At 38.4% G+C, this 59,152-nt stretch overlaps 2 long non-coding RNA genes across 2 annotated transcripts; both read left to right on the top strand.

Annotated features, from left to right (window-relative positions):
* The first annotated feature begins 14,403 nt into the window (after positions 1 to 14,403).
* Positions 14,404 to 14,803, top strand: LOC130462678 (uncharacterized). Its single transcript, XR_008923331.1, has 3 exons — positions 14,404 to 14,454; positions 14,556 to 14,622; positions 14,711 to 14,803. It is a non-coding gene; the product is annotated as an uncharacterized lncRNA (long non-coding RNA).
* A 6,625-nt stretch (positions 14,804 to 21,428) lies between these two features.
* LOC110786578 (uncharacterized) lies at positions 21,429 to 23,547 on the top strand. The gene is made up of 3 exons (XR_002532895.2): positions 21,429 to 21,697; positions 23,283 to 23,349; positions 23,443 to 23,547. It is a non-coding gene; the product is annotated as an uncharacterized lncRNA (long non-coding RNA).
* Positions 23,548 to 59,152: the final 35,605 nt, after the last annotated feature.

The following is a 59,152-nucleotide window of genomic DNA, read 5'->3' as shown; positions in this document are numbered from 1 at the left end:
TCCTTGTTGGATCCTATTTTTCGCGAGCCCCCAAGCACTGGGGCTCGTCGGCTGTTTTTCGCATCTTGTAATCATGTTTGGGGTCATGCTCGTATATGCGAGCGACCTTTTATAGTAGTGTGCTACTTTAGCGAAGCCGTGGAGTGCGACTTTAGTTTTCAGGCGACATCCGGCTTTAGCTTGGCCCGGATTAATCCTTTGACAGACAAACATTTTTTTTATTTGGAAAACCAACGACTTAACAATACACATTTTTGGTGTTTCGAAGAATGACCATGATATTTAACTTGTTTTTTTGAAAAGTGTACATAAGCATTTTCTGAGACGAGTCTAAGTTTCGACCAAGTTTTAATGTTTATTGCTTTTTTGCTTATTTGGGAGCTAAAGGATCTTTGGGCTTGATCCTACTTGCAATAGGGCCTCGTGTTTAGCAACACAGTCTTAAGTCCTTTCCTGTTTCGTGTTTCGTGAAATCTGGGCCTTGGGCTGCATTTTCAGCGCCCAAGGCCAGGCGTTAAACATTTCGGCGCCCAGCCGTGGGCGCTGAAAGTCTTTTCCTGGTGATATTTGACTTTCGGATTTCCTAACACGTTTCCGAATGGGATCAGGATGTCATTGGGCGCTTTCAGCTATATATAGGGGGAAGATACGTCCCTATTTTCCACCACTCTCAAATTCTTTCCCTCTTTTTTTGCTGTGTTTTAATTACTCATTGCTTTTGCCATGTCGATCCCTACTTTCTCACTCCAACGGACTGTTAGGCGTTGGCTACGGGCCCTTACTCCCACAGAAAAGGCTTTGTTAAAAGAATACCACTTAGAGGCACTTTTAGGCTTACAACAAATTAATATTGATTATAACTTTCTGCATGCTGCCCTAAGCTTTTGGGACTCCGATCATCATGTTTTTGCCTTTCGGGGCAACGAAATATGTCCTTTGCACGATGAATTTGCTGCGATCCTTGGTTATCCTACTAATGCTACTCCTGTTACCCCTGGCACTATTGAAGAGGGTAAAACAACCATAAGGGCTTTCCTAGGACTAGATGATAAGATGTTTGCTGAAATTGTTGTAGATGGTAAGGTTAACTTGGCAAAACTTGTAAAACATCACTTTAGGCCTAGTAAGAATATGACCGAACAGAAATTGAATATTCGAGCCCTTGTATTTTGCTTGTTGAATCATTATTTGCTGTCAAATAACAATGGTGAGTTCGGTGACATAAGGTTGATCCCCTTGATTAGCCAGATGGAAAGTTGCTATTCTATTATGCCGTTGGTTGTTGCCGAGACTTTGCCGAGTGCGGATGAGCTGAAGAAGGATGCCAAATCTGAACATTTTAAGGGAAGCCCCCTATTACTGCAGGTAATCGATTTTTCCTTGCGCACGTATACGTCCCTTTTGCATATATTTCTTTTTGCCTGGGCTGAGTTTCAGCGCCCAGGGCTGGGCGCTGGAATTTTCGGCGCCTGGTCCTGGGCGTTGAAACTGCGCCCTAGGAACCGTTTTTTCTTTCTTTTCATTATTTTGATTCGATCGTACCTGTTTTTGCAGATTTGGCTTGCGGAACGGCTTAGACTTTTGGAAGCTCCTGCCGATCCTAAACATTATCGCCCTATAGCCTTGGGTAACCGAAAATACTTGCACCAAGGCTAGGACGAGGCCGAATGGACCTCCTTTTTTACTTATGGCATTTGTTCTATTAAGTGGGTGGTACCATGGTGGGGTTTGACTACTATGACAGGGGGTTCTGATGTATCGGTTTATGTTTCTTTGTTGGGGCTATCACGTCCCATTTATATTTTCCCTTACCGAGTCATGCGTCAATATGGTTTAAGGCAGACTATCCCCTTTTCTGATACGATACCACCTAAGGTAGCGGCCTTTTCACAAACACGGGTCCTAGTGTGGGCTAAGTATTATGATGGTCTCCCGCGTTGGGCCGTAGCTACAAATGGCTTTGTGGGTCTTTCTGAAAACTACAAGTTGTGGATGAGCTCCGATGATAAAGATGTGAGGACCGAGGCTCGAAATGGGGAGCCGGCTGAGCTTTTGATACCACGTATTCGTGTTAAGTATGAGGGTCCTGATTCTGCCAAACCTCGTACCTATAGTATTAAGACTGTGAAAGCTCGTCCTGATCGAAAGCGAAAGGAAGTTCCTCCCCGTTCCAGTTTCAGGCCTAAAAAGATGCCTAACATGAAGGGGCCTGCTGTTGTTAAAAGTAATGCAAGCTCTCGCAGAGATCGTCGCCGGAATAATGTATGGGTTAGGAAGGCTCAGCCGCCTGTAGAAACAGTGGCTAGTCTAGTTGATGATATTAATCCTTCTCCCACCATTGTCTGTACCCTTGAGGCTGAGCGGGCTATAACTGAGAATGTTTTTGAAGCCTTGGCATCTTTGAAAGTCAGTGTCCAGGAGCCGGATCTTATGGAGATTGATATTGGGGCAGCGCAGAAGACTGTGGGGGTGGATCCTGCGAACATTGCCCTCTACAAGACTTTATTTGATGATCCGGAAGAACTAGAGTAGTGTAGTTCTTGCTAGGGTGTAGGTGCCCTTTATTTATTTCAGTTGTGTTTGTTTTTATTCCTAGCACTTTGTTTTCCTTCTTATTATTTCTCAATAAAAGCGTATTTTTATTTTTCATTTTCATTTATTTTTTGTTTCTCCTCTTTTTATGTATTTTATATGTCTAACACTTTTTGCACAAAGAATATTCATTTTTTTTTATTGGACCGAATCCTTGGTAAGGATTGCCTACGTATCTTGGCAGAATCAGGTCGCGCGTAGTTCTATCTTTAGAATAAGTTCTAGTATGCCGGATTTCGGTCGATATTCCCTGAGGTGGAAACATATTACTTAATCGGTCAAATGAGTGAAGTATTATCATTATTTTCATCTGCCGCTTTTTTTTTGCCATAAGTCGCGTAAAATATGAAATTCGAAATTCGATTAATTTGTATGGCTATATTTTTGGTTGGTAAGCCTATTTGGATACGTACTGTACCCCCCAAGTGTTCGTAATTTTTCCGTTGTGTGCGGATAAAATGACGAGCACTTCTGAAAAGAAAATTTTTGTCAGGAAGAGAGTTTCAACGCCCAGGCTAGGGCGTCAAAGATTTCGGCGCCCAACCCTGGGCGCTGAAAATGACTTGGGCGGTCAATTTTTGACGCTTTGCTTCACATGTTCTTGCATTTATTTCTTTTTTTTTGTGCCTTGATTTTTTGCTCGTATTTAAAGTCAATTTTGAGGCTATTTTGGAGACTTTTTTACTGTTAGCGTGAAATGCATTTTTGTCCGGATTAATTTTTTCTATTCGTGACTCGAAACAGTTTTGAAAATGGAGTTAGGGTGCGGGAGTTATGAAGACCTTTGTGTAGGCTTTTGAGTGGGTTGAGGTGCGTGTTGTTAGTGAAGGGTATGATGGAATCTATGTTTTATGAATCTGTTTTTTTTTGTAACATTTGCATTGTTTTGGATTTTGATTTCCTTTGATTCTGGGTTGCATGGATTGACTCTTATGATGACACTGGTTTGGCTTTTTAGGTTTTGGGGATATGAATGGGATAGTGTGGTTTATTTTGTGGGTTTTGCGAATTGGTTCCCATGGCACTATTCCAAAACCGAGTGGGCTTTGTTTGTTGGGCCTGGAGTGGGCTGCCTCTTTATTTTTGTATTTTGCAAGTACATTTGGTGTTTATTTAGTGTTAGAATAAAGTTTTTAGGAGAAATATTACGCCTTTATTGATTCGGAAAGCAAGGAAAACACACTGAAATAAAACTAACCCATATTCTAAGGGGCCTTAGGACCATCTAAAGTCTCTATTATTTTTTTCTATCAATCTAAAGAACTACTAGGCGCTTTTTACTAATGGTGCTCTACGTGGCTCAAGCCTGGGGTTTAGTCTCATAAAACTTCGGTCCTTCACCGGTACTCATCTTGAATTCCATTCCTTTTGCATTGACCCACTGATATGTCTTCACCCATCCGTTCTCGACCTCTTCTAGTGTTGATGCAGGATAGATTAACCGGGTTGGATCGAAACCTTCATCTTGTAAAGCTAGGGTAGTCATCACAGTCTCGTTCTCCATAGGCCTCGATTCGTTAAACAATGTCCATAGAGCCTAGTTGTCCAATATTTCAGCTGTTTTAGTCTTGGTGAGGTGGGGTGCCTCATCCAAGGTGTGGCAGTCATGGAAAATTTCAAATCCGGGTTTTAGCAAGCCATCCTGAACGAAGGGTTCAGGGAAATCACAGCATGGGTGTTCTTCTCCTTCCCGAACGAACATCCCGTTAAGGGTCCTTTGATACGGAGGAAGGAGGGTGGTTTGTTTGGCTTTGTTAAGGCGTAGCCTAGACAGGCGGTCAGCAATATCTTCCTCCGTTGGTTCATAGCCTAAGCCAAAGGGAGTAGATTTGTCGGGAAAAGGATGGAATGTGTATTCCTTCTTCCTTGTGCCCAATGGGGTTCCTGGGAAATAACCTTGAGCTAACAGCATTCTAGGGATGACTCGGGATGCATGCGGGTCTAGGAATGCTGGATCATAATCTTCGATGAACTGGATTGTTTCTTCCATTTGAAACCCGTAAAGGTCATCTGCAGTTTCGGCCGTTCCAACCATAGTGCAACTGACGTCGAGAGGAGGGGCGCGGATTTCTAGTATTACCCCGTTATGGTTAAGTTTAACCATTTGGTGCAAGGTGGAAGCCACACCTCCTAAGTCATGGAGCCAAGGTCGCCCCATAAGGAAGTTGAAAGTGGGCTTGATGTCGATTATTTGAAACTCCGTGGTGCGTGCCACAGGCCTGGTTTGTATGGTAAGGTTGATTTTTCCCAATACAGGCCTTCGGGAGTTATCATAAGCTCGTACCCCTTGCGTGGAGGTTTGGAAGTCATCACTTCCTAGCCCCAAGCAATGGGCGGTTCGCAATGGGCAGACATTAACTGCCAAACCATTATCTACGAGCGCTAGGGGGATGTTTTGTCCTTTGCATCCAACCACTAGGTAAAGGGCTTTATTGTGAGCACCCCCCTCTTTGGGTAAGTCTTTGTCAGTGAAAACTATGGCTTTTTCTCCGGCATCTCTCGTGACATGGCTAACCAATGAGTCAGGTGTGATACCTGTAGGTACTGAGATGAGATCGAGTGAGCGAATAAGCTTTTCGCGATGTTCCTTTGAAGTACACATGAGATCCCAGATGGTAATCTCGGCCTTGGTTCTTTTTAGTTGTTTCAGGAGAGGATTTTCAATGACTTCTGCGACGGTGGCGTGCCGTCCATTCTCAGGAGTTTGCCTAACCGGGATGTCGTCCATAGGAGGTGGGTGAATATCCGGTTGGTATATTCTCCCGGATCGGGTGAGGTTGTCGACCTCGGGCTCCTGAGGGGTGGTGTCAATGAGAGCATACCCGGGCCAAGTTTCGGTGAAGAGGTCCTGGCCCGATACTTGAGATAGGTAAATATCTTCAGCATCATCATTCCACACACCGCACACTTCTCTCTCGATTCGATCCATAGGGACCACAGCGAGTGGTGCACCTTGAGGTGTAATATACACCGTGGGGTCGAAATTCTCTGGTTGGTCGAGAGATATGTGACAAGAGCCGAGTGGGCTCTTGTTGTTGTTGGGTTTGCCAACGTTAGGGAGAGGTATCCCTTCATCCTCTATCATGTCCTGGATAATATGTTTTAGATTCCAGCAGTTTGCAGTGTCATGCCCATTTCCTTGATGGAATTTGCAGTAAGTACCTTCGACCCAATATTTTCTTTTGACAGGAGGGTCACGGGTGGGGCCTATAGGTCTCAACTTTCCTTGATTGGTTAGTCTTTCGAAGGCTTGTACCAAAGTCGACCCGAGTGGGGCAAACTTTCTGTCTCGGACCCATCTTCCAGGGCTTCTTCGGGCGGGAGTCTCTTCTACAGCATGGACTTCTTGGGCTTGGGATGTGTTACCCTGATTATAGGTGTTGTTTTTATATGTGGGTTTTCTTTGTATGGTTTTGGCGAGGTCGTCCTCGATCTTTATTCCCACATCATAAACTCTTTTGAAAGTATCAAGTCCCAGGTACCTAAGGTGTTGTCTGTAAGCCGGGTCCAGGTTGCCAATGAATTTTTGGACCAATTCTGTTTCGGGAGGCCTGTTGATTAGTTGGGCCGCCTAGTCCCTCCATCTAGCAAAGTAGGTCGTGAAACCCTCATTTTTCTTTTGGAAGAGAACTTCCAGCTCGCGCATGGTGACTTGGAAATCCATGTTCGACGAGTATTGCTTGATGAAGACATTGACAAAGTCTTCCCAAGTGGGGAAGAGCTTAGGGTCCTGGTGATAGTACCATTTGAGCGGCACAGGTTCCAAGGACAAAGGAAAGGCAGGTAAGTACATGGACTTATCCACGCCTTTCAAGTTCATGGCATTCACAAAGCTCAGTAGATGATCACGGGGGTTGTCCGTGGCCTTGAACTTTGGTAAGTCAGATGAACTGAACTTTTCTGGTAGTTTGCCAGGAAAAGGTTCAGGATCGAGGGAGAAGTATTTGCTCCCCATGGTTTGCTGTAGGACCATTTTTTCAATCCTCTTCTCGTTATCCATGTCATTTTTGGCTTGCGCAGCCGCTAAAGCTTCATTTTCCATTTTCAATTGGCCCATAAGTTAGGTCATTTGGACCATCTGGTCTCGCAAATCTTCGATGGACATGTTTGAAGGTGCGAATCGAGGTTGGGGAAACGGAGATCCTTGAAATGAGGGACGACGGACGAAGCTTGGAGTCACTAAACCTGATGCTGGTGATGTGTATCTTCGAGACGCACTAACCGTTGATTCCCTGATCGGCACCAAGTGGCAGGACCAGTCCTAGGCATAAGATAAGCTAAAGTTTAGGTTCCCAAAGTTTCAAGCATTACTTAGTCTAGACTTCGACTCTCTCTATTGGTTTTTCACTCTTTCTTTTGTTGGTACACTTTTTGGTTTTTTTTTATTTTGGTCATTCTTTGGATTTTCGAAACGCTTGCCCGTGTGACATTCATAGTTATTAGCATGTTTTTGATTTTTTAGGGCCGAGCATTCGTCGTCGTAGGAGGCCTAACAACGACGCAAAGAGTTATTAATTTTTCACGAGCCGCTTTTGAAATCGAGTGCTTTTCTTACGCCCTCGTAGCAGTTCTTTTTATGAACATTTTTTGCGCTACGTATTTTCCTTTCGCGCGGGCACCGAGGCTGCTGCGCCTGACCAGAAGGCCAAGCAGCAATTTCAGCGCCCAGCGAGGAGCGTGAGAAATTCTGGCGCCCAGCCAGGGGCGTTGAAAATGCGTCCCTGGCTGGTTCTCGTTTTCTGTCTTCTGTTTATGCGACTTCGATTTGCGTGCTTGCCTAATAACGTCCTTTACGCGTAGCAGCGTTTGTGAGATTCGTTACAGGCCATCCCGAGCGTCGCTTATTTTTGTGGCGATCATTCGGGTTTGCGGAACACGTGTTTCGGTATAACTCTTTGGCAAATTAGTCTATGAATGTTTAGGCAATTTTTTAAGGTCGTTGGTTTTCTAGGATAGTTTGTCACACACAATCACATATTTCGCTACACATAACTTCATTACAAACATGGGTTTGAAAAATAAATATGTCACGTAGTTTATGATAGGCTTCTATGGGTAGTTTATTTGCGCCTGGCTTGGTACCGCTTCTATCGTAGATCCAACACATGCCCCGGTCGAGGTAGTGTCTTCAACAGACGAATTTCGCTCAGGAGGCCAACCCGCAAGTGCAAGCCAAGGGGGAATGCAGGCGAGAGGGACCTAATGAGCGAGCGATTGGGTTCGGGATAGGTGTACTACTTGCACAAGTACCGAGTGGGCAACATGCGCGGCGTATGCACCCCCCTATTGGCGGAAAAAGGTATCCTTAGTCCCAACTCCCGAGGGAGCCGATATTCGTTATGAGGTTCTGCCCGTTCACATTAATATGCTGATTTTCAGGTCGTCCCAACTTGATGGGGAAATAAACGCGGGGTAGGATCGTTTCACCCTTCGGCTATTTTGATTACCTACAAGCACGAGTATTTCCTTCACTATCCCCAGTGGAGTCGCCACTGTGAGGGGGTCGAAAAAGCACGAGGCTAATGCGTGACCTCGTCCCTCGTGGGTGTGACGATTCTTTTATTCAATCAAGTGTAATTGGATTTCCTGTGAGTATACACCCAATTGACTAGTAATATAGGAGTCGCCATTCAGTTTTTAACAACAATGAGAAAAACTGACAAAACCCGGTTATCGTGACATAAAGGGAGTGCAATTATGTTTGACCACGACGGCCGTAGGTTCCCTTGTGATCCCTGGTGTAGGGATCTCTCAACATACACCCGCAAGGTAGAGATTGAGGGTTCGGGGGACTGTAACTACCGAGAGGAGTACTTCGCTCGTCGATAACTCTAGAGGCAGGATATCCTTACTAGCTCAGCATAAATAATTGAAGGGACATGCGTTAACTATTAAACTAATCTGAGTTGATTTTAGCAATATGCAACATATAATACTAGATCGATCGTGATTATCTGATTTAAATAGTATTAAGGGACCTAGCATGATAATCCAATTTCCCAAAAATATTATATTTGTTAGGCGTGGTAGAACAATCAGATTTAGTTAGTTTAATAGTTCATAAAAAGGGAGAGGAAAGCAATTAAATCATCGAGAAGGGGCACATTACGACGCACCCTTGAGAGGTGCGTCACGGTTCTCAGAAAACTAACCACTTTGACTTTGCTATTTCTCCTTTTTATTTAACGAATCTCAATTATGGGACAGGATACGTTCTATTCGATTTATGGATCGATTGCGACAGAACGCGTGAAAAGTTTCGCAGCGTGAGGCTTAGGCTAAGGGTTGGAGTCAATACTCAGAATATAATTGTGTTGTGTGTGTTCCTTTCACGTCGAATTTGGGGCTGTATTTATAGGGAAGAGTTCGTGGAAAGATAGAATTGCAGAGTTCTAATCCATAAAGAATTAGGAAAAAACACGTACCCAGGTACTTTCAGCGCCCAGGCCTGGGAGCCGAAGATTTCGGCGCCCAGAGCCAGGCGTTGAAAATAGGGTCTGGGCTGTTTTCCTAGTCAGATTCGGATTCCTGAAATCCGTAGAGTTTGAGACTTAATCGAGTCTTTTAGTGCGTATTAACTTTGCGACGGGATGCGTCTGGGCCCGTTACGAACTCTAGGCTCGTTAGGATTTTAATTAATACGTAATTCTTATTTCCGAATCATATTAGGAATAGGATTCTCGCAGTTTTCTATCTCATTTAGGATTTATGTTGGAATGCAACACCTAATTCTGACAGGTTTCTATCCTTTATGATTTGCCACTTTTAGAAGCTACCTTTTACGGCAGTTACTATTTTTAGCAGGTTTCCATAAATAGCAGTTTTCTATAAATATCAGGTTTTGGGTGAAATGAAAAGGGGAATTGAGATTCGTTTATTTTAAGGAGATGCGTTGTCAAGTGGAGATTTATGCTTTCATCATCGAATCTTTCCCTTTCGGGAATGGGGACAAAAGTAGGTGTCTACACTTGGCAAGAACATACCTGTTTTTTTTTCTCTTTTCATGTTCTTGTGTAGTCATGTGAGATTTCATGTTTGAAATTAGGATAGTGCACAGCTAGCAGAACGCATATGAGTGCCTTTTGGGCTCAATGGTCTGTTATGAAAGGCATAGGATAGAGCCATAGACAGGCCGGCTATTGTTGTTGTTCCTGTATTGTGCATAAGAGGAGTATTTGTGATTCAGGTGTAAATCTGCTCAAGTGTTTATTCTGCCTAATGAATGTTTAATCTCCTTCCTAATGAATGTTTAATCTGCCTTATATGCATTTAAACAGAATAATCAAGCAACTAATTTCTAGAAAACTCAAATGCCTTATATGCATTTAAACAGAATGATCAAGCAGTTGCATAAGTTCATTAGTAAACTTTATAAAAACCAGGAACAACTGAAGAAACTGTAATGGAATTCATCTGATTTGTTCTTATTTCAATTTAATTTTAGGGTGATATATTTGGACGTTTGTGCTTCTTTGTGGTGCTTTTAGATGTGCATTTTCTGTTCTTTTTTTTGTCTGTATCACGAGACATATAACCTTCAAATTAGGCTTCCTGGAGGACTGTTCTGGATCCTTTATCCTGTATGTCAGATGTTAAAGACCCCTGGTTCATCTTAGAGGAGAGTAGTTGAGCGGCTTGAGCCAGGTTTCTAAGTGAACTCGGGTAAGAGTGATGAAACTGTCCAAGAGTTCAGAACATTTGCTACTCAGATTTATTTACATATAACAATATCACACTCTGCATTAGTTTGTGGTGAATGAAAGTAGTTACTCCCCTCGTCCCTGTTAAATACTTTGCATCAGTTTGTGCCCTCTTTGGTGAACAGACTTGTTGTTATATATAACTAATTAACTACAGAGTATGTATTTTGCAAACCCCCCGGTCTGTAATAACTATCTACTTTATTGTACCCTTGAGGTTCAGAAGGGATTTTGAATCTGCATTTTAATGCTTAATGATCATTCTGTATTATGGCTAAATTATGTATCTCTTTTCTTCCCCTTGAGTTAAAAAGAAGAAAAAACAGGTTGTTGTTCAGGTTTTTGTTCCTGTATCTGCTTCCGATCTGTAGACCAACCTGCAGTCTATTTTGCTGTCTGTTTTCTGTCTATTCATGCTTATAACATATGTCCTGCTGATAACCTTTTCTTGAATCATGCAGAAGGGTTTCATTGTGCCCGAAGAACGTAGATCTTATGTGTTAAGGCGAGCTTCGATTCGGTGGAGATGTTTCAAGGCTAGATTAAGGAGTGATTTTCTGTATGACTCTAAGAATGTGATTATAAGGAGTCCACCTTTGTTGTATGGATGGATTGCACAAAATGATTGGGACAAATTCATTGCAACATCCACTAATCCTAAGTTCAAGGTAATCTTTTAATAATCCATATCACTAATGCATAGTTATTGAACAAACGTAACAGAAAAATTTTGTGTACTAACTTTTATGTACATCATTTTAAAAGGAACTAAGTGACTTGAATCGAGAGAGAGAAAAAAAAGAGAATTACAACCTATCGAGGAGGTCGAAAGGGATACGTGTGCTACGAAGAAGAGATTGTAAGTTTAGAACGATCGATCACAAATAACCTAACAATAAAAGACTCTTATATTATGTTTATTTTTATCATTAATAATCATATATTGGTAGGCTAATGAACTTCATAAACGAGGAGTCCAAGTCAAAGATATACCTCGACATTTGGTTTGGATAAGAGCTCACTCTATACAAGAAGATGGTGTGACAACCTTTGACAATCCCATTGAATTGGAAATAGCTCAAGCAATTGTGAGAATATGTTTATATTTAAATTAAATAACTCATTTTCTTATAACAATAATGCTAACTTTATTTGGTTTCTTATTGTTAATGTCAGAAAGAATTAGAGGCTCAACAAATCTAAGGAGAAATTGATGCCACGGGTCGAAATGATATCCTATCAAGAGCATTAAAGACTCCTGAACATGGTGGTAGTGTTAGGGGCGTAGGATCAGGTGTTACAAATAAGCAGTACTTTGGGTACAACAAACCAACACCACCAAGTCAATTGCGTTCCGAACTCAATGGTGTCAGATCAGAGGTAGTAACTCTGAAAAACACTCAGACTTTATTGTTGAATTACTTGATGTCTGTTGGTCAGATCAACCAAGAACAATTGGAACAATTTGGTGTTTCAAATGACAAACAAGTTAGCCATCGTTCTGATAAAGAAGGTACAAGTGAACAAGGACTTCAAGGTGCCCATTTCCAACTTGCCTCGAAATAAAATAAGTCTCAACAATTAGAAGTTCAAACTGAGACGTACCATGAGCCTGTGAAAGAATATGTGCATGATCCCAACCAAGTAAACACAACTGATCAAGGAATTCAAGGTGCCTACTTCCAGCTTGCCTCAAAACAGAAAAAAGTTCAAGAGCGAGAGATTCAAGTTGAGCCGTACCATGTTTCTTGGCCTGAACCTGAGGAAGGAAATGTGGCTGTAGATGAGTATATATTTTGTAATGAACAAGTCAAGAATGATCAACCATTTCCCCTGGTAACATTAATTCTTTCATGTATTTCCTTTTTTTTTTTGTCAGTAATAGACCAGACTAGAACCTGCTCATTCGCTTTCTCTGGTCTGCTCATTAACTTTCTCTGGTCTGCTCATTAACTTTCTTGGTAATCAGAAACCAAGTCCAATCTGGTAATCTGTATAATATATAACATCCTTTACTTCAGAAAATAGATGGTGATTAGGCCCTTCAACATATGCTCAAACCTCTTCAAGTCTGAACTATTACTGTGATAATATTAGAGAACTTCAAGCTCAGAAACAAATCCAACATAATAGAAAGTCTTACAGTTGACAGGGGAGTCTGGGTGAATTTTTGTTTGAGAAGTAAATGATTAAGTATTAGAGACGAAGTAAATGATTAAGTATTAGAGAAAAGAGTAGAAAATCAGATCAGTAAAACTATACATATACTTTTCTTATTTCAATACTTCAATAGATTCAAAACAGGTTGATCTTGATACAACTTCTAAGAATGCCAACTAATATTCTCCACAAGCAAATATCAGTAACTCCCTAGTCGGCCCAACACTATCATTGTTCTATTGAATCTTTATTCAGCACTAAAAGCAGAAGGGCGGATATGAAAACAAAGAACCAAAAGTAATTCACATACAGATACTGGCATATAGAACTGAACTAGAACCAAAATGGACAGCCCCCACTCCAATCTTGATTATGCAGACAGAAACTCCCTAATTCATGATTTTCTCTGGTTTATTGTCGTTAATACTTTTCTCTGGTTTATTCTCGTTAATTCAAGATATATTTTCCTTCTAAAGTGTTGATTAATATTGAGTGCCTCTATGACTAGGGTGTTGACAGTTTTTGTTCCTTGGCGATTGAGAATGGCCAAGGCGTCGAAATAGTTGCAATTGGAACAGTGTATGTTGGGAAGGAAAGGGAAGTGGTCATGAATCATTTTAAACCCGTGCCTAGTGGTCATTATCGAGTTTGTATTAAGGAAGATATCAACTCAAGTGCACCTTTGCCATGTCCCGAAGGGGTAACAAAATACGTTTGTCAAGGCCGGAATGGATTTTTAATTTGGCCTGCACATTTGGTTTTTCCGATAACGAAGGTATATCACTGAAAGTTTTTGAGTTTTATCTTACAATTATCTATATATATTTATTTTATTCGGCCTATAATTTTACATACTCTTTCATACTCCCTCCGTATTTTTTTAAGGGATACACTTGTCTTTTCCGGCCGTATTTATTTAAGAGATACACTTGCCATTTTTAGTAACTGATCAACCCCACCATCTAATTAAATAATACATCTAATATACCCTATCACCCACCATCCTATTAAACTAATATTTTCATAAACTCACCCCACCCTCCACCCACCAAAATGACATGGTCCCCACATATTTAATTATTAAAATATCTATCAAACCCCACTTGCTTTATTATTTTATTTCATTCAATTATTATTCTTAATACCCGTGCCCGGCCAAGTGTATCTCTTAAAAAAATACGGAGGGAGTATATGTTTTGTGTTATTGTATAACAAGGCTGATAAAAAAGTCACAAAGGAATTCACGTCACCATCTCCACGCTCGCCATCATCACAATCATCATCCACTCGGAGGTATACGATCACTCCCGAAGATAGGTTAAAGTTGACGTCTAGTTTGGTTAAAGTTTTCAAGGATGTAGCTATTCGAATGAAAAAGAGCGGAGAAGTCAAATCGTTCACAATCCCGGCTAGAGTGTTTCAAAAGGAGCAAAGTATTAACCTTGATTATGAAGACATGCTTGATTGGTGCTTCCAAAGAGAGATAAGATCTCATTTTTCTATTTTAATGATGTAAGTGTGTTGTACCCTTTAGCATTTCAAGTAAATGTATATATTGCTTTTCGAAAAATGATGTTAATTGTATTTTAATTTGCAAGGCATCTGAGTGAGATGGTTCAACCACAAGGTATCTCCGGGCTATATGGATTCTGTGACTGCAAGTATCTATCCCAGCTAACAGATGTGGAAAAAGAGGATGATCGATGTGACTGTTTGGCTAGGGTCTTTGCGTGCAATGATGGAAAAAACATAAAACAACTATTCTTCGTGCCTTATATTGAAGAGTAAGTCATTTGTTTAAATACTTGTACTAACTTTTTAAATCAATATTGTGCAAAAGCAACCTCTAAAATCCAAAGTATGTGAAATTACTTATGTTTTATATGTGTAGTCAGCATTGGATGTTAGTTGTTATTTGTCCATGGGTTGCATTGGTGCAATGGCTAGATCTGTCTGGAGCACAAACTGAACCTCCTAGATTTGCTAAAACAATAATCAACAGGTATGTGCTAAATTACTTACTTTGTCATATATTCTTCCTATCGTATGTTTATTTACTTAACTAAGCCTTTTACAATTACTTAGGGCAATCATCAAATTTAGCAAGGTACACCGAAAGGACATCACGAAAATAAAGACGAATCCTTTCATTATGTGGAAACAAATAGAGGTATTTACAATTTTGTAACACTATACATAGTTCGTTAATAATTTGTGTTATTAGGTGCTTAATTGATTTAATCTTTCTTGCGTAATAGTGCCCTCGTCAACCTCTAGGCTCCAAGGATAGTGGATATTATGTATGCCGCTACATGATCGAGACAATAGAGTCGAGACATATGATCATTCCTGACAAGGTATTTCTTTCGCTGCATGATTGTGTCTTTGAGCTGCTGGTTGTATTTCTTCTGCTGCTGCATGCTTGATTTGTGATGATTGGTCAGTTCTCTCAAATGGATTTTGTTCACCATAATTTTATCTGAGTTCTTTGTCAGTCCTGTCTGATTTTCTGCATGTTCAATGACATTGGTTTGTTTAATCTAGCTTCTGAGTGATATGGTTCGTGCCTCCATTTGCCTAAGTTTCATAGCCTAAAACATGTACTTGTGACAGTAATATGGTTTGTGCCTCCATTTGCCTAAGTTCCATAGCCTGAAAATTTGTGACAGTGTATCTGTCTTTTCAAACTAGTGAACTTAAACTACCTCCCTGTACTAAGTTAATTGTTGCACAAAGCATTTGCTGATATTTTCCCTAATTTAGCAACATATTGTTCTTTCATGTTGTTCAAATACTAGAATAAGACACATAACGGAACCTAAACGAAACTGATATTGGTTACACACTACACGAAATACACACTACACAGGTTGTAAGCCTTTAACAATGTATGGTTAGTTTCTGTAGATTTTTGTACCATGAAAGCTTAGATGTGTAGAATACAGGAATAAGAGTGAGTTAAAGAAATATATTTCTGCATTTGGTAACAAAGACCTGATTGCTGCTGATTCTGGAGTAGATGTTAGGCTGGTTTGGCTGGTTAGGCTGGTTTGGCTTATGGGAGTCTAAATGTTAGGCTGGTTTGGCTGGTTGGGTTTATGGGAGTGTAAATGTTAGGCTGATTTGGCTTCTGATACTGCTACCTCCCCTTTACTTCTATCAAAATACCGTATGAAACTGAAGAAGAACAGAGAATGAGGGAAGAATGGGCGGCCACACACTTTCAAACTGATTTTACAGCAGCTAGTTTACAGCAGCAGAGTAGTACACGTCCTGGCAAAACTAACAGGAACTAGCTTGTTATTTTGTATAGAAACAGGAACTTGTTATTTAGTATAGAAACGGGAACTAAAGGAAACCAAATGGTGGATGGACGGAAGTTGTTATTTAGTATAGAAACATAGAAGTTCTAAATCACTAAAAAAAACTGAGTAGAATGCATTACAATTTGAAATCAAAACAACCCAATTAAAACAAGATAACAGTATTACACAAGCAAGTGAAGCAACACTAACACCCTCCAAAAGTCAACATTGGTCAGTTGACTTTAATGTTTAAACTGACAACTACAGCAACAAAATAACCAATACTGCAAGAACACACATACAACAAGTAGCTGCTAACAAAATCCTGCAATAACTCCAACACACAACCACCAATAAACCACCCGCAAACACCACCGCTTTAGTACAGCCACAACAGCTCAAGAGTGCACATAATGAGCCTATACCGATCTGAGAAGTCCAAACCTGCTGACTTTAGAAACTGAAGCACTACACCAGCTGCAGCAAGCTCTACATAGCACCTCTAACCTTGACTACTCCATACTGACAGAACCATCCAAACCGAAGCACTGTAACATGTTAGCCACTTAATTTCATTATTCATATGCATGCCACTTAATTTCAGATTTGTGCAGTAAATGTACTTGTACAAGATGTAATAGTCCAGCAGATTTCAATATTCATATGCATGCCACTTAATTTCAGATTTGTGCAGTGAAATGTACTTGTACAGGATGTACACTTAGCTCCTAAATTCTGTCTACAAAATGTATATTAACTTATATTTACCTTGTCTTGTAGTATTTTAACAAAGCTCCTCCCACGTATTCTCAAAAACTGATTGACGAGCTAAGGGATAGGTGGATCTTATATGTTACCGGATATCACCAGCCAACTAACGATGAAGATGATGATCTATATGTGTGAGTTTGGCTAGCTCGACAGATGATATTGGTTAACAAACTATTTTTGTACTTTCTCTTTTTTGACATTAGATAGGTATTTAATTTTCTTTTGGTTGTACTATACCTTATATAGATCATTTGTCAATGAATGATAAGATTTTAATATTGAATGAAAGGATTTGGACATGAATTTTTTTTTTATTTCGTATATGAAATATGTTGCCTTTTGGTAGATTGATTGGATATGATCGATTGTATCTATTTATTTTTGGTGCGTGATGATAGTATTCCCAAATATTTATATAATATTAAAAATTACCAAATATATATATATATATATATATATATATATATATATATATATATATATATATATATATATATATATATATATAAAAATTACCAAATATATATATATATATATTATAAAATTACCGTAATTTATAATATTATTAAAAATTACCGTATTTTAATAATATTATAAATTACGATAATTTTATAATATATATTTTTTTTTAAATAAGCAGGGAATACATGACAGTTATCTGTAACAGGCGCTCTCTATGCTAATTGAAACAGGGCACCATATAAAGCGCCTATCTACCTTGACAGTTATATATGTTAATGCTTATTTAACAGTTACCTATGGCAAGCGCTCTATATTCCTTCTGAATTAATTGATTTTAAGAAGGGTATATAGAGCACCTTTCTCACACCAACGTCATATATGATCAGACATATAAAGCGCCTCTTCCAACCATTTTATAAACTTTATAAAGCATTGAGCTGGAGAGCGCCTTAGAGGCGCTTTATATAGTCTATTTTAACAGCTCTATAAACCTATTTTTGTAGTAGTGACAGAACACACCCAAACATAACAGCTTAAATATAACAAGAAGGAGTTAAGCTCATTAGACACTCTGGCTGCAACTCGAAACTGAATTGCTTTAAACAAATCAGCAGGCTGCTTACAATGATTGTTGTAAACCTTATCATTCCTATTAAGCCATATAGAGTACACTGTTTCAGCAAAGAAAGGCACTATCAGCTTCTGCCTTTTGCCCTCTTTCTTGCAGACCTTAGTGATCCAAGTTAACTCAGCTGAAAATCCCTCAGGAGCTCTATGAAACTGCAACAAAGACAAAACTTTCCCCCACACCTGAGCAGAAAACCCACAGCTAAGGTCCCGTTCGGGGACGTTGTGGTTTATGGTTTTTACGTTTTTTTAAATAAAAAAAAAACAAAAGTTGTTCGCCTAAACCGTTGCAGAAAACAAGAACCTCCCGCTTTTCGCGAAAATAAAACGAAATAAAAGAAACCATAAAAAGTGGTTTCATTGTTTCAGTTTTCGGTTTTCTTTATTCGCGTGGCTGGTTCATCTTCCTTCCCTCCTTGAGTCCTTGGTCTAGATATTTCTCCTTCCAGAGCTCCCGACATGGCTTCTTCTCTTTTCTGTGCTTTTAATGTGCCCCTTCTTCTTCTGCTATCTCTTTTGTGTAACTTTTTTTTTGTTTCAGTTTCGCCCCTTACCCCTCTATTTCTTTCTCTTCCTTCTGCAATCATGAATTAAAAATTATCAAAGGAGACATATTTTTAAATCTCTGGTTCAATAATCTTCGAGTATAGACATTTTTCTATTTATCACTCATATTATTGATTTTGGTGAATTAGCCAAATCTTTGAGTATTATTTTTTTTTTGGAGTTTATGATTTTCTACCTGATTGAATTGTACAGTAGATTCGGATTATCCTTTGAGTATCTGATTTGATAATCTGACTATTTAACTTTTTGTTTCTCACTGATGTTTGAACTATTTCAATTTATGTTTCTTGCTATTCATTGCTTGGGTATAAGCTCAGGAGCTCACGAGTTTTATTGCTTTATTTCATTAGTTTGGCTCTCGTATAGCTGGTGTACTTGGTTTATTTGTATTGTACCTAATTTCAGTACATTTCCTAATACGATGTTTATATATATGTCGAGGAATTGGTTTTGGTAATGATTATCTCCATTAATAACCAGCAAAAAAAAATGTATACCATGTTGATTCTAGCAAGTGATCATTGTTAATTTGTTCTCTGTGGGATGTGTGTTGTGAGTTGTGACTCTTGTCCAAGTGCGTGTGGTATATATTCAAGAGTTGAAACTAGAGTTTAAAAAATGCATCAGAGGATAAGAGTACCAGTTTTTAAAAAAGTTGAAACCAAAAACTAAACAGTTTTAATAAAACAGAAATCCAAAACTAAAACCAGTTTTCAGTTTTTTAAAAACTAAAAACTGAAAACATAAAATGGCACCGAACGGGCCCTAAAGAAGAGGTGCTCCACTGATTCAGAATACATACCACACAGTTACCAACTATCAGAGTAGTTAGCCAAGGAATAGAGGAAAGAAAAGCTAAAAATTGAACCATGTTCCATTGCTGTAAAAAACTAGACTCCTACGGGACAAAACAAAATAAAAAAAACTAGACTCCTACAAACAAAACAAAAGCCGAGCAAAAACTGGCTCAACTAAGAAAAGAAAACCTAAGAACTACAAAGTCAACGCTGGTCAACTATGACCAGAATCGACACCTTAAAGCACTGCAGCACCGGAACTCTAACACTTCCCTTGCCTGGTTCACTGACCAGCCTGCAGAATTACCTTGAAAAAATAACATCAAGCTTGCTGAAACGGCAAGAAACAGTATAGCATTAGAGGTCAACTCTGGTCCTGAAGAAAAGTAACAACATACTTCAGCAACCAACACCACCCATACAACCCAAGAACAACAAATTGAAACACAACTATAAATCTATAATAGCAGCACTATAACCCAACACGCCAAAACAAAAACTGCAGTAGACCAGCAAACTGCAGAAAATTGTCTACTGTTGCCTGCATGTTTTTAAATTTTATATTGATTACTTTTTTGTATCGTGTAAGCTATGCGTCTTTTTGACCATCTTCTTTTACAGGCTATAAGTGCAAGAAATAGAGATAACCAAGCTAGAAACGAGCACCCCCATCATTTGGGTAGTGGTGGATATGCAACAAGAGAAAATCAATACATCAAAGAGCAGATTAAACAGTCCCTTTTGTCAGGTTCATCATCTGAGAAACCCATATTGACTCCGAGACCTCGTCATGAGAGATGGATCGAGGGAAGAAAAGACAAGACGGGTAGGATCACAAACAAAAAGACTCAAGCGATAGTAGATTTGATAGTAAGTATCTCATTTCGTTTAATAAATAAATTTAATGTATTTTTTCAATAAGGATTTAATTATGCATTATTAATCATTTGATTTTATTATTTTGAAATAGTATGAACTGATGGAAAAAGAAAAGTCAGGCGAGTTCAAATCTGTTAGAAGCCATGATATCTTGACTGAAGCGCTTGGGAATGCAGAGCATGGTGGACATGTTAGGGGAGTTGGAGGGAGAGCAACTATTACCTCAATTTTTAAAAGGGAGAAGCGAAGTTGTCAAAATGAAGGAGTATTTACATATGCACAAGTGGAAACATTTGCTCGTCTTATCACAGAACAAGTAAGGGACCAAACAAGAGCTGAAATGAGAGTTGTTGCCCTTGACAAACTCAAATCTTGCGGTGTAAAAGTTCCTACTGATGTTGAGGTGGATATGCCCCTACATAACCTTAGTAGTTTCCAGTCAGTCGATGTTATTGATCAGCTAGTTAGTACTGATAAGCCGACTGATATTGATCAACTAGTTAGTACTGATAAGCCGACTGATATTGATCAGATTGATCATGCTGATCCTGACCCATTCACAAACACATGTAAGGTATTTACCCACTTTATTTATTATTCATAAATTGATATCGTAATTGTATTTATAATTGATCCCAAGCTTTGAAAAAATCTACCTACAGGACGAACTTCCTTGTGAGCTTATGGTCCTTGATGATAATCTTGGTTACCGAAATGTGGCAACAGGGATATTATGCCAAAGTCAACCAGGGGAGCTTATTCATAATGTCCCATTACTCGCAGATCATGTCAAAGTCACTATCGTTCACGTACTTGATGGAGAGGAACATACACCTCTACCTTTACCCTTTTTCGGACATGATGTACTAGGGGATCAAGTAGAAGGGAGTTGGGCTCAATGGCCTAAAAAACAAGTCAAATTGTCAAAAGAGGTAACTTTCAAACTTAATTCATTAACAGATCATAATACATATATGCTACACTCATAATGCATATATACTACACTGATAATTTGTTTAATTTTCTATTTTTTTCTTGAAAAATTAGAAAGTCAACCAAGAACCTGCAAAGAATAAGATTGAAAAAAAGCACGAGGGTAATGACCTTGGGTCAGCAGTTAGATGTCGCGAGAAGGGGAATGATGATGAAGGCATCCCGATTTTTCTAGTTTTTAATGCCACCTACTTGGCGTTGCCCCCAAGTTGTAAGGAGTTGTACAACCTGTACAAAAATCTAGAGTATGACTTCACTATTGATGTTGATTTTGAAGATGACGTATTTTTTATTCCCGCGCAAGAAAGTTTCACTGCTTATGTCGTTGGTGAAGATCTTAAGAATTTGCTTAACAAGAGCTATCTAAGTACATCATGTGTACATATTTGGATAAGGTAAATATATATTTATAACTTTTTTAAACATCGGTATCCACGTAGAATAATAACTATTAATATACAATTGGTGTAGATTTTTGCACAACCATTGCAAGATGAACAAAACTCAGGGTGAGATCGGGTTTTTTTCTCCGAAAAAGCTTTCTATGGTATCACATCGATCTGCGACGGTTACAAGCTATTTGACTCATTCAATATCCAAGCAAAGTAAGAAGCAATTTATACTCATCCCCTTCCATCAAAAGTAAGTGTTCTAAGTTGTTATTGTGCTCAATATCGTAAATCTAAATTTTTTCTTTTGCAAAATATTATTTGAAAATACATATTTTTTTGTGAAGATCTCATTGGATGTTGATACTACTTTTCCTTCAAAGAGGAGAAGCTTTCTTGTTCGCTTCAGCAGGAGTTGGATTAGATAGCGTGCAAGTAAAAGGACATATATCTATGTAAGTTTTAGATTAGAATAAACTTCTTTGTTCTCTTTCTTAAACTGGTTTTACTACTGTCAAATTCCTGTCATTTTACTGTTGTTTTTATGTTGGCTATAATCTGAATGTTAGCTGTGTTGTCCGGCCTGTGGGATAACTGTTGAAACACTGCACCAAAAGGGGAGGGGGAGGTGGGATTAACTCCTTTACATTCAGCCTAGCCTTCTTAGCCAGATCATGTGCTCGACTAACTATATTCCTATAGCCACATTCAGCCTAGAGCCACATTCAGCCTAGAGCCACATGCAGCCTAGCCTTCTTAGCCAGATCATGATATTTGTGAGCCACTTTTGGGCTGAGTTCATGCCATTATAGGGAATCCAGCACAGGCTCTGAAGTCTAAAGCAATACAAATGCAGTAAGTAAAAAGGTGACTAGAGACTTGTTAGGAGTCCTGTGGAGTTTGCCCATATTTTCTTCATGTTAGAATCAGAATACCAAACTTCCAAGACATCTTATAATTCTAAACTAGAACAGCAAGCTTACATTAACAACACTTCTGTCACTTTGTAGAACTCCTAACAGCAGCTTTAAAAATAATAGAGTTGAGCACAGCTTCTAAGTTTTCATGATTGTCAGTCAAGATTTCTTTAGTCTGTTGGCATAAATTTTTTCTGAGAACAGCATTCCATGAAGTTAATCCACAATTTGCCTCTTCCTTGAAGCTCGAGGGGCTAATTGTACTTTCATATTAAAACTCAATAACAGTTGATTTTTTTTGCCTCATTTATTTAACTCATTTATTTTTCTTGTGCTAAGCTTTATTGTAATGGCTTCCAGAATAAGTAATTGGTAATAGCTGAACTATACTGTAGTATTTTGTGGAGTTTCATGTTTACGTATTAGATGCTTTGGGTTTCAGTATTTAAGAATTAGAATTTAGAAGTCCTTATCTTTTAGTTTTATGAATTGTCTTAAGATGTATACCTCTCCATTAATTGCTTCTTTGTCATCACCTCTGTATGTAGTTTTTGGAGTTTGAAGAATGTCCGAAGAATCCTATTGTCTTGAATTAACAAGGAAATTAAGCTTGAAATCTGAATTAACAACAATTCAGATTGGTGTAAAATATCGTATGACACAATATTGTTCTTCTCAATCCAGCAATCCAGCAATCTCTAAATATATGTTCTTGAATTATCTTCATCCATCTTGCAAACTGAACAGGTCCCTGGTTGATTTTAGTGATCTGCTGTATCATGTTAAGTTTCATGCCAGGTCTCTGGTTCACTTTCTGAAAATGTTTACTGTGAATTGTTGCAAAAACTTGGGGGATAATAGCAAGCCTGCAGAGTCCAATTCGCCTCCAGAGTTTATATGAATATCATAGATTTATTTGATATGGGTAGATATGTTTTTGAACAGATACAGCAGGTCACTTTCTGAAAATGTTTATTGTGATCATGTTGATTTTAGTGGTCTGATGTATCTGTTCAGTTTCAAGAGTCTTCAAATGACTGATATATGCCACGCAAGTGATATATTTACCGTGTTTCAAGAGTCTACAACTAATAATACTTGGAACAATTGTTCTCATGTTTAGGAGTTATCGGACTTGGCAAGCCAACAACAAAGGATCTCGAAAGTCTCTAAGATGGAAAGAAATTACAGTAAGATTTAATTAGTTTGATTATTCTTTTTATTGTAATTCATTCATATATATGTTATTCTTTAATTTAATGTGTATTATATTTGTATCTTAGTGTTCTCGCGAACCGGAAATGCTTGAATGTGGCTATTACGTCATGAAGTACATGTATCAAATAGTTTTACTTGGACTACAATGTATTAGTAATGTGGAAGAGGTACGTGTACATGTATGTTTGTTATTATTTTATCTCAGTTGTTATTATTAATACATTATTTTGTTGAATTGAATTACAGATATTTTCTTCAAACCCGTACACTCAAGAGGAGATCGATGACGTTCGAGAAAAATGGGGTAGATATTTTATTAGTAGTTGTTTGTAGTCATTTTCTAGTTTTCAGAGATAGAAATTAGGTTATTTTTTGGAATACAATTATTTACAATGGTACGTTGAACCAACTTTCTTGTTTGAATTAATACAAAAATATTTTCGCAATTCTGCGAACCTCAGCTCTATTTATTATTTTTTTGAATATATTACGTACGTAGAAATAATTTAAATTAGCGAGAACAAAAAAAAACTAAAAACATAATACACACTTTAGGTGTCGCCTTCTATAATTACATGCGACTCCTTATGGTTAATTAATATATTTTTAAAAAAAAACATAATACTTTCGGTGTCGCCTTTTGGTATAATAGGCGACTCAAAATGGGTAAAAACGTTTAAAAAATAATTCGGAAAATAGTTTTCGTGTCGCCTGGAACATTAAGAGGCGACTCTAAAGGTAATTAGCTTAATAAAAATAATTGTGCAGAACATCTTTCGTGTCGCCTCTTAGTATATTAGGCGACTCGATTATTAACAAATTTAACAAAAATGTCCGAAAAATATGTTTTCGTGTCGCCTATAAACTTTAGAGGCGACTCGTATAATTAAAAAATTTAAAAAATAATTCCGGTAATTATTTTCCGTGTCGCCTATAGAGATTAGAGGTGACATTAAAGGTTAATTAACTCTTTTAAAATAATTAAAAAGTACCTTTCGTGTCGCCTCTTATTATAATAGGCGACTCGGAAAGATTAATTAATAAATTAATTTTTTTGAAAAATATATCTTCAGTGTCGCCTCTTCCATAACAGGCAACACGTATAATAACATTCGTGTCGCCTCAAATGGGCGACTCCAAAACACCAAAAAGTTTTAGAGTCCCTAGCTTCAGAGTCGCACCATAGGCGACACTAAAGGCAATTTAGAGGCGACGCGAAAAGGTGTTTTTGTAGTAGTGTCGGCCGGCTGGCTGGGCGTGGTGGCCAACTGGTTGGCTGGGCATGTCCGGAGGCCGGCTGCCTGGTTGGTTGGATGTCGTGGCTTGCGAGCTGGCAGTGCTTCCATTCATGGATTCTCGATCCTGTACCCATCTTGGTGGTTATGAATAATATAAACAATATAATTCATGAGGAAAAACCATAAAGCCAGGATTCCAAATTAATTGCCACATAGTCAATTAGCGTAATTAGTATACATACAATGTGATACGTGCCTTCCCTAGCTGCTCCCGAAGCGAACAAGAACAAGTATAGGACACCAAATGTCGCCCCTACGTAGATAGTCCACAACACGTTGGGATCCGCCTTAGATTCAACCAACTAGAATATTCTCTAAGGTTTTATGTGCACTCGGGAAACTCACAATAGTGATAGGCAAGTATTAAATTCTCTCTTGAATCTAATGTGTTAGAATAGTATATTGAATTGCATTATAAATTGTGATCATGAACCACATATTTATAGGGTGGAAATAGAGGAGTTTCAATTCTACTAGGAATCGATTCACTAAATCCATTAGGATTCTAATTAATTAATATCATTAGAATTATAGGTTTAATCAAATACTAAATATTTCAGTTTTACCTAAAATATCTAATTTTAGTAGAATTAGGAAAACACGATTACTTGACTCGCAAGCAACCTAGTCGACCAAGGCTTTGCACGTGTGGCCTTGAGCCCATGCTACTTGGTCGTACAGCACGCAACCCGCAGCCCACGAATGGGCGATGCTGCTTTGCTCGGCCCATGCGCGCTGGGCGTTGGCCGCAAGCAGCACGCGGCCCACTCGTGGGCGCTGTTGCTCGGCCCCTTGCCTCACGGCTCCGTGTGCAGGCTTGCTTGGCGCTGGGCCTTGCGTCTCGCAAGCTCGTTCGTCAAGCGTTCGCACGTCGCGCTTCCGATTCGTTTTCCGATTCCAAAATTCATTTCCGATTCGAACAAATATTTTCGTTTCCGTTAATATTTCCGATTCCGGAATTTATTCCTGATTCGAACAAATATTTAATATTTCCGATTCGAAAAATATTTAATATTTCCGATTCCGGAATTTATTTCCTTTTCCGACAATATTACCGATTCCGCTAATATTTCCGTTTTTGGCAATAAATCCGATTCCCGCAATATTTCTATTTCCGATAATATTTTCCGATACGAACCATGTTTCCGTTTCCGACAACATCTATGACTTGGATAATATTTATATTTCCGTCATGATCCATATTTCCGTTTCCGGCAATATCATCATTTCCGGAGCATTCTATATTTTTCCTTTTGACGATTTCAGCTCCCACTGGAACCAAGATCCGTCGTTTCCGAATGTTCATAAATGAAGTACTTAATGAATATCATATTCACTTAAATACTTGATCCGTTCACACACTATTTGTGTGACCCTACGGGTTCAGTCAAGAGTAAGTTGAGGATTAATATCACTAATTCCACTTGAACTGAAGTGGCCTCTAGCTAGGCATTCAGCTCACTTGATCTCACTGAATTTGTTAACTTGTTTAATTAATACTGACCCGCATTTATAAGACTTAGCATGGAATGCATACTTGAACCAAGGGCATTATTTCCTTCAGTCTCCCACTTGTCCTTAGGGACAAGTGTGCATTTCCTAATTCCTTTGTCCCTTGATGCTTGCTCATGAACATAAGGTAAGAGTAGTCATCCTTATTATGTCCAGAGGTATTTCTCGGTTTCAGAGTTCAACTGATCAAATAAACATATAATCATAGCCTATGATTCATCTGAGCACGGCCATGCATTTTTCAGTTTCTAGCTCTCCGAGTGGCCTTGTACAACTTTCAGCATCTCAACCCAATTTATGGAAGGACAATCCTAATCTTGTGATCTTGAGGTTATACTTCGTTTGATAGGTGATTACCTGAGCGTAACCAGCTTTCAAACAAGTAATCTCAAATCACTCAGGTATTGAGGATTAGTGTCTAATAATGTAATGAAATTTACTTATGACATATTTTCATCTCTTACAGTAAAGTTTCATAGGTCTGTACGATACTAATCTTCTCGAGTAAGTATCTATGCAAATGATTGCGACAATGCCATGTCCACATAGTTCAAGAAACAGAACTACTAGTCATCTTGCAGTCTAGTCATCAAGCGTTTTCTATGCGTCCACCTTTATAGAAAACTTCCGACCAGGGACCATTTTCAACTTTTGACATTCAAGTTCACTTGATAAATATTTCTTAGTCACAGGACTGGTCCTGACAGTCTATCTTGAATATATTGTCAAATTAAAAGGAATCATCATTTAATACTAAACCAAGATTAAATGGAATATGAAAATACATTTCATATATGAAAAATGTTCAACCCCAGTGTTTTACAACCATGGGACCCTAACCCATCTTAAAAATAACTAATGGAATTCAAAGCTATGCTTGATTTCGAGTGCTACAATGTGAGTGTTGCTTCTCACTTGTTGCATAGGTTTAGTTATCATGCTTTGCCAATCTTAATATCCCTTTCATCGAATGTCTTTCGAGATAGAATGATAAGATCTTTTGAGTTTGTTTATTATGTGATCTAGTCTTTCTTACTTCAATAGTGGTTCTACGTATTTTGCAATAAAGAACCATTAAGTCAACAGACATGTGATCTACCCAAGTTCAGTGAAGAACTCTTTACGTAAACAACTCTGTTTTATTGCTTCTTAGGCAATAGGTACTTTTACTTTAACTGTATAGGTTGCTAGTGATGCTTTGTTTGGATTTACTTATCAAGCAGTTCACAGATATGTGGAAGACTTTCCATATGTATCTCTGAACATAGAAATTAGTATTTTAATTTCCCACGCAGCAACTCATGGTCTCCAATCCATGTTACCATTTTAGAACACGATGCTCTTTAGCTCGTCCTTGCCAATGGTTAATAAAGGAAATAATGCCCTTGGTCCAAGTATGCATTCTATGTTCAGTCTAATAAATGCGGTTCAGTATTAATTAACAAGTTAATAATTCAGTGAGATCAAGTGAGCTGAATGCCTAGCTAGAGGCCGCTTCAGTTCAAGTGGAATTAATGAAATTAATCCACAGCTTACTCTTGACTGAACCCGTAGGGTCACACAAATAGTACGTAAACAGATCAAGTATTTAATGGCATTAAATACTCTATCTATGGATATTCGGAATCGACGGATCTTGGTTTCAGTGGGAGCTGAGATCGTCACAAGCAAGAAATGAATACTCCGGAAACGATGATATTGCCGGGAACGGAAATATGGATCGTATCGAAAATATAAATATTATCCAAGTTGTAGATGTTGCCGGAAACGGAAACATGGTACGTATCGGAAAATATTATCGGAAACGGAAATATTGCCGGAATCGAAAATATTGCCGGAAACGGAAATATTGTCAGAATTGGAAATATTATCGGAATCGGAAAATAATTCCGGAAACAGAAATATTAAATATTTGTTCGAAACGGAAATTAATTCCGGAATCGGAAATATTAAATATTGTTCGTATCGGAAATGAATTCCGGAATCGGAAATTTAATCGGAAGCGTATCGTACGAATTAGCATCGGACGAGGCCCGCTAGACGAAGGCCCAACACGAAGCCAGGCCATCGCCCAGCGAGCCGCACGCACCAACGCACGCCTCGACCAGGCCCAGTGCAAGGCCAGGCCCAGCCAAGGGCGCGCGCGCACGAGAGCACAGCAGCGTGGGCTGTGCGCCTGTCGTGGGCCGCAAGGCTTGCGCGGGTGCACGGCTTGTGCAATGCTTGTGCGGGAAATCCTAATCCTATTAGGATTTGTGCAAAGATTAAAATCCTAATCCTATTAGATTTGTTTTGTTATTTAGAGTCCTAATAAAGTTCTAACTAGCAAATCCACATCCTAGTAGGATTACAATTCCTTTTCCATACTCCTATAAATAGGTGCCTAGGGTCACAATTTATGGGTACGATTGAAGTATTCAAAGGGTAAGTTTTTGAAATAAAAATCATCCATACACTTGCAAACACTAGCCGAAATTCCTAAGCACCTTAAGGGCGATTCTAGTTGGTCTAACTTGAGGCGGATCCGGACGTACTGTGGACTATCTACGGAGGGACGACATTTGGAGTCCTAAAGACTTGTTCTTGTTCGGTTCGGGCGCAGCTAGGGAAGGCACGCTACAACATGTATGCATCCGTTCTATGCTAAATGATTATGTGTAAATAATATGCTTTCCTGGCTTTATGGTTTTTCCGCATGATTTATGAATTGTCATATGTATCATAACCTAACAGTGGTATCACGAGCCTCTTATTATTTTCATAATCTATATTGCATGAACATGGTTAAATGTTACAAATTTGCAAGAATTAAAAGGGGTGATTAATTTTCGTAATTGTTAATTAATTGCAAATTGCGTTTATTTAATTATACGTACGCAGTTTTTCGGCAGTTTCTTCGTTACTCATCCAAATCGAGTGATTTTTGTGTCAATTCCGCATGTAAAAGGCATTCTAAAATTTTGACAAAAATAGTACATTTCGGCCGAACCCAGAATTCTCAAATTTGTAGCCTAACTATTACTTTTCGGAGGTTTTAGTTTTTCGAACGCAAAATTTCGTAAATTTAAGATGTTAAATTAAATATTTGCGATTCTTGTTGATAAATCTTGAATTTTTGATTGACCTACTGTATATGTTTAACAAGTTTGAATGCCTAGCCTTGTTAATTATGCAATCTAATTTGTAATTATGATTAATTTGTTGAAAATAGGAATAATTTAGAATTAATTTGATTTTCATAATTAGTTATAATTTAATTAGATACCTATGATTAAAAACCACCATAAAAATTGTAAATTTATGTTAAATTTTAAATTTTTATGACCTAGACTTGAATCCATGTTAATCGGAAATCAATAAATTAATAAATTTTCGATTTTTCGCCCTAAAATTATGAAATTAATATGATTTATTAATTTGTCATTAATTTTGAAAATAAATTTTTAATTTTTATGCGATTCGCTCATATAACTTGCACGCACAAAGCAATGGACGCTACGTGTTACCCTTAAGGGGTGTTGTATAGTGCGGGCATGCGACGACGAGCAAGGGAGCTCGTCGCCCATGCGGTACGAATGCAGCGAGCAAGGGCATGGTGCACGAGCACAAGGCAGCAGCCCTGCCTTGTGTCGTGGGCTGTGTGCAATGGGCGCATGGGCAAGGGTGAGAGCAAGGCACGAGCAGTCGCGTGTGGGCAGCAAGCGAGCTGCGCCACAGCGCGCATTGCCTCGCGCAAGCGTGCGACGAGCGCTGCGCCCAGCGATGGTGAGCAGCGAACGCCTGCGACGAGCGCTGCGCCCAGCGATGGTGAGCAGCGTGCGCGTGCGACGAGCGCTGCGCCCAGCGATGGTGAGCAGCATGCTTGTTGCGACGAGCGCTGGCGCGCGCCTTGCGATGGTGAGCAGCAGCGATGCGACGCAGCGCATGGCTGCGCGCACATGGCCAGCAATGGTTGTGTGTGTGTGGCCTATGGTTGTGCGTTGCGTGGGGTTATTGCGTTACGATTAGATCGTTTTAAAATTTTAATTTGAAATTTTCAGTTTTCGTAATTTTAATTAATTTTAAAATTAATAATTTAAATTGTTTTCTTGGATTTTAATTTTGAATATTATAATTATAATAAATTTTATTTATTCTAATTATTTTACTAAAATTAAAATCATGAATTAATTTAAATACGACTGAAAAATAAATTAAATAAGCGGATTCAATTATAAATTTATATGAGCTTTAAATTTTAATTAAATTTGTATGTTTCCGGTTAGACTAGAAATACATTTTTATGTTTAAAATTAGTAAAGCATATGAGTTTATTGGTTTAAGTGGGAGCCCTTTTAGTCATAAACTCTTGATTAGGTCTACAAATCCTTAAGGTTAAAACAACTTGATTAGAATTAATAAGGACTGAATAATTTGTAGATTATTGGTGCCCTTGATTAATTGCTGCAAATATTTATGTGATGCATAACGTGTTTTACTAACCAGCTATATGGGCCATTCATGATAATGAATGGGTGAATGGTATATATTGTATATGTATTGTTTTGCAGGTTATGAAGTGACTAGTATGGCCCAAATAGGATAGAAAATATGGTCTGCGTACCATTAATTTGAATGTAATTGGTCTAAAGTACCAAAATTGTTTTTCAATTCAAATATGGTCTGCGTACCATCAAATAGTTGTAATTAGTTTAATTATAGCTTATCCTATTTGAAGAAAATGGTGCCTCCCACGGAGATTTTCAAGACGGACTTTGAAGTTGAAGCTTCAAGATGAAGTCGGGCCATACTAGATCACATTTATCTTATGCATGTTTTAAGTTATTTATTGCTTTTAAATATGTCTTAAATATGCATGAGATCAAAGCTTGATTATGTTGCATGATTAAGGATTTTAGTTCACTTAAAATCTAACCAACATAGTAAGAGCCTTAAGTTCCAAACTTAAAAAATTGAGTTAAAAGGTGCCATGCCAAAATATACACTTGCTTGGATATCCTTTACATCAATCTAGTAATAGTTTTCGCTCAGCGAGGTGTTACTTATTGGTCCTAAAGGGGCAAGGTACACAAATAATTGTGAGTACATGTTAGTTTTGGTGAAACTCAACGATATAAGTAAGGAGTCCTTTTATGTCGTGGCAAAATCGATATGTTTACCTAATAAGTTCTTAGACGTGCCTATCAACCAAGAGTAGTTTCTAGACTATTAGCAAAAGGTTTTTGCTTACCTAAGATGTTTTAGAATTAAGTCGACAAACTGTGCTTAATTCTTCAATGATTTTAGGATCTTGGAATCATTTTATTCACACCTGCCGGAACACATAACTTGAATAAAATGCTTAATGAACATTGAATTATGCATGTATGCTAGAATTTAAGTTTATTAAGAGAAACTGTGAATGGTTATTTATTTGTTTATTCTTTTCAATTGTAATTTTAACTATGGCAAACAACAATTCATTCAACATTCGATCAATTCTCGAAAAGGAGAAGTTGAACGGGAAAAACTTCCTTGACTGGCAAAGGAACTTGCAAATAGTTCTTATGCAGGAAGAAAAGGAGTATGTCCTGGAAGAGGCGATGCCCGAAGCCGCAGGCGACGGGGTCACTCAGGCAGCCCTCAATCGTTGGATTGATGCCAACAAGGATGTGAAATGTCTAATGCTCGCCACCATGAGTGCAGATCTGCAGAAAACGTTCATCAACTCAGATGCTTTCACGGTCATCAGTGAGTTAAAGAACATGTTCCAAGATCTGGCTCAAGTCGAAAGATTCGAGACTCATAGGCAAATTCTTGAGACCAAGCTTAAGAAAGGCGAGCCCGTAAGTCCACATGTTCTCAAAATGATTGGACTCATTGAGAATATGAGTCGGCTGGATCAGCAATTCTCTCAGGAAATGGCTGTAGATACCATCCTCCATTCTCTTCATAACGGGTATGATCAGTTTAAACTGAACTACAGTATGAATAGTCTGGACAAAACGCTCACTGAGCTTCACGGTATGCTGAAAACCGCTGAAAAGACGCTCAAAAGTGATAAGCAAGATGTGCTTATGGTGCGTGGGGGCAAGTTCAAGAAATCTGGAAAGAAGAGGAATGCTAAGAAAGGTGGCAACGAGGCCAGCCCAACTAAGCAAACTGGCGCCAAGTCTGAAAAGAGGAAGGTCAATCAACCCACTTCTGAATCCGAATTGTTCTACTACAAGAAGAAGGGGCATTGGAAGAGAGATTGCTTGAAGCTAAAGGAAGATCAGAAGAACGGAACAGTCGTTCCATCTTCAGGTATTTTCGTTATAGACTGTATACTTGCTAATTCAACTTCTTGGGTATTAGATACAAGTTGTGGCTCACACTTATGTTTCAATCCACATGGACTAAGAAGAAGTAGAAAGTTAAGCAAGGGTGAAGTCGACCTACGAGTGGGAAATGGAGCACAGATTGCTGCATTAGCTGTAGGAACTTATTATTTGTCGTTGCCCTCCGGACTAGTTTTGGAACTGGAAGAATGTTTCCATGTTCCAAGTCTTACTAAAAACATCATTTCAGTTTCTTGCTTAGATGCTAAGGGATTTTCCTTTTTAATAAAAGACAATAGTTGTTCGTTTTATTTTAAAGAGATGTTTTATGGATCTGCTAGATTAGTCAATGGACTTTATTTATTAGATCATGACAAACAAGTTTATAACATAAATACCAAAAAGGCCAAAAAGGATGATCTCACCTATCTGTGGCATTGTCGATTAGGCCATATAAACTTGAAACGCTTAGAAAGACTTCAAAAGGAAGGAATTCTAGAACCATTTGACTTAGAGGATTATGGTAAATGCGAATCATGTTTACTTGGCAAAATGACAAAGCAACCTTTCTCTAAAGTTGGAGAAAGAGCAACAGAACTATTGGGTTTAATCCATACAGATGTATGTGGACCAATGAGTACAAATGCTAGAGGTGGTTTCAGCTACTTTATCACTTTCACTGATGACTTCAAGTAGATATGGTTATGTCTACCTGATGAAGCATAAGTCTGAATCCTTTGACAAATTCAAGGAATTTCAGAGTGAAGTAGAGAATCAATTAGGCAAGAAGATTAAGGCACTACGGTCTGATAGAGGCGGTGAATATCTGAGCTATGAATTTGATGACCATCTGAAAGAATGTGGAATTCTATCAGAATTGACTCCTCCTGGAACACCACAATGGAACGGTGTGTCGGAACGGAGGAACAGAACCTTGCTAGACATGGTCAGGTCAATGATGGGTCAGGCCGAACTTCCAATAGAATTTTGGGGACATGCACTAAATAGAGCTGCACTCACTATATATAGAGCTCCGTCTAAAGCTGTCGAAAAGACTCCATATGAGTTATGGTTTGGAAAGCCTCCAAATGTATCTTTTCTTAAGATTTGGGGATGTGAAGTATACGTCAAACGATTAATTTCAGACAAACTTCATCCGAAATCTGACAAATGTATCCTTGTGGGCTATCCAAAGGAAACAAAGGGGTATTACTTCTACAATACATCTGAGAACAAGGTGTTTGTTTCTCGAGATGGTGTCTTTTTGGAGAAAGATCACATTTCCAAAATGACAAGTGGGAGAAAAGTAGACCTCGAAGAAATTCGAGTCGAACAACAAACTCTAGAGAATGCTCAAGATGACATTCAGGATGAAACTCAGAGATCTTTAGAAGAATCTGGTGAGAATCATGGTCAATCTAGAAATGTTACCCCGCGTAGATCGCAAAGATATAGATCTCAACCGGAAAGGTACTTAGGTATTTTGACGAACGAGAGCTATGACGTTCTATTACTTGAAAGTGATGAACCTGCGACTTACAAACAAGCTATGACGAGCCCTAGCTCCAAGCAATGGCAAGAGGCCATGCAATCTGAATTAGACTCCATGTCAGAAAACCAAGTATGGGATTTGGTCGATTTGCCAGATGGCTACCAAGCCATTGGAAGCAAATGGGTTTTCAAACTGAAAAAGGACAAGAATGGGAAACTTGAAGTTTTCAAAGCTAGATTGGTTGCAAAAGGTTACAGGCAAGTCCATGGTGTAGATTACGATGAAACCTTTTCACCAGTTGCAATGCTAAAGTCTATTCCGATAATGTTAGCAATCGTTGCATATTACGATTACAAAATATGGCAGATGGATGTCAAAACTGCTTTCTTAACCGGCGTTTTAACAGAAACTGTGTTCATGACACAGCCTGAAGGTTTTGAGGATCCAAAGAATGCTAAAAAGGTATGCAAGCTAAAGAAATCAATCTACGGATTGAAGCAGGCATCAAGGAGCTGGAATATACGTTTTGATGAAGCAGTCAGTGACTTTGGTTTCATCAAAAACGCAGACGAATCTTGTGTATACAAGAAGGTCAGTGGGAGCAAAATTGCTTTCCTAGTATTATATGTCGACGACATATTACTTATCGGAAATGACATTCCTATGTTGAACTCTGTCAAGATTTGGCTTGGGAAATGTTTTTCGATGAAGGATCTAGGAGAAGCACAGTACATATTGGGCATCAAGATTTACAGAGATAGATCTAAAAAGATGATTGGACTTAGTCAAAGCACTTATATTAATAAGGTGCTTGATAGGTTCAAGATGGCAGAGTCCAAGCGAGGCTACCTACCCATGTCTCATGGAATGACTCTAAGCAAGACTCAGTGCCCAAAAACACTTGATGAGCGTAGACGAATGAATGGGATTCCATATGCATCATTGATTGGTTCAATAATGTATGCTATGATATGTACACGCCCGGATGTTGCGTACGCACTCAGTGCTACGAGCAGATACCAGTCAGACCCAGGAGAGGCGCATTGGACTGCTGCCAAGAATATTCTGAAGTACCTGAAAAGGCACAAAGATGACTTCCTGGTCTATGGTGGAGATGATGAATTAATTTTTAAAGGCTATACGGACGCAAGTTTCCAAACCGACAAAGATGATTTCAGATCACAGTCTGGGTTTGTCTTCTGCCTCAACGGAGGTGCAGTAAGCTGGAAAAGTGCTAAGCAAAGCACCATTGCGGATTCTACAACTGAAGCGGAGTACATTGTTGCACATGAAGCAGCAAAGGAAGCTATATGGCTAAGGAAGTTCATAGGAGAACTTGGTGTAGTCCCCTCCATTAAAGGACCAATAGCCCTGCATTGTGATAATAACGGAGCTATTGCACAGGCAAAGGAGCCTAGACACCACTAGAGAGTCAAGCATGTACTTCGTAGATTTCACATTCTACGAGAGTTCGTTGAAAGAAAAGAAGTCGAGATAAGCAAGATTGGAACTGATGACAACATATCAGATCCATTGACTAAACCTCTGCCGCAGGCGAAGCACAACTCGCACACTGCAGCTATGGGAATCAAGCATATTGGAGAATGGCTTTGATATCCTTGTTTAATGTTTTAAAGTTTTAGAGTTTAAATCTTTGTAAAACATTATTGGTTAATCATTCACAATAAATGAATAGAATTCATTTTTCCATTTAATTTGTGGTTTATTAAATGATGAGTCCCTTCAATTTGACGATATATTCAAGATAGACTGTCAGGACCAGTCTTGTGACTAAGAAATTTCTATCAAGTGAACTTGAATGTCAAAGGTTGAAAATGGTCCCTAGTCGGAGTTTTCTATAAAATTGGACGCATAGAAAACGTTAGACGACTAGAATGCAAGATGACTAGTAGTTCTGTTTCTTGAACTATGTGGACATGGCAATGTCATAATCATTTGCATAGATACTTACTTTGGGAAGACTAGTATCGGACAGACCTATGAAACTTTACTGTAAGAGATGAAAATCTGTCATAAGTAAATTTCATTAAATTACTAGACACTAAATCCTCAATACCTGAGTGATTTGAGATTACTTGTTTGAGAACTGGTTGTTTTGACGTTTACCAACCGTCGCACCGTAAAAGGAGGCTATAAAGGCAACGCTCAGGTAATCACCTATCAAACGAAGTCTAATCTCAAGATTGCAAGATTGGGATTGTCCTCCCATAAATCGGGATGAGATGCTTAAAAGTTGTACAAGGCCACTCAGAGAGCTAGAAACTGTGAAATGCATGGTCGTGCTCGGATGAATCATAGGCTATGATTATCTGTTTATGTAACGCCCCGACCTCTAATTCAATTATTAAAGCATACTTAGCAGCGGAATTACCCTAATTCGGTCGGGACATTACTGCCGAAACTCCCTCTTGGGAATTTCAAGGCAACCATCAATCATAAGCTATTAAACTCCAAAATTAACATAATAATCCTTTTTAATTCCTTAATCAAAGTACGTAACTTAATTAAGAATCTTCACTTAAACTTGTTACAACTTAACAGTAACTTAGGTGAACATAGTGAAATCCTCGCCACTACTCGTTTCCGTGGTCCCCAGCAGTACCTAAAACGGAAAACAAAACGGTGAGCCGAAGACTCAGTAACAAGTTACCCTAGCATCGTAACATCATTTCAATTCATTTTATTTAATAAACAGGTAGAATAGAATATAGTAAAACATTTAATAAATCAATATTTCAGAAGCATCATTTCAAAAACATCATTTCAGGAACATTAATTTCAGGAACGTCATTTCAGAAACATTATTTCAGGAACATTATTTCAGGAATATTAATTCAGGAACATCATTTCATTAACCTTTTTCCTTTTAACAGTATTATTCTGGTCGTCAGGACTTTACAGGAAAACATGGTAGGACGTCTCCTACGAACAGGGGAAGCCAGTGCTTCATAACAGGGGGAGTCAATGCTCCATAACAGGGGAAGCCAATGCTTCATTTCAGGGGGAACCTTGGTTCCATATCAGGGGAAGCCAGTGCTTCTTATCAGGGGGAACCTTGGTTCCATATCAGGGGAAGCCAGTGCTTCTTATCAGGGGGAGCCTGGGCTCCATATCAGGGGAACTTGACCAGTTCTTACACTTTTATTTATCATGTTTACATTTCTTTTAATCGAACATTAATCAGGAAAATCTCAATCATTCAGGGTGGTTCAATAAACCATTAAATCTCGTTATTTCATAAAATCATTTCTTTCAGGAATAATAATAATTCATTAAATCAATACTTTGCATAAAGCTGCATTATCGTAAAACAATTCAATCAAATCATACTTGTAATCCCGCAATTCATAAAACATCATTATAAAACATCAATCATTCATAACATCATTCATAAATACATTTCGAAGGGATTGCGGGTACTAGCAATAACCGTTACCTTAATTCCATGATTGCTAGGCCTTTTTCCTTGGTTCGTTCGTCCTGAGCTCCGAGTCTGATTTCTTTCAAAGTATCGAATTATCGAATTAGTATTAAAACGATAAATACTTTAAAACTAATATTTTATAAAAAAACCTAATATTTTATCAATAATAATTTATAGGTAGTGAATTTTGAAATAATTAATTTAATAAAAAATTAATCCTTCAAAATATTATTAAACGTCATTTAAATCAATATATATATATATATTCTATAAATCGGTTTATTTAAATTTCATAAATTAACGAAAATATTATTTACATCAAAATTTCAGTCACAATATAAATCTGAAATCATCATTTAAATTTGTATGATAACAATTGATTAATATGAGTGTTTAAATAAATAAAAAGAGCTTACTTTGGGGTATTTGGGCCAAAACAAAGGGTTGGGCTTAATTTGGATAATGGTTCAAGAGATTAAAAGCAGCAAAAACCAAATGGGATTTTGGTTTCCTGGGAATCTCGAAAAATAACAAGGGAAGCAGGGGAGGGGCACAAGGGAGCACGAAGGGGAGAGAAGAGGGAAGGGAGGAGGCGGCTGAGTGGCTCGGTGCCGCTGAATTGCGCCGGTGAAGGCAACAGCGGCGGTGGGTGGTTCGCGGCGTCGGAGCAGCGAGAGAGAGAAGGAGGAGCGCGATTTTGGGTGAGAAGCAGGGGAGTTTTGTGTTTGATTTTCTGGGTGGTTTTGGGTGGCGGAACAATGGTTCGCCGGAGTATTTGGGGGCAGAAATTTAATAGAGGGGTGGTGCGGTGGCTGGGAAGTGGTGGCGGCGAGGTTGGGTGGTGCGGCAGAGGGAAAAGACGAGGGAGGCAGGGGAGTTTGAGGGGTGTTTTTCGGTCAATTCTGGGCGGGGAAGGGGGGGTTCACAGTCCATATGGATTGGGGACGGTTTGGGGAGACGGTGGAGGTGGTTGCGGAGTGGTGGTGTGGCACTAGGTGGCGTGGAAGAGAGACGAAAAGGGGGTGAGGAAACGCGGCACTGCGGGCCGGTTTTGGTCGAAGGAACAGGGAGGAGTTTGGGGTGGAGATTGATTTGAGGGGTGATAAGGTGGTGGTGGTCAGTGGTGGGTAGTAAATGATGGTGGTGGTGGTGGATGTTGGTTGACGGTGGTGGTTGGAATCAAAGGAAACAAAGGAGTTGATTTTCAGTTTTTGGTTGAGAAAAAATGAAACATATATGGCTGATTATAGTGAAAAGTTGAGTGAAGAAGAAGCTGAAATACTTGGGGATTAAGCAAGTGAATGTAGACTGGATTGTGGTTAGAGAGGAATGAAGGAATTCCTTCATTCTTGTTGTTGTTTGTATGTTCTTGTTTGTACGTGAATAGCAAGGAAGGAGCAAGAAAGATGCCAATTTGTTCCTTAGGGGCATTTTGGTAATTTTACTTAATTAGGAAAAATTTCTGAAAATTTCTTTGCTATATTTAGGAATTGATATAAATAGGAATGTTTAATTAAAATCAGATTTTCAAATAATTTTTGTAAAATATCGATAACAATAAAATACATTTAATTTTCGAATAAAATAAAAACGTTCCGAAATTATCAAAAATTCGAAATAAACAAGATTTAAAAAGGTAGTTTAAGCTCGTAAAATTTAAATTATAAAATCTGAAAAATAAATAAATCGTGTAACGATATTAAAAACTTAATCGCAATAAAACTTCGTTAATTAAAATAAAGTTTGAAATTAAGATTTAAAACGGTTTTAAGCTAAATAAAAATAATTTAGCATAATTAATCAAGCTTTAAAAATTCGGGGTATTACATTCTTACCCCCTTAGAAAAAGTTTCGTCCTCGAAACTTGAAAATTAGATTTATAAAATGTTTGTTGAAAGTTGAAAACGCTCGAATAAAAGTATGATGTTTTATTTTAAAACCAAGATCTCACAATTTAAATCCCGACAATGTCTAGCCTTCATTCCTCCATCATCTTTTTAGGACTCCGCTTCAACTCGGGACCTAGAATCGAAGAGTAAAGAGTACAAAAGGGGCAAAATTATATATTAATCCTTAATCGTCATTAAGGCCAATTACATTCCGCCATCATCTTTAGTATCTCCACTTTACTTCATAAAATAGGATCGAGGAGCAAAGAACATAAAAGGGGCAAACTTGTTAGCATAGACTACGCTCCCATGCATTTTACTTTGTGATATCTTGTTTGAAAATATTTTCTACCGAAAATAGTAACTTTTTAATGCAAAATTATAATTCTGAAAATATACGTATATGTAATGAAGATAATATTTATCTACCAATTTCAATAATCAAATAATTAGTAAAAGTCATTTATTATATCAATCTCGTACTCTGAGCTCAGGAGAACTTCCATCGGAGGCGGCTTCCATGAATAATAATTAGATCACCAGTACAATCATGTCAGCATAAACATAATCCATATCATAAGGGCTTAATTCATAAACTGAAAATTTTCATATTCAACATAAGCATAACATTCATAATCATTTGATCTAACACACGAGCATGGTTGACCATAGAAAACATAGTCATTCATACATCATATCGTTTATGGGCGAACAATTAGAGACATTTCACTTTCATTTGCCATTGGGCTTCTTTGTTGCAGGAAACTTATCGTTGACTTTCGTTATTCGATTCGATTCGTTTCGATTTCGATTTCCAATCTTTTCTTCTACGTCAAACGACTTTGTTGACTACGTTCGTTGCAGGGATTCGAGTCCATTCACGTGACAGGAAATACATCGTAAATATACGACTTCGCTTTATCCTTTAGTATTTTAAGTCTACAAACCTCGGATTTGGCGGATAATGCTAAGCCATCAAGCATGCCTTTATCATAAACAATCTAGCTTCCAGAAACTTAGTTTAGACTACCTGGTTTTACAGACATGTCATTTTGTCGATTTCTATTCTCAATTCCATCGTATTCCTCAATCATTCATAATTCTTTTCGAATTTCATAACATTCATTAATATCATCAACCTCATAGGCAGACTAATTCTCGATAACTTACATTGGTAAGATCCCCAAAACTTTATGCAAACTTAGTTTCATCTTTTCGATCACCATAAATCATGTTTTCCACTTAACATTTTGCAAAACCTTAATTCTCTCGCTTAGCTTTCTTTATGGAGATAATCAAGCATTCCTTCAAAAACAATCCCTATAAATGATGTGGAAAGGTATACTGAAAACACCATCAACCTTACTGACTGACTAATTCCTGATTACTTCCTTTGGTAAGATCCTCGGAACTCCACGTGTAACCTCAATTTCATATTTTCACCATAAATCATGTTTGGTCTCGATCACATAATATTTTTGCATAACTTTTTAATATTCTAGCTTGGCTTCCTTAACATATATGAAAATACACTTAGGTACTTACAACCACAAACAATCATTATGAAGGGTGCGGGGAAATAACCCATAAGTCATAACTTAAATGCTTTGAACCTTTAATAACCTTGAGTTAAGTGATGATTTTCCATTTATGAAATATAAACTCATACTCCTGTTTACTCTATCATTCAACCTTAAATAATTCATAAACATAAAAGTTCCTTAAAACAATTCATATCCACAAAATCATGCTTTTATTAATTCTTTCATAAACTTCCTTGAGGACATTAATGATCCTTAAACATTTCATAACATGTCCTTGACAAAATATCTATGACATGATTCAAATCTAAAACAAGAAACTTAGGTTCAAACGTACATAAGAACTAAATTGAAATGGTATCAGCGTTGGCGTCATCTTCTTCTTCCTTGTCAGCTCTCATCATGTAAGCTTTTCCAGATATTGGTGGTCGTGGTGGATCATGATTAACCCTAGCATTATTGTTGTTTCGTTCATGATTGGTCGAGGTTGCTCTTCCAGTATCCGTGGGAGGTGGTTTAGGGCAGTCCCTGACAAAATGATCTTTTCCTCCACATCGATAACACGTCTTCGTTCCTGCACGACATTCACTCTCAGTATGGTTTCTCTTTCCACACTTAGCACACCATACACTACGAGCTGCTCTATCATTATGACCTTGGTCTCTTCTATAATTATGGTTTCCTTGGTTTGGCCTTTTAGCTCCTCCATGGTTTTGATTATCATTCTTCCTCTTATCACCAACATTTTGCGCTTCTCGAAGTAGTACAACCCGTTCAACATTAATTGCAATATCAACCATATCTTGATAGGAAGTAAACCTTTGAGTTGCCAACCTATCTTGGTATTTCAAATGAAGACCTCGCTCAAAACGGTTCATCCTGGATTGCTCTGTCGATACCAGCTCTGGTGCAAATCTTGACAATTCCATGAACTTGTTTGCATATTCCATAACACTCGTTGTTCCTTGTTGCAAGTGCAAAAACTCGTCTTCCTTTTGTTTCCTCAGGGATGGTGGATAAAACTTGTCTCTTAATAACTTTTGCAGTTCGGTCCAACTAAATCTAGGCTCATTCTTCCTTTCCTTATTAACTTTCCACCATAAACTTGCTTGACCCGTTAAGTAAAACACAGCGAAATCGACTCTCCATTCCTTAGGACATTGCAAGGTTTCAAACAACTGATCTATGCGATTAATCCAATCCTCAAATTCTACAGGGTCGGGCTTGCCATCATAAGATGGTGGGTTCAGGGATGAAAACTTCTTGAACATTGACGCATTTTCGTTCGCATTCGTCGATTTCTGTTTCTGAGTATCTTTGATTAATTCAGCTAACATCGTGCTAACGGTTTCTAATCGTTACATCCTTTCTTTGTGATCTTCGATAGGTTGATCGTCATAGGGATCATCATGGGCAACATCCTCGTAGATAGCGTCATCGTTGACATGGACGTTGTGCTCGTTGTGAGCTCCATCGTTAATATCGTTAGTCACCTCGATAGTCGACATTCTACATAACGTGCTCAATCAGGAAAACATACATAATAGGAAAATAATCCCTTTTCAGCCCGTTCCTACACTCACACTCATTTCATTTTAACTTAACATGATTTTAACATATTCTTTTATTCTTTAAAACTCTTTGCTTAAAGCCTATTGAATTCTACTATGCGCAAAACCCGTAAGGTTTAGCACTTATGGTCCAGAACCTTGGCTCTGAATACCAAACTGTAACGCCCCGACCTCTAATTCAATTATTAAAGCATACTTAGCAGCGGAATTACCCTAATTCGGTCGGGACATTACTGCCGAAACTCCCTCTTGGGAATTTCAAGGCAACCATCAATCATAAGCTATTAAACTCCAAAATTAACATAATAATCCTTTTTAATTCCTTAATCAAAGTACGTAACTTAATTAAGAATCTTCACTTAAACTTGTTACAACTTAACAGTAACTTAGGTGAACATAGTGAAATCCTCGCCACTACTCGTTTCCGTGGTCCCCAGCAGTACCTAAAACGGAAAACAAAACGGTGAGCCGAAGACTCAGTAACAAGTTACCCTAGCATCGTAACATCATTTCAATTCATTTTATTTAATAAACAGGGAAAATAGAATATAGTAAAACATTTAATAAATCAATATTTCAGAAGCATCATTTCAAAAACATCATTTCAGGAACATTAATTTCAGGAACGTCATTTCAGAAACATCATTTCAGGAACATTATTTCAGGAATATTAATTCAGGAACATCATTTCATTAACCTTTTTCCTTTTAACAGTATTATTCTGGTCGTCAAGACTTTACAGGAAAACATGGTAGGACGTCTCCTACGAACAGGGGAAGCCAGTGCTTCATAACAGGGGGAGTCAATGCTCCATAACAGGGGAAGCCAGTGCTTCATTTCAGGGGGAACCTTGGTTCCATATCAGGGGAAGCCAGTGCTTCTTATCAGGGGGAACCTTGGTTCCATATCAGGGGAAGCCAGTGCTTCTTATCAGGGGGAGCCTGGGCTCCATATCAGGGGAACTTGACCAGTTCTTACACTTTTATTTATCATGTTTACATTTCTTTTAATCGAACATTAATCAGGAAAATCTCAATCATTCAGGGTGGTTCAATAAACCATTAAATCTCGTTATTTCATAAAATCATTTCTTTCAGGAATAATAATAATTCATTAAATCAATACTTTGCATAAAGCTGCATTATCGTAAAACAATTCAATCAAATCATACTTGTAATCCCGCAATTCATAAAACATCATTATAAAACATCAATCATTCATAACATCATTCATAAATACATTTCGAAGGGATTGCGGGTACTAGCAATAACCGTTACCTTAATTCCATGATTGCTAGGCCTTTTTCCTTGGTTCGTTCGTCCTGAGCTCCGAGTCTGATTTCTTTCAAAGTATCGAATTATCGAATTAGTATTAAAACGATAAATACTTTAAAAACTAATATTTTATAAAAAAAACTAATATTTTATCAATAATAATTTATAGGTAGTGAATTTTGAAATAATTAATTTAATAAAAAATATAATCCTTCAAAATATTATTAAACGTCATTTAAATCAATATATATATATATATATATATATTCTATAAATCGGTTTATTTAAATTTCATAAATTAACGAAAATATTATTTACATCAAAATTTCAGTCACAATATAAATCTGAAATCATCATTTAAATTTGTATGATAACAATTGATTAATATGAGTGTTTAAATAAATAAAAAGAGCTTACTTTGGGGTATTTGGGCCAAAACAAAGGGTTGGGCTTAATTTGGATAATGGTTCAAGAGATTAAAAGCAGCAAAAACCAAATGGGATTTTGGTTTCCTGGGAATCTCGAAAAATAACAAGGGAAGCAGGGGAGGGGCACAAGGGAGCACGAAGGGGAGAGAAGAGGGAAGGGAGGAGGCGGCTGAGTGGCTCGGTGCCGCTGAATTGCGCCGGTGAAGGCAACAGCGGCGGTGGGTGGTTCGCGGCGTCGGAGCAGCGAGAGAGAGAAGGAGGAGCGCGATTTTGGGTGAGAAGCAGGGGAGTTTTGTGTTTGATTTTCTGGGTGGTTTTGGGTGGCGGAACAATGGTTCGCCAGAGTATTTGGGGGCGGAAATTCAATAGAGGGGTGGTGCGGTGGCTGGGAAGTGGTGGCGGCGAGGTTGGGTGGTGCGGCAGAGGGAAAAGACGAGGGAGGCAGGGGAGTTTGAGGGGTGTTTTTCGGTCAATTCTGGGCGGGGAAGGGGTGGTTCACAGTCCATATGGATTGGGGACGGTTTGGGGAGACGGCGGAGGTGGTTGCGGAGTGGTGGTGTGGCACTAGGTGGCGTGGAAGAGAGACGAAAAGGGGGTGAGGAAACGCGGCACTGCGGGCCGGTTTTGGTCGAAGGAACAAGGAGGAGTTTGGGGTGGAGATTGATTTGAGGGGTGATAAGGTGGTGGTGGTCAGTGGTGGGTAGTAAATGATGGTGGTGGTGGTGGATGTTGGTTGACGGTGGTGGTTGGAATCAAAGGAAACAAAGGAGTTGATTTTCAGTTTTTGGTTGAGAAAAAATGAAACATATATGGCTGATTATAGTGAAAAGTTGAGTGAAGAAGAAGCTGAAATACTTGGGGATTAAGCAAGTGAATGTAGACTGGATTGTGGTTAGAGAGGAATGAAGGAATTCCTTCATTCTTGTTGTTGTTTGTATGTTCTTGTTTGTACGTGAATAGCAAGGAAGGAGCAAGAAAGATGCCAATTTGTTCCTTAGGGGCATTTTGGTAATTTTACTTAATTAGGAAAAATTTCTGAAAATTTCTTTGCTATATTTAGGAATTGATATAAATAGGAATGTTTAATTAAAATCAGATTTTCAAATAATTTTTGTAAAATATCGATAACAATAAAATACATTTAATTTTCGAATAAAATAAAAACGTTCCGAAATTATCAAAAATTCGAAATAAACAAGATTTAAAAAGGTAGTTTAAGCTCGTAAAATTTAAATTATAAAATCTGAAAAATAAATAAATCGTGTAACGATATTAAAAACTTAATCGCAATAAAACTTCGTTAATTAAAATAAAGTTTGAAATTAAGATTTAAAACGGTTTTAAGCTAAATAAAAATAATTTAGCATAATTAATCAAGCTTTAAAAATTCGGGGTATTACAGTTTATTTGATCAGTTGAACTCTGAAACCGAGAAACACCTCGGGACATAATAAGGATCACAACTCTTACCTTATGTTCAAGAGCAAGCATCGAGCGACAAAGGAATTAGGAAATGCACACTTGTCCCTAAGGACAAGTGGGAGACTGAAGGAAATAATGCCCTTGGTCCAAGTATGCATTCTATGTTAAGTCTAATAAATGCGGTTCAGTATTAATTAACAAGTTAATAATTCAGTGAGATCAAGTGAGCTGAATGCCTAGCTAGAGGCCGCTTCAGTTCAAGTGGAATTAATGATATTAATCCACAGCTTACTCTTGACTGAACCCGTAGGGTCACACAAATAGTACGTAAACGGATCAAGTATTTAATGGCATTAAATACTCTATCTATGGATATTCGGAATAGACGGATCTTGGTTTCAGTGGGAGCTGAGATCGTCACAAGTAAGAAATGAATACTCCGGAAACGATGATATTGCCGGGAACGGAAATATGGATCGTATCGAAAATATAAATATTATCCAAGTCGTAGATGTTGCCGGAAACGGAAACATGGTACGTATCGGAAAATATTATCGGAAATGGAAATATTGCCGGAATCGAAAATATTGCCGGAAACAGAAATATTGTCAGAATCGGAAATATTATCGGAATCGGAAAATAATTCCGGAAACAGAAATATTAAATATTTGTTCGAAACGGAAATTAATTCCAGAATCGGAAATATTAAATATTGTTCGTATAGGAAATGAATTCCGGAATCGGAAATTTAATCGGAAGCGTATCGTACGAATTAGCATCGGACGGGGCCCGCTAGACGAAGGCCCAGCACGAAGCCAGGCCATCGCCCAGCGAGCCGCACGCACCAACGCACGCCTCGACCAGGCCCAGCGCAAGGCCAGACCTAGCCAAGGGCGCGCGCGCGCGAGAGCACAGCAGCATGGGCTGTGCGCTTGTCGTGGGCCGCAAGGCTTGCGCGGGTGCACGGCTTGTGCAATGCTTGTGCGGGAAATCCTAATCCTATTAGGATTTGTGCAAAGATTAAAATCCTAATCCTATTAGATTTGTTTTGTTATTTAGAGTCCTAATAAAGTTCTAACTAGCAAATCCACATCCTAGTAGGATTACAATTCCTTTTCCATACTCCTATAAATAGGTGCCTAGGGTCACAATTTATGGGTACGATTGAAGTATTCAAAGGGTAAGTTTTTGAAATAAAAATCATCCATACACTTGCAAACACTAGCCGAAATTCCTAAGCACCTTAAGGGCGATTCTAGTTGGTCTAACTTGAGGCGGATCCGGACGTACTGCGGACTATCTACGGAGGGACGACATTTGGAGTCCTAAAGACTTGTTCTTGTTCGGTTCGGGCGCAGCTAGGGAAGGCACGCTACAACATGTATGCATCCATTCTATGCTAAATGATTATGTGTAAATAATATGCTTTCCTGGCTTTATGGTTTTTCCGCATGATTTATGAATTGTCATATGTATCATAACCTAACAGTTAACTCCAAAGGGATCTTGCTTGATCCTTTGCTAGTGTTTATGCGTGTAGCATCAATATTTAGCATATCTTAATTTCCTTGAATCAAGAACTAATCCTATGTACCTTTTCAAGTACCATAAGTTTTCTTGATCTCAATCTAGTTGATCTTTACTTAGATCAATAGAGATTGGTATATGTTCGTCATGCCTAAAGTCATATGATACGTTTTTGGCGAACCTCATATTATATCATACTGAAGGAAATAATGCCCTTGGTCCAAGTATGCATTCTATGTTAAGTCTAATAAATGCGGTTCAGTATTAATTAACAAGTTAATAATTCAGTGAGATCAAGTGAGCTGAATGCCTAGCTAGAGGCCGCTTCAGTTCAAGTGGAATTAATGATATTAATCCACAGCTTACTCTTGACTGAACCCGTAGGGTCACACAAATAGTACGTAAACGGATCAAGTATTTAATGGCATTAAATACTCCATCTATGAATATTCGGAACCGACGGATCTTGGTTTCAGTGGGAGCTAAGATCGTCACAGGCAAGAAATGAATACTCCGGAAACGATGATATTGCCGGAAACGGAAATATGGATCGTATCGGAAATATGAATATTATCCAAGTCGTAGATGTTGCCGGAAACGGAAACATGGTACGTATCGGAAAATATTGTTGGAAATGGAAATATTACCAGAATCGGAAATATTGCCGGAAACGGAAATATTGTCAGAATCGGAAATATTACCGGAATCGGAAAATAATTCCGGAAACGGAAATATTAAATATTTGTTCGAAACGGAAATTAATTCCGGAATCGGAAATATTAAATATTGTTCGTATCGGAAATAGATTCCGGAAATGGAAATTTAATCGGAAGCGTATCGTACGAATTAGCATCGGACGAGGCCTGCCGGACGAAGGCCCAGCACGAAGCCAGGCCATCGCCCAGCAAGCACGCACGCCACAGCCCAGCGCGCACAAGGCCGCGCATGCGTGGGCCGCGCTGCGTGGGCTGCTGCTCGCATGCGTGGGCAGCCCTTGTGGCTGCCGTGTGTGTGTGAGTTTGAGCTCATGCGAGATTCCTGAATCTGCAAGAGTCAGTGTATGATTAAATGTCTATTCCTATTGGATAAATTGATTAAGTAGAATTCATGTAGAATTCTAATTCCAATTCATTCGCATCCTACTAGGATTACGATTCCTTTTCCATAACTCTATAAATAAAGGCCTAGGGGTCATAATTTATATACAAGTTTCAAAGTATTCAAAAATGAGTTTTTTGAGAGAAAATTCAAACACCCATCTTGCCCCAAAAGTGCCGAATTTTCTGAGTACCTTAAGGGCGATTCTAGTTGGTCAATCTTAAGGCGGATCCGGACGTGCTGTGGACTTTCTACGGAGGGACGACACTTGGAGTCCTAAAAGACTTGTTCTTGTTCGGTTCGGGCGCAGCTAGGGAAGGCACGCAACAAAGAGTATGCATCTAAACTATGCTAAATGATTATGTGTAAATAATATGTTTCCTGGGTTAATGGTTGTTTCCGCATGATTTATGTAAATGTCATATGTATCATAACCTAACAGTGGTATCACGAGCCCCTTATTATTTTCATAATCTAAATTGCATGAACATGGTTAAATATTACAAATTTGCAAGAATTAAAAGGGGTGATTAATTTTCGTAATTGTTAATTAATTGCAAATTGCGTTTATTTAATTATATGTACGCAGTTTTTCGGCAGTTTCTTCATTACTCATCCGAATTGAGTGATTTTTGTGTCAATTCCGCATGTAAAAGGCATTCTAAAATTTTGACAAAAATAGTATTTTTCTGCCGAACCCAGAATTCTCAAATTCGAAGCCTAACTATGACTTTTCGAAGGTTTTAGTTTTTCGGATGCAAAATTTCGTAAATTTAAGATGTTAAATTAAATATTTGCGATTCTTGTTGATAAATCTTGAATTTTTGATTGACCTACTGCATATGTTTAACAAGTTTGAATGCCTAGTCTTGTTAATTATGCAATCTAATTTGTAATTATGATTAATTTGTTGAAAATTAGAATAATTTAGAATTAATTTGATTTTCATAATTAATTGTAATTTAATTAGAAACCTATGATTAAAAACCACCATAAAAATTGTAAATTTACGATAAATTTTAAATTTTTATGACCTAGACTTGAATCCATATCAATCGGAAATCAATTGGATAATAAATTTTCGATTTTTCGCCCTAAAATTATGAAATTAATATTATTTATTAATTTGTCATTAATTTTAAATATAAATTTTAAATTTTTTATGCGATTCGTTCAAATAACTTGCACGCACGAAGCAATGGACGCTTCGTGTTACCCTTAAGGGGTGTTGTATAATGCGGGCATGCGACGACGAGCAAGGGAGCTCGTCGCCCGTGCGGCACGAATGCAATGAGCAAGGGCGTAGTGCACGAGCGCAAGGCAGCAGCCCTGCCTTGTGTCGTGTGCCACGAGCAATGAACGGATGGGCATGGGCGAGGGGCGAGCCAAGGCAGTCGCGTGTGGGCAGCAAGCGAGCTGCGCCACAGCGCGCGCTGCCTCGCACAACAGCGCGCAACCTCGTGCGCAGCGAGCGCAAGCTCGCGTGCCACGAGCGCTGCGCACAGCATCACTCGCGCGCACAGCGCGCGACGTCGCCCGCCCAGCGAGCGATGTCGCGCACCAGCGAGCGATGGCTCGCGCGCGCGCAGCGAGCGATCTCGCGCGCCAGCGAGCGATGGCTCGCGCGCACCAGCGAGCGATGCAGCGCCCCAGCGAGCGATGGCTCGCGCGCACCAGCGAGCGATCTCGCGCACCAGCGAGCGCGGTAACGCGCGCGCGCTGCGAGCGATAGCTCGCGTGCGGTGGGCGCTGTGCGGAGGCTTGCGTATGGGACAGCAGCAGCTATGCAACGAGCGCATGGGCTGCGCGCACATGGCCAGCAATGGCTGTGTGCGTACAGCCCATGGGCGTGCAACGCGTAGGATGTTTGCGTTTCGATTAGATCGTTTTTGAATGTTTAATTTGAAAATTTCAGTTCACGTAATTTTAATTGATTTTAAAATTAATAATTTGAATTAATTTCTTGGATTTTAATTTTGAATATTATAATTATAATAAATGGCATTTATTCTAATTATTTTACTAAAATTAAAATCATAAATTAATTTAAATGTGACTGAAATTAAAATTAAATTTTTGGATTCAATTATAAATTTATATGAGCTTTAAATTTTAATTAAATTTGTATGTTTCCGGTTAGACTAGAAATACAATTTTATGTTTAAAATTAGTAAAGCATATGAATTTATTGGTTTGAGTGGGAGTGCTTTTAGTCATAAACTCTTGATTAGGTCTACAAATCCTTAAGGTTAAAACAACTCGATTAGAATTAATAAGGACTGAATAATTGGTAGATTATTGGTGACCTTGATTAATTGCTGCAAATGTTTACGTGATGCATAATGTGTTTTACTAACCAGCTATGTGGGCCATTCATGATAATGAATGGGTGAATGGTATATATTGTATATGTACTGTTTTGCAGGTTATGAAGTGACTAGTATGGCCCAAATAGGATAGAAAATATGGTCTGCGTACCATTAATTTGAATGTAATTGGTCTAAAGCACCAAAGTTATTTTTCAATTCAAATATGGTCTGCGTACCATCAAATAGTTGTAATTAGTTATAACTTATCCTATTTGAAGAAAATGGTGCCTCCCACGGAGATTTTCAAGACGGACTTTGAAGTCAAAGCTTCAAGATGAAGTCGGGCCATACTAGATCACAAATATCTTATGCATGTTTTAAGTTATTTATTGCTTTAAATATGTCTTAAAATGCATGAGATCAAAAGCTTGATTATGTTGCATGATTAAGGATTTTAGTTCACTTAAAATCTAACCAACATAGTAAGAGCCTTAAGTTCCAAACTTAAAAATTGAGTTAAAAGGTGCCATGCCAAAATATACACTTGCTTGGATATCCTTTACATCAATCTAGTAATAGTTTTCGCTTAGCGAGGTGTTACTTATTGGTCCTAAAGGGGCAAGGTACACAAATAATTGTGAGTACATGTTAGTTTTGGTGAAACTCAACGATATAAGTAAGGAGTCCTTTTATGTCGTGGCAAATTCGATAGGTTTACCTAATAAGTTCTTAGACGTACCTATCAACCAAGAATAGTTTCTAGACTATTAGCAAAAGGCTTTTGCTTACCTAAGATGTTCTAGGATTAAGTCGACAAACTGTGCTTAGTTCTTCAATGATTTTAGGATCTTGGAATCATTTTATTCACACCTGCCGGAACACATAACTTGAATAAAATGCTTAATAAACATTGAATTATGCATGAATGCTAGAATTTAAGTTTATTAAGAGAAACTGTGAATGGTTATTTATTTGTTTATTCTTTTCAATTGTAGTTTTTAATATGGCAAACAACAATCAAAACATCATCATGGGTTCTGAGCTTATGGTCAAGCTGAACCTGACAAATTTTCTTGAATGGGAAGCTAAGCTAGTTGAAATAGTCAAACTCAATGGACTTGAGTATGTACTATCACATCCCATGCCAAGCTACTATGCCAGAGACATGACCCCTGAGAGATTTTACGCCTGGGATGCGGATCTCAAAAAGGTTATGAGTCTCATGCTGAACAATATCCCTGATGATTGGGCTAGAAGGTTTGTAGCCTATGAACCTTTTACGCTCATCAAGAATCTGAGGGATATCTGTCGTGGAAGTACGGAGGACAGGGACCTGAACGTCCATGAGTTGATTGAATCAATGTCTGGACTAAAGGTTAGTTCTCCCAACAGGTGTTATAGGATGGAGGTCCAAGAAACACATGTTCAGCTCCTTCGCACTAAACAGAGGGTAGGCGTCCCACTGAGGTTCCATGTGGATCTTATGTGTTCATATTTTGATCGCCTAAGTCTACTAGGAACACCAATAAGCGAAAGGATGGCAGTCTCTGTCTTGCTCAATTCACTACACAGTGGGTTTGGTCGCTTCAAGCAACAATACCTAAGTGAACCAAGAGAAGAAACAGTTGCAGAATTTATTCACCTTGTCAGAAAGGCTGAAATAGTACTGGACTGTGAAGCCAAGGATTTACTCAAGGCTAGAAAGAGACCATTCAAGAAAGGTGGAAAGTCCAAGGGCAATGCTAAATCAAAGCAGGACAAGTCCACATCAAGCTGTCTTTATTGTGATGGAATAGGCCATTACAAAAGAGAATGTCCAAAGCTAAAGGAAGATCAGAAGAACGGAACAGTCGTTCCATCTTCAGGTATTTTCGTTATAGACTGTATACTTGCTAATTCAACTTCTTGGGTATTAGATACAGGTTGTGGCTCACACTTATGTTCCAATCCACAGGGACTAAGAAGAAGTAGAAAGTTAAGCAAGGGAGAAGTCGACCTACGAGTGGGAAATGGAGCACGGATTGCTGCATTAGCCGTAGGAACTTACTATTTGTCGTTGCCCTCCGGGCTAGTTTTGGAACTGGAAGAATGTTTCCATGTTCCAAGTCTTACTAAAAACATCATTTCAGTTTCTTGCTTAGATGCTAAGGGATTTTCCTTTATAATAAAAGACAATAGTTGTTCGTTTTATTTTAAAGAGATGTTTTATGGATCTGCTAGATTAGTCAATGGACTTTATTTATTAGATCACGACAAACAAGTATATAACATAAATACCAAAAAGGCCAAAAAGGATGATTCAGATCTCACCTATCTGTGGCATTGTCGATTAGGCCATATAAACTTGAAACGCTTAGAAAGACTTCAAAGGGAAGGAATTCTAGAACCATTTGACTTAGAGGATTATGGTAAATGCGAATCATGTTTACTTGGCAAAATGACAAAGCAACCTTTCTCTAAAGTTGGAGAAAGAGCAAATGAACTATTGGGTTTAATCCATACAGATGTATGTGGACCAATGAGTACAAATGCTAGAGGTGGTTTCAGCTACTTTATCACTTTCACTGATGACTTCAGTAGGTATGGTTATGTCTACCTAATGAAGCATAAGTCTGAATCCTTTGACAAATTCAAGGAATTTCAGAGTGAAGTAGAGAATCAATTAGGCAAGAAGATCAAGGCACTGCGGTCTGATAGAGGCGGTGAATATCTGAGCTATGAATTTGATGACCATCTGAAAGAATGTGGAATTCTATCAGAATTGACTCCTCCTGGAACACCACAATGGAACGGTGTGTCAGAACGGAGGAACAGAACCTTGCTAGACATGGTCAGGTCAATGATGGGTCAGGCCGAACTTCCATTAGAATTTTGGGGACATGCACTAAATACAGCTGCACTCACTATAAATAGAGCTCCGTCTAAAGCTGTCGAAAAGACTCCATACGAATTATGGTTTGGAAAGCCTCCAAATGTGTCTTTTCTTAAGATTTGGGGATGTGAAGTATACGTCAAACGATTAATTTCAGACAAACTTCATCCAAAATCTGACAAATGTATCCTTGTGGGCTATCCAAAGGAAACAAAGGGGTATTACTTCTACAATACATCTGAGAACAAAGTGTTTGTTGCTCGAGATGGTGTCTTTTTGGAGAAAGATCACATTTCCAAAATGACAAGTGGGAGAAAAGTAGACCTCGAAGAAATTCGAGTCGAACAACAAACTCTAGAGAATGCTCAAGATGACATTCAGGATGAAACTCAGAGATCTTTAGAAGAATCTGGTGAGAATCATGGTCAATCTAGAAATGTTACCCCGCGTAGATCGCAAAGATATAGATCTCAACCGGAAAGGTACTTAGGTATTTTGACGAACGAGAGCTATGACGTTCTATTACTTGAAAGTGATGAACCTGCGACTTACAAGCAAGCTATGACGAGCCCTAGCTCCAAGCAGTGGCAAGAAGCCATGCAATCTGAATTAGACTCCATGTCTGAAAACCAAGTATGGGATTTGGTCGATTTGCCAGATGGCTACCAAGCCATTGGAAGCAAATGGGTTTTCAAACTGAAAAAGGACAAGGATGGGAAACTTGAAGTTTTCAAAGCTAGATTGGTTGCGAAAGGTTACAGGCAAGTCCACGGTGTGGATTACGATGAAACCTTTTCACCAGTTGCAATGCTAAAGTCTATTCGAATAATATTAGCAATCGCTGCATATTACGATTACGAAATATGGCAGATGGATGTCAAAACTGCTTTCTTAAACGGCGTTTTAACAGAAACTGTGTTTATGACACAGCCTGAAGGTTTTGAGGATCCAAAGAATGCTAAAAAGGTATGCAAGCTAAAGAAGTCAATCTACGGATTGAAGCAGGCATCCAGGAGCTGGAATATACGTTTTGATGAAGCAGTCAGTGACTTTGGTTTCATCAAGAACGCGGACGAATCTTGTGTATACAAGAAGGTCAGTGGGAGCAAAATTGCTTTCCTAGTATTATATGTCGACGACATATTGCTTATCGGAAATGACATTCCTATGTTGAACTCTGTCAAGATTTGGCTTGGGAAATGTTTTTCGATGAAGGATCTAGGAGAAGCACAGTACATATTGGGCATCAAGATTTACAGAGATAGATCTAAAAAGATGATTGGACTTAGTCAAAGCACTTATATCAATAAGGTGCTTGATAGGTTCAAGATGGCGGACTCCAAGCGAGGCTACCTACCCATGTCTCATGGAATGACTCTAAGCAAGACTCAGTGCCCAAAAACACTTGATGAGCGTAGACGAATGAATGGGATTCCATATGCATCATTGATTGGTTCAATAATGTATGCTATGATATGTACACGCCCGGATGTTGCGTACGCACTCAGTGCTACGAGCAGATACCAGTCAGACCCAGGAGAGGCGCATTGGACTGCTGCCAAGAATATTCTGAAGTACCTGAAAAGGCACAAAGATGACTTCCTGGTCTATGGTGGAGATGATGAATTAATTGTTAAAGGCTATACGGACGCAAGTTTCCAAACCGACAAAGATGATTTCAGATCACAGTCTGGGTTTGTCTTCTGCCTCAACGGAGGAGCAGTAAGCTGGAAAAGTGCTAAGCAAAGCACCATTGCGGATTCTACAACTGAAGCGGAGTACATTGCTGCACATGAAGCAGCAAAGGAAGCTATATGGCTAAGGAAGTTCATAGGAGAACTTGGTGTAGTCCCCTCCATTAAAGGACCAATAGCCCTGTATTGTGATAATAACGGAGCTATTGCACAGGCAAAAGAGCCTAGACACCACCAGAGAGTCAAGCATGTACTTCGTAGATTTCACCTTCTACGAGAGTTCGTTGAAAGAAAAGAAGTCGAGATAAGCAAAATTGGAACTGATGACAACATATCAGATCCATTAACTAAACCTCTGCCGCAAGCGAAGCACAACTCGCACACTGCAGCTATGGGAATCAAGCATATTGGAGAATGGCTTTGATGTCTCTGTTTAATGTTTTAAAGTTTTAGAGTTTAAATCTTTGTAAAACATTATTGGTTAATCATTCACAATAAATGAAAGGAATTCATTTTTCCATTTAATTTGTGGTTTATTAAATGATGAGTCCCTTCAACTTGACGATATATTCAAGATAGACTGTCAGGACCAGTCCTGTGACTAAGAAATGTCTATCAAGTGAACTTGAATGTCAAAGGTTGAAAATGGTCCCTAGTCGGAGTTTTCTATAAAATTGGACGCATAGAAAACGTTAGACGATTAGAATGCAAGATGACTAGTAGTTCTGTTTCTTGAACTATGTGGACATGGCAATGTCATAATCATTTGCATAGATACTTACTTTGGGAAGACTAGTATCGGACAAGACCTATGAAACTTTACTGTAAGAGATGAAAGTCTGTCATAAGTAAATTTCATTAAATTATTAGACACTAAATCCTCAATACCTGAGTGATTTGAGATTACTTGTTTGAGAACTGGTTGCTTTGACGTTGACCAACCGTCGCACCGTAAAAGGAGGCTATAAAGGCAACGCTCAGGTAATCACCTATCAAACGAAGTCTAATCTCAAGATCGCAAGATTGGGATTGTCCTCCCATAAATCGGGATGAGATGCTTAAAAGTTGTACAAGGCCACTCGGAGAGCTAGAAACTGTGAAATGCATGGCCGTGCTCGGATGAATCATAGGCTATGATTATCTGTTTATTTGATCAGTTGAACTCTGAAACCGAGGAACACCTCTGGACATAATAAGGATGACAACTCTTACCTTATGTTCAAGAGCAAGCATCGAGCGACAAAGGAATTAGGAAATGCACACTTGTCCCTAAGGACAAGTGGGAGACTGAAGGAAATAATGCCCTTGGTCCAAGTATGCATTCTATGTTAAGTCTAATAAATGCGGTTCAGTATTAATTAACAAGTTAATAATTCAGTGAGATCAAGTGAGCTGAATGCCTAGCTAGAGGCCGCTTCAGTTCAAGTGGAATTAATGATATTAATCCACAGCTTACTCTTGACTGAACCCGTAGGGTCACACAAATAGTACGTAAACGGATCAAGTATTTAATGGCATTAAATACTCCATCTATGAATATTCGGAACCGACGGATCTTGGTTTCAGTGGGAGCTAAGATCGTCACAGGCAAGAAATGAATACTCCGGAAACGATGATATTGCCGGAAACGGAAATATGGATCGTATCGGAAATATGAATATTATCCAAGTCGTAGATGTTGCCGGAAACGGAAACATGGTACGTATCGGAAAATATTGTTGGAAATGGAAATATTACCAGAATCGGAAATATTGCCGGAAACGGAAATATTGTCAGAATCGGAAATATTACCGGAATCGGAAAATAATTCCGGAAACGGAAATATTAAATATTTGTTCGAAACGGAAATTAATTCCGGAATCGGAAATATTAAATATTGTTCGTATCGGAAATAGATTCCGGAAATGGAAATTTAATCGGAAGCGTATCGTACGAATTAGCATCGGACGAGGCCTGCCGGACGAAGGCCCAGCACGAAGCCAGGCCATCGCCCAGCAAGCACGCACGCCACAGCCCAGCGCGCACAAGGCCGCGCATGCGTGGGCCGCGCTGCGTGGGCTGCTGCTCGCATGCGTGGGCAGCCCTTGTGGCTGCCGTGTGTGTGTGAGTTTGAGCTCATGCGAGATTCCTGAATCTGCAAGAGTCAGTGTATGATTAAATGTCTATTCCTATTGGATAAATTGATTAAGTAGAATTCATGTAGAATTCTAATTCCAATTAATTCGCATCCTACTAGGATTACGATTCCTTTTCCATAACTCTATAAATAAAGGCCTAGGGGTCATAATTTATATACAAGTTTCAAAGTATTCAAAAATGAGTTTTTTGAGAGAAAATTCAAACACCCATCTTGCCCCAAAAGTGCCGAATTTTCTGAGTACCTTAAGGGCGATTCTAGTTGGTCAATCTTAAGGCGGATCCGGACGTGCTGTGGACTTTCTACGGAGGGACGACACTTGGAGTCCTAAAAGACTTGTTCTTGTTCGGTTCGGGCGCAGCTAGGGAAGGCACGCAACAAAGAGTATGCATCTAAACTATGCTAAATGATTATGTGTAAATAATATGTTTCCTGGGTTAATGGTTGTTTCCGCATGATTTATGTAAATGTCATATGTATCATAACCTAACACATACATGATACATTCTTTTGCAAAATAATTCTCAATTGAATTCTATCCATGTTACTTTAGCTCATTCAGTTTCATTAGATACTGAATCCAGCTAAATTTTTCAACATATAATATAGGTTAAGAATCTCATTTAGATCCTTTGATGTTTAATTTAATAAATGCTTATACATAGTTCAAACATTCATTACTTAGATTTATTCATATGGGCCGAATATCTACAATGGTTTCTTTCGTGTTTGATTTAGCAAATGTCATTACTTAATCTAAAACAATATTATAAGATCTTTGTAAATAGATATTATTACCCAATATGTACTAAGTTTTGCCTTGGTCCATCATTGATGAATAATTTCAAATCTAAGTCATTAACATTTGAATGTTATTTCACAATAGAGAGATATGTGTGTGATACACATAATACCAATTAGGTTTTACTCCCACTAAAATTCTTATACATCTATAAGAATCATGTACATTTTATGAAACTAAAATACTTATTAGCTTCACTAAAATACAGTTCCAATTCCCAATTGCTTGCTTGAATCTGTACTTAGATTTCATAAGCTAGCTTTCCTTTTCAAGTATTTATTTGGATCCACAAATCCTACGACATGCCATGTACATAGTTTCTTCCAACATTTGATTGAGGAAGATGTTTGTCATCCAAGTGCCATATGTACCAATATGCAATCATTGCTTGATTTATAGACTTGAGCATTACGATTTTTCATGAGGCTTCAACACAATCCACGCCGTGAATTTTCTTGTACCCTTTAGCAACTAATCTAGCTTTGTGTTGTGAACACAATTTCATGTTTGATGGTTTTTATCCTTAAAACCAATTTGCAACCAATAGGTGTTAACCTATTCTTGCAAATCAACAAATTTTCAATTTTGTCATCAAAACATTGAGTATGTTTTATGGCCTCTAACCATTTAAAACATTTGAGTCTATATATGGCCTCTAACCATTTTAGGGAATCTGGGTTTCGTCATAGCTTTCTTACTAGTCACAAACTCAATATACCATTCTTGATAATAGTTTGACTGCATGTTGTAGGATTCTTCACTATCTAATAGAAGAATCTCATAGTTTCAGTGACCTGAACTCTATGTTTACTTGGGTATAGAACATCAAACAATAGAATATAAACAGACACTTGAGAGTCCTTTGAATATTCTGTCCTCCTTGAAGCCCTTGTAAAGTGTTCTAAGAGATGTCTATTTTTTAAAGCCATTTCTAAAATCCTTAAGAATAAGTTTTCGGATTTTCTCAAGAACTTCGAAAAGCCTCGGGAATCTCCGTTTTATGTTTGTTATTCGCCTCGAAGACTTTCGAGGTCTATTTTCTCCCACTTGTCATTTTGGAAACGAATCTCCAAAAGGACATTATTTTCAAGCAAACAAACATTATGTTCTCAAAAATTCGTGGTAGAAGATTACCCTTATGTCTCATTTGAATAAATCAAAATGA

Source organism: Spinacia oleracea, chromosome 6 (genome assembly GCF_020520425.1).
Source record: "Spinacia oleracea cultivar Varoflay chromosome 6, BTI_SOV_V1, whole genome shotgun sequence".
Taxonomy (NCBI): Eukaryota; Viridiplantae; Streptophyta; class Magnoliopsida; order Caryophyllales; family Amaranthaceae; genus Spinacia; species Spinacia oleracea.
This window is presented reverse-complemented; position numbering and strand designations above follow the sequence as displayed.